We start from the raw sequence: 72,089 nt of genomic DNA, 5'->3' as shown, positions 1-72,089 counted from the left end.
TGACAGGTGCAGGACTTTCCTGTCCAAGAGGAGTAGCACGAGCCAGCTCACCATCATCCTGAATGACTGATGGGGTCACCTCATGGCTCCCTTCCTCCCAGACGTCCTCAACACCATGGAGGGTTGACTCAGATGTGGTGCTGAGACTGATGGGAAGGGTGCAGGACTGGCCCAGTGTTCCAAGAGAACTGCCAAAGTACTCCGAAGCAGCGACAGAATTTGTGGACTCGCTCACAGTTGTTGCTCCTGTGCGACTTTTAGTATCATCAAATCTAGTATTTCCCGCTGGCAAAAGTGACCCATGCTCATCGGCTTTGCTCGTCTCACCAAAAGAGGTTGGATCAGGAAAGAAGGAACTTCTTGTACCTTCCTTGGTGGTTAAAGGCACTTTGGTACGCTGTGATCCTGGAGTAGGTAACAGAGAATACTCTCCAAGCAAACTCATATATGACTCAGTATCACTCAAGTACTGGACTGCATTAATTTCATCCCTCTGGTAACTATCAGCCTGCTTTTGCACGCTTGGTCTGGTCTCGTTCTTGACCTCCCGATTGGTCACTTCTTGTGCCTTACTTCTTTCTTCTGTCTTTGGTGATTCCTTCGGCTGTACCTCCTTAATTTGACCCTGGTCGATTGACATATGAGACAGATCAATGACGGTTTGATTCAAGGCACTATTGCTGCTGCTGCTCGTCGATTGACTCTCTGTACTTGCTGTGGCACCACTGGCCAGTACTGTTACAGGACCCAATGTGGAAATAGGACTGAGTGGACTTGCTACAGTTTCTTTTACGATGGCAGGCTTGGAGATTGGAGAAACATCCTTAACTTCAACAGGCATCTTTGTCTTTTGTGCTGGACTGAGAGTGTTGGTCTGTTTGTGGCTATCTTGTGCAGGGGAACTGACATCATACCTCTCCTCGGTGGTGTCTTGAAACAGCTTCGCTTCAGACTCAGCTTCCGGTTTTGTATCTCTCTCTGACATGGTCCCTGTAAAGTCCTGACTTGTTTGAGCCTCTGGAACGGCAGGAAGGCTTCCAGTGTTTGCAGCTATTGGTGAAATCTCCAACGAGGCACCTGGAGCCTGAGAGGATGAGAGGGATATGGCAGAGACGTCTGGAGTGAGGCCCCTCATCACACCATGACCACTCTCATCCACCCTCATGGTGGAAGATGTTGGCTGCTGGACACTGGAACCAAACCTGGCAGCAATCTGTTGCTTGCGTGGCTTTGATTGCTTGGATTGTCGCCATGGCGTTGCTGGTCTTACATCCCACTCTTCCTCATCAACCTCCATGTATTTCAGAGGGGAGTAAGATGGATTCCCCTTGGATAGTTCTCTCTGCTTTGGTTTACTCCTGATTACATAAGGAATGGGTTGATCGATGGTGTCAGAAGTGATTGCCATGCTTTCTTCCTGCAAAGGACTTTCTTCAACTGTATGTCTGCTGGCCTGTTCACAAAAATGATCAAAACAAAACATCATGCTTTGGTTGTAATCTATATACACGCAACTGTCATAGAGTGAGAACGAGTGCTGTATGAAACAAAGGCTGTGCCATGTAAAACCCCTCTTTCTTTCAAACCAATGGCTAAATGAAGTATCACATTATGCAGGTCTTCAGTGAAAACCAAATGGAGACACAATGGAAAAGATCATACTTTTTTTTTTAAATCATTTACCGGTAACCCTAAAAAGGCCAGGGGGAGTTGAATCAAACCCCCCCCCCCCGACATTTTTTGCAACTACTCCGCCGCGCGAGATTTTTTTACTGCGCCGTTCGCTGACTTTTTACCTTCAAGTCTTGCACATCTTTTGACACCATTTTCGTGAAAATCGCGCATACCGTTATGATGCTACACGACCTTTTATACATGCCTGTCAGACTGAAAATGGCTCAAAAATGTGATTTTGTGTATAAAGTCTATGCAAACGGAATTTTCTCTTCTTATTCATAAAGACATAATTATTTTCACTTTCATATGCTGAAATCAATTAATTTTAGCATAATTATGCTTGAAATAGGTTCTGTCATAAATTTTGTGAAAAAAATAATAAAACAAAAGGTTGAAAAACAAAGAAATACATAAGAAATTCATAAAACAATAAAACACATAAGAAATTTATTTTGATACCAGATTTTTTTTTTGATTACATTGTTAGGAATGCTACAAAGAATGGCATCACCTAAAATGAGGATTCTAGGAGCTTTACTTTCTGATTTAGAGCAAAATCTATGATTTTATGCATATATTAGCATAATTAATTATTATGACGAAAATTTCCATTTCTTTTTGTATAGTTTGGTAGATTACACCACAGGTAATGTATATGTCCCAATTTTCGTGGTGATTGCGCGGTCAACGGCCGAGATCTCGGCGGGGTGGGGGGGGGGATGTTTGAATCAACACCCCCCTACAGAACACCCAGAAAAGCCCAGCCTGGTTAGGGTTAAAGGTCTAGGTGCATCATTCCTTTGTTACCAAATTTTGAATCTTAGGTATAGTACTGCCTTGCTTTATTCCCTTCACGTTCATTCAAACAATTGAGTTTCAAATACTTGGCATGGTAAAGTACACACAGGATTATGAATCAAAGCCAAAATGTACCGAAGGGCAACTTACAGTGTACTTATCTCTGCTGCACCACAGATTCACATGGCAAACATCCTTTTCATACTCAATCAAAGAGTATTATTTGTACATTTTTACAATGAAATATGATACATGTTGGAGATGAATTTCACATACAGTGGAGGTATATAAATGTCCACACCGAATTATTTCTATCATACTGAAACATTCCTTTTCTCAAACACAACAAGATGAAAACTTACAATTACAACATATCAACTCAATGTTTCAAACAGACTATAGAACTCATCATCCAGACATCTACTCTCAAATGTGGTAATACTTTCTGAAGAATACACAATCACTTCTCTGTTTCCCGCTAGGAAACACCAAGGAAACACCAACAGAAGTAGACAAACTTTACCTCAAAGTTTCTAACAATTGCCTCCACCCTCCTCATGAGATCCTGTTGCCTTCTTTCAGCCTTCTCATTGTCTCTTCTCACAGCTTCAGCTCTATACCTGGCCATCTCGGCTCGCCTCTCTGGAGTCATCTGCAGGTTTCAGAACAAAAATATAACATCATACTTCGTGTTGAAGAAATTAAGGATGATAGAATCATCATATAAGACAAGTGCTGCAGCATGAATTATGGGAACTTTTTAGTTTAGATGGAGCTTGACAAGTTAAATGAAAAAAAAAAATGAATTACGCGAGCTTAAATGCAGGAACTGTCAAAATTTCATCTGGGAAACATGGCTCCAAAATAAGCATAAATCAGATACAAAACAGAATGTCTTCATTATTTACATCAAGGAATTCCAGTACAATTGTATTGACATCAATTTGATCATGTTAACATCATGTTGCTTTAACAATCCAGAAATCAGGGGCCAATATCCATGACTGATTATTATTCTTTTTCTTGTAGAAGTACAGACATTTCTTGTTAAAAAGCAAAACCAAAAAACAAAAGCACCAAACAATCCAGTGTAGGTTTTCATCATTATTTTCAGTTATTGCAAACTGGTTGATGATAAATAGGATGATTTTCGGGCAACCATCACCAATATTAGGCAATAAACTAGCAACAAATGTTACACAGACAGACAAACAAACACTCACCAAAGGTGGCAGGATAGGTTTGCCATTTACTTTCACCATGGAAACATAGTTATTGGTTATTGGTTGAGATGACGAAGATGGCAGCATGGTTGGGGTGAAGGCAACGTTGTCCAGTTTGGCCATGCAGGCCTCCAGCTTGTGCAGTATCTCATCCATGGGTGTGGCAAATCATTCATACTGCATCAGAAATCATCTTCATCTTCATCCTTTAAACAAATAAAAATCACATATATCATATGAAATAAAATCTAGACATTTTATGTGAACAGCCATATCATTAGAGGTTTACCAAGTCTCACTCCCCAGCAACCCATCTCACACTTTTCTCATGCCTCCCAGAAAGAACACTGCAGGTAGATGCATAGATCAGTAGACCCTAGCTAGTAGTAGAGTAGGGGCACCAATTTGCTGCAGGGCTCCAGTTTGCGGCACCCCTAGGAATATCTCACCATATCTTCAAAAGCAGAAGGGTATTTTTTTTTCTAAATTGTTTTAAATTTCAACAGCAATTGAAAAGCTTTCTTTTGATACCAAAATTGTGAAATAACTCAGATGATGGCCTTCATAATTCTAATTCAAACCGTCTGTGTCGCTCTGTTTTTAAAAAAGTATGACTTTCTTAACAAAACATTAAGATTTTGTTCTGTTGCTAGGCAACCACCATCATCCCATGTTTTCATCTTTATACAAAATCTTAATATCAAAAGAGGCCTTGCATGGTAAGGATTCCTCCTGTGACTGTGTAAAACTATTCTAAAATTCATTTCCTTTGTCAGTTTTGAGGATTGCAACAGTGACCAAAATGTCAGGGATGGATCCGGTTTGCAGCACCCCTATGGGATTTACACATTATAGCGCTATTTTACATGTCACAATGGGTAAAAATTGATGAAATGCATACAATCTTGAAAAACTATAAAATCATGAAGGATCAAGATAATGAATCTAAATAAAGTGTTCTAACAAGCTGAAAACTAGTTGGACTATTAAACAAAAAAATATTTGGTTTTTGCAAAATGTTAATGTTTGAAGATGCTTGTATCAGGGGACATTTTTGTTTGGGGTGCTGCAAATTGGACCCCCCTGCCGCAAACCGGGTCCTCTTGGTGGTTGCAAATTTTCTGCATAAAAATTGATTATTAAGACTAGGGTAACTGTCCACCATACAAAATTGTGATGCAGTGTCAAGTTGGTACCTCTTCCAATAAAAATGATCTTCTGCCATTAATATGCCGTTACCATGGCAACGTACTTTCGGGTACTGTCGAAAAATGCATCTTGCACATCTACAACCAAAGGCACACATCTGTACCAAGTTTCATGGAAATTGGGCAAAAACTGAGGAAGTAGTTTGCAACACAAAATTTTCCATCATTTTGGCTCATAATATGTGAGCTGTTACCATGGCAACATACTTTTTGTCACTGTCAAGAAATGTGTCATGCTGACCTATATCCTAAGACAAACATTCAATATGAATTCCATGAGAATTGGAAGAACACTGATGAAGCAGTTTTGCCATGAAGCATTTTGCCCTATATTTTACCAATAACATGCCGTTACCATGGCAACGCACTTTTTGCCACTGCGGAAATATGTGTCTTGCACATTAACATATTCAGATGAACATCTGTACCTAATTTCATAAAAATTGAACAAAAACTGTGGGAGGAGTTCGCGACGCAAGATTTGCACCCATTTTTGCCCATAAAAAAAAATTATAATTTCTGTTGCCTGTTTCACCAGAATACTACAAAATACCCTTGAAAAAGCCTTAACCTGCCGCAAAATGGGTTCCCTACTCTACTAGTAAACAATGATTGTGGATGAGAAGCCTGTTTATAAATGCTGAATTGACTAAGTAAAAGGTAAACTTTTTCCTGACCTTATTTCCTTTCGTTGGCCAGAGGATACCTACATGGCTGTATATTGCAGCTATATTCCTTTCTAAATACAATGTAGATAGCCTGGTCCTGGCGGAGGTCTCTGAAGCAAAATTCTGCCATTTAACACTGAAAATCAACCAAGTCATGTCACTGTCAGTCATCCACACATTCTCTAGACTCAGACTCATTCACCCTTGGCCTTGACCAAAACTTGGGGGGGGGGGGGGATAATGAGTTAAAAGTGAAATTGTCTTATATCAGATAAGTATGAATGGTAGGTGTGCACTGTGCATTAGATTAATTCCAAAATTAAAATGCTGGCATCTCGACCTTCAAATCAAAATCCACAACACACACAGACACTCGTTTGTATTAACTGGTGTAGCGGTTTCCTATATCTATGTATCATATTGTCTGGCATTCTGGCCGTCGTAAATTACGCTGTCTGGCGACCCCAGCATTTTGTCAACATCCACGCGAACTTTCTTTGTGCGCCAGGGGATTCTTACATCGCTACATTCAACGCGATCGGCGTCTCGCTACATCGCTGCATCGGTCCTGCTACTAGCGCGCTGTCCGTGGTGTGCAGACTTAACCAGGGACCTCGCAGTTCTTCGACCCAGTGCTCCAGCGGTGGACTCTACCCTCGCTTGTGCTAGCCGCGGCACTCGGAGGATACTCCACGCTGCCGCTGGATCTTTTGTACATATTTCTATGGGACACTGTCGTCTTCGGACACCGTAAGTGCATTCGGAGTTAGTCCATATTCTTTCATATTATTTCGGGCAGTGCAATACCCATTACAAGGACACTGTACACCTCTCCTGGTGCCCTAGTAGTGCATTCCACTACTGATACGGTCGTCTACCACTCCTGCCGGTGGTGCCTTCAGCTCCAAGTCCCGTTCAGTTCGGGAAACCCACTCACAAGGGGGGCCCCTCCTTATAAATAACCCGTCCCCCTTATACGTAACCCCGTCCCCCTAATATAAGTAACCCCCGGGGCACCCCTTATAAGGAGTCTCCACGCTTTTTTGCAATGCAACGCGAAAATGAAAGGACTGCGGCAATTCGCTTGATTATGTCCATAAAGCTTCACAAGTTTCCTAGTTACTCACGAAATTTGAGCAAAATCGGTTCGAGGCATCATATCTAAAATCATGGATTTAAATGCGATGTCAAACGACCCATGCGAATGCTGAAATGCGAGCGATTACTGGCGTGAGTACATATGTACTCAGTCGCCACGTCTGCACTCAAGCATTGCCGCGCCGCCGCGCCTGGCGACACTCACGCCAGTAATCGCTCGCATTTCAGCATTCGCATGGGTCGTTTGACATCGCATTTAAATCCATGATTTTAGATATGATGCCTCGAACCGATTTTGCTCAAATTTCGTGAGTAACTAGGAAACTTGTGAAGCTTTATGGACATAATCAAGCGAATTGCCGCAGTCCTTTCATTTTCGCGTTGCATTGCAAAAAAGCGTGGAGACTCCTTATAAGGGGTGCCCCGGGGGTTACTTATAAGGGGGACGGGGTTACTTATAAGGGGGACGGGTTACTTATAAGGAGGGGCCCCCCTTGTGAGTGGGTTTCCCGAACTGCGTTAGCCACTCGGTGAGTAATTGTTAGGATTAGGCCTAACAGTTACACTAACCGCGTTATTTTATATAGGCCCACACAATAATACTTACACTGGCTTACAATAAGCAGATACATGTAACTAGATCCGAAAAGTTCGATTCAGCATTGATCACATTGACTCTCCACTCAAATGATGTACTAATACATGTTTGAATGGTTTTAAATATGCCAAATTGAGATGGGCCTAATTATGATTGATTACAGCATGCAGTGAAGCACCGAGCGAGCTGCAGCTGAGTAGTGACGCTTCAGCCGTTCGATTCGGGCCGGTGCGGTTTGTTGTCACGCAGCAGACGGTAGACTAGACCTCTGCGTTTTTACAAGCGATACTGTTATGTTCTTTTGTGTTTTTTAGAAGTCTACGCGCATTAGACTGACGGCAATGATTCCGGGAAACAAAGAATCACAGCATAAATGACAGATCGTCCATACCTGGATATTCACCGCTGTTTTCCAGTTGTAAACATCGACAACAGATTGATTTGAAGATCTCTGTTTGAGGTCCGCGCCAGTGGTGGTGAAGGTATCAGTTAAAAGTAAGCATATAACGTAACGGTGTCTGTAAGTCGATCACAGCAAATCAATTTTCAATTATTCGAACTGCGCAGTTACCCAAGTCGCCCTATAACTATAGTAAAATAATGTGAAAGCAAGTCATTTATCGGATCAAGCCTTTGCCGGAGCCTTCTAAGAATGGAGATCAAAATATGGATGAAAACTAAGGGATATAAACAGCTAGCCTACAAAAAGACAAAAACAAAATACATACAGTGATAACACAGGTGAAAAGGGATATGGATTTTGTTCTCTAAGCTTTGACTTTTTTTATGTTTACATAAAATGTTTATTGTTTACTGAGTGACAGAACACATACTTCATTGAAAATTCTTCATTCGAACTGCGCAGTTACCCAAGTCGCCCTATAACTATAGTAAAATAATGTGACGGCAAGTCATTTATCGGATCAAGCCTTTGCCGGAGCCTTCTAAGAATGGAGATCAAATTCCTCCACGGTCCTTATTGCACCCTCTTGCAAATACACCCCTTTTTTATGTTTCAGCACTCTATTGATAGGTGCTCATTATAAACCTTCAATGTTGATTTCAATATCAACATTATAATGCAATTTTATGATTATTGCAGTATTATCAATTTTTGTTTTGTGAATGCAGTTTCTTATTGGTAAAACAATAACAATCATTTGATTTTACTGAAAAACATATGGATGAAAACTAAGGAATATAAACAGCTAGCCTACAAAAAGACAAAAACAAAATACATACAGTGATAACACAGGTGCAAAGGGATATGGATTTTGTTCTCAGCTTATAAGCTTTGACTTTTTTATGTTTACATAAAATGTTTATTGTTTACTGAGTGACAGAACACATACTTCATTGAAAATTCTTAAACATTTCAAACATTCAACGTTTATCAAGACTAACAACGTCCGTTATTTCTTCCAGTCCGTTATTACTTCCAGTCATCCGAGTGCATGATGCAGCCTCCTGTTGGGTCACACATGCTCTAAGAAAAGCTGCATGTTTTTTTACTAGCACTATGCACCGTCACTTGGTACATTAGTGACATTTAAAATCATCCTGTTCACCATGTCACCTCTCACTGACGCACGACACTTCTACCATCCCGGGATAGTTTCAAGGAACTGCTGAAAGGGATCACTACTTCAAGGTTCAAGGTTCAAGGTTTATAGAAGAATTAGGCCTAAGGGTTTGGGGAAATCTTTAGAAATATAATTTGCACGTATCCACAGTATGTGCCGTAAAGATTACATCTCATCGAGTGCACCTAGTATTGACAGTCTAGGAATGTCACCAAAACCAGCTAATATAAGCACTGTTCAATTTTTCATGAATAGGGAATTCATATGCCGGCCCTTTTTGTCAGTGATCTTCAGACAAAAGTGACTTAATTATCTCTCAAGTGTTCAGGTATATACGCAACACTATATGCATCACTTAGGGCCTAATGTATAGCATGCAAAGTAAGTAAAACAAAGTTGTTGGTTTTTCTTGTATGTTTCATAATACCTGAATCAAATAAAAATCACAATGCTTATAAACAATTGGGATGATTTCCAAAAGTGCATGGGATACTAAAAATGCAGAAAGATAGAAATAAGAAAGAGAGGGGGAGAGAGAGAGAGAGAGAGAGAGAGAGAGAGAGAGAGAGAGAGAAAAAAGGAGCACGTAACCCGTGAAGACACCAGGGGGAGTAATTTTAAACTTGCGGCCAAGGAGATGGTTAGTCAGACTTCATGCAGCTCTCATACCACACCGACCAGACACTTTCCAGAGATTGCTATAAAACAAGTAATCCAAAATACAGAGGAGACTCGACAGGACCCTACGATGAATACAATGTACATCTGACATAGTAAAAAAAAAAAAAAAAAAAAAAAAAAAAAAAGATTTCATCTTTATAAACCATGAGAGTCCACGTATACTGTATTATACCTGGCTCTGCCCCGTACCACGAGACCCTACATCAAACAAACAAAAATAACTGCTTTAAAACTGGCCGCCAGAGATATTTCCACTGGACGAAAAGAAGGAAAATTAACCCAGCTTTTCCCACTCCAGGGTGACTTCATAAAATAGGCACATCAGTGTAAATGAAAACGGACCTTTTGATTGAGATCTTGACTTCCTTATTATTGATTGCATGTAGTGAACGTTTTTAAGCACCATTTTCACTGTCATATTAAAGAGAAAATCCAAAGTTGTGCAGGAGTGGAATGAATAATGGAGTAGAAATTGCTCCTGAGATGTGTCGGAATAAACTATTCCACGCCGTTTCAACGGAGAATGCTCATTACTTGGTTAGTCAACAATTCAATGAGAAATGGAAAAGATTGTCTGACATTCGTGGAGGGCATCGGAGGCTACACTTACAAAGTTGTACAGAGTATCAAAGATATAGACAAAGTTTACCGGCAAAATTCATGACATTGAATGCAGCTATCAGAAGAAGGAAATCTGTCTCAAGAAACTCCTGTGAAAAAAAAAAAAAAAAAAGGAAAGCGAATTCCTCGGCACTTTGCATGCACAATAATCACACGTCCATGTTTATATTGATTTCTTTATAGACAATTCAGCAAGCCCGCGAGATAAACTTGGCAGCGTTCATGAATTGGTGGTTCGTGTATAGCACGCATTTTGTGTATTTATCTATTCATTTATTTATTTGGTACACGTAGATATGTATGGTATTTTTAAAGATACCATAGCAATTTGACAATGTGCGGAAAAATGCTGCTTACGTCAGTTAGAGACGAACAGCCACAGTCATGTGATACAGAATGAGGTCGGTGAGATGCGTTCGCGAAAGACGATGTAAACATCACGGTAGCACTCTCGTCATCTCTCTTCCACAGTTTGCTTTAGTTAACAGCTGCCATTCTAGTACATCTACTGGGGGAGCGAAAAACGTCGTCAGCCTTTCAAGAGAGCAGTAGGCCTACCCGGTCTGGTGGATATTGTTTTCTGCTAGAGGACAAGGCCCGATTGATGGTGAGTATCATCATCACTAATTCATACACTGACTAACGTTAGACTCTGAACCGCTGAACTGCGACCAGGAACCAGCGCCAACGAGGCTCCCACAGTCACTATAACTGTGTGAAGGAGCGCCCTGGGGTTAATAATAATAAAATACTAGCTACTGTAGCTAGCATGCCTATTTCCACAATATTGCAATAACTGTCATGAAGTAACAAGATCTGTATCAGTGCGGGAAACCCGCTCATGAGGACCGCCCCCGCATACGAGGATGGTCCCTCCTCATGAGGACCTCCCCCCGCCTCATGAGGCCCCCCGGGGAACGCCTCATGAGGCCCCCCATTCACTTCTTATTCATCTCACATCTGACGTATAAATTGTCGCAACTTTGCACGGTGATTTTTTGTTACACACACATGTCCACTATCCATGATGAAAAGAAGAAAAAAATCCTGTCTGTTTTTTTTTTTCAAAAATCGAGTTTTAATCAACCGATGCAGAGCGCCCATCAAAACACGGGCGCCAGCGCGTTCGCACAATGCAAGACTGCCGCACCTAGCGGCCTGATCCGACTAAATATTTTTGATGCTTTTTTCTGCGGCTCTCACCTCTCCGCGCACGAATCAGCCTCGTGAAGCTGAAGTCTGACATCTTTTTACACAAATTCGTAACGAGAAAAATTAAATCAGTACTAACCTGATCTTGTCCATATATTCCAAATTACTATTCCACACTGATAGAGTAGGTGGGTAGATGACATACTCCAGTTTGTTAGCAAAATAATCACTTTGTAGGTATGACGAGTTCACTTTCTTCGTCAATTCCGCCCACGATTCCGCCGCCCGCTTACCGTTTGGGCGCTTTCTCTGGAATCATCCCGCGACGCGACGTACGTCGCATCACACCACGCATCCAGCACATACCAGTCTGGTATGTGCTGGATGCGTGATGTGATGCGACGTACGTCGCGTCGCGGGATGATTCCAGAAAAAGCGCCCAAACGGCGGAATCGTGGGCGGAATTGACGAAGAAAGTGAACTCGTCATACCTACAAAGTGATTATTTTGCTAACAAACTGGAGTATGTCATCTACCCACCTACTCTATCAGTGTGGAATAGTAATTTGGAATATATGGACAAGATCAGGTTAGTACTGATTTAATTTTTCTCGTTACGAATTTGTGTAAAAAGATGTCAGACTTCAGCTTCACGAGGCTGATTCGTGCGCGGAGAGGTGAGAGCCGCAGAAAAAAGCATCGAAAATATTTAGTCGGATCAGGCCGCTAGGTGCGGCAGTCTTGCATTGTGCGAACGCGCTGGCGCCCGTGTTTTGATGGGCGCTCTGCATCAGTTGATTAAAACTCGATTTTTGAAGAAAAAAAAAACAGACAGGATTTTTTCTTCTTTTCATCATGGATAGTGGACATGTGTGTGTAACAAAAAATCACCGTGCAAAGTTGCGACAATTTATACGTCAGATGTGAGATGAATAAGAAGTGAATGGGGGGCCTCATGAGGCGTTCCCCGGGGGGCCTCATGAGGCGGGGGGAGGTCCTCATGAGGAGGGACCATCCTCGTACGCGGGGGCGGTCCTCATGAGCGGGTTTCCCGGACTGGTATGGTTTCAACTTTTACAAGTAGGCAAACCTTTATTACTAAGTTAGTATCCGACAGCAACATGTCTGAAAAGTTTATCCGGGGCGAAAACAAACTCGAGCACAGAATTTAAACGTTTACCACAACTTCAAGTCCAGTAAATGCCAAAGCCAAAGGCAAAGCTCTTTTTACCCAGCTTCAACTTCAAGTCTTGCCCAGACTGCAATGCAATAATGGATCGTACAAAATTTAGGCTGTCACTGTCTGATGAGTGATGTTAAAAGCAAAGTTAAAGTTTAAAATCACCAAATGACACCAGGTAGTCATAGGCTACAGGTCTACAGCAGTACATGTCAGGTAGTGAATTCATATACACAGGATTACAGCCCAGCTGGCACATGCCGTCTGGTCGGGTGATGAATTCATGGGAATTAATTTTGATGGTTCTGACATGACCCCTAGCATATCTAGCATGCAATAATACGTCCAATGCCAGCACAATTTGCATACTAAATTGCATTTACTTCTGATGAGGGAGCAAATGTCAGTGGATAGTAATTTGGACCAAATGAAATATTGTAGGAGTCTTATCTATGCATATTTGATCATCTGTCTACAAATCTTTGAGTAGCCATCAGGGGGGTGTTTCATCAACGTTTGTCAGCGCTGACAACTTGAATCACCATAGTAAACTAACGGTCAGTGACCAGAGCATCTTAGCCAATCAAAACCAAGGATTTTGCTGAAATTGTCAGTGCTGACAAACGTTGATGAAATACCCCCCTGATCACAAGGTCGGGGAAATTCAGTTTTTCTTGCTCCTTGTGTTCACCATCACAAATGATGACATTCAAATGAAGAAAGTAGTATGCTATTCCTACTCTTTCTATATAATATTAAAATCGTACAATGTTATAACTTATGATTTGATAACATGATCTATGATTTATGATATAATTGTATAGTCTATATAATAGATATCCACTAATCTCTGATACACATGGTGTTTCATTTTTTTCAGCAGGTGTGATGCTTTCAAAATGGCATGAGATATGAATTATACTTGTTAACATTACCTACAAAATGATCTGCATAACCCATACTGATGCATGATGATTTCTTGTATGTTTCTTGCCCACATCTTCAGCAGGTGGCAGGATGAATGCTTTGATTGCCTTGTGCCACTTCTGTGAGATCCATGGACCGCGTGTCCTGTTTTGCACCCAAGCACACCATGCCATAGACCCTCAGCATGTCCTGGGAGGAAAAGACACTGACCACAAGTCAAGTTTTGGTCATCACTTTCACAAACGACCACGGTCATCGACTAACGAGTCGTTGTCATCCATGAACAGTGATAGGACAACATGCTCCTCCACATCATCATCCACAGAGCTGTGTGAGGTATAACCCAACTGTTCCCCCCCCCCCCTCGTGTGACTTTTTCAGGGTTTTTTCCAATGATTTTTCAGTGTTGAAGATGGTCAAATCAATGTGGAAGAGACGGCTTCAGTATTTTTTTTTTTCTTGACACTTTATGTAAAAATTGAAGCAAAAGCACCAGATTATTGAAAGCTAGAGATATGGGATAAACACACTCGTATCAAAAGTGTGGTAATCATTTTGATGTAAATGATTCAACCATCATGGCATTTCACAAGCATCTATAAATATCGTTATCCCGGTCATGAGATTGTAACACTGCTTCTATTATGGGTTATAGTTTTTATTTGTTTGGTAGAAAGAATATCTAGTTTGATACTTTTCCTTGAAGAAACTTTTTTTCCCTCTCGTGAGACTTGAAACTATATACTTTTGATGTAATGTTTTTACTGTATACATTTGTATGTTGATATTTGTAAAGATCAGCGAAGATGAAAAAAATGTGTATTGACGTGGAATGAAAAATACGAAAACAATTTATAATGTGCTCAAAATATGTTTGTAAATCTGCTAAAAAGACAAGATTTAGATACATCATTTGATTAAAACAACAACAACCCACATTCATACCAACAGTAAACCATAAGTTTTCAGGTTTGATTTCTGTATGTGACATGAACAAACTGCAATTTCGTTTGAGAATATGCAAGTAAATGGCTGTAGTGTTATTACTTTTTTCAGTGATAATAATAATATATCAATTTATAAAGCGCAAAATCTATGGACATGTATTCTTCTGCGCTGAAAAAACTTCTGATGTGCTTGATAATAATGAACAGTTAATAGTCCAGGCTAGGCTCCATAGAAAGTGCACCTAACCTTGTTTTTTGATATATACAATGTTTTTTGATGGTTTCTTGTCAATTCGAGGGTGCTGATTCCAAATCCGATTGATGCCACTCGCGTAACCTTGAGCATTTTCGGCAAAACGCAAAAATCCAAAATGGCCGCCAGATATGCTAATTTGGCCATGATAATCACAGTTATGTCAATTTTATGACAAATTATTCCATCAAAGTTTTTTTTTATTTTTGTTCCTTGAGTAATTCTACTTGCACATGCAAGAAATTTTTCGTTTGAAGAGATATATTTAGTATTTTAAGCTTATTAGGTGATACGCTATCAGCGTATCACCTATTGTGATTGTCAAAATCTCTCTTTGTTTCTTTTTATTCTTCTTTCTTTCTGGACAATTTTGTGTCATCAATATCTCAAGAATGACATTACGGAATAACATGACATTTTCAGGGAACATGTCTCATGACAAAATCTAGCCACAATAAGGTTTTCATGACAGTAACATATCTATGACGTCATCTAGGCGCCATTTTGTGATTTTCGGACCATGTTACATGATCGATCATAACTTCATATCTAAAGGTCATGTCTGTATCATTTTCGGCGGACATTAAGTTCAGGTCACGCTCTATCATACATTTTAATGCTAATTACCTAAGACATTATTACGCGCGCGTACGCGCGCGTCAAACTTTTAAAAGGCTCAAAACAACTTACCAATGGGAAATCTCGAAGTTTCAGACAATTTTAAGCGTTTCGCGCCTTCGCGTCCGTCCGCACATTTTCGCGCGTAGTGCGCGTAAGCAAACTGAAAATGCACATTTTTTGACAGATTTGGATTCCTGATACATTAAGTAACAATATCCATTGATTTCCAATCAATTTCGACCTATAACAAAGGAATGCGCTGGCGTCAAAGTTGAAATTTCGTGTTCGCGTCTATGTGGAAATATAGCGAAAAACATGTCTTTGTTTATTTCGCCATAGCTCTTTAAAACGTCAGGTGACCCTATGTTTTTATTGCATATTACAAAAGCATATGAATTGAAAATAACGTCTCAAGTATCAATATTTCCCTAAATACATTATGACGTCATCATATCATCATCTGAAATCAAAAAAGTGGAATTAATTTTTTTGAGGTACTGTTTCTGACATTCATTTGCTCGTATCTCTGTTGTTTAAGCTCAATATTATCCCAAATTCAGATATGTTGTACTTTGAACATTTGCCTTTTAAGTCCAAGTCATGGTTTTGAAATTTGATGACGTCATCATACCTTAAATTGTGATTAAAGGTAAAGATGCAAAATCGGACAAGTTTACGTGTATTGTCTATGGGAGGTGATTTTTTTTAAAACCATGCATTGACTTGACAACGTTTAAGCACCTTTATCTCAGCTGATTTTGCTTCATTTCCTCTGAAACTTAAGTATGTTGTAGCTGAGACAATAAGCTTCAGTAATCATGCATTTTATTTTTTGAAATCTCATCATCAGGTTGACAATTTTGCAGTTTAAAACTGAAAATGAGAATGGAATGTGGACAAAACGATTCCCGATTCAGCTTTCACATACATAAGTTTACGTTCCTCATATTTTCTCGCCGAGACGTATGGCCGAGTGGTTAAAGGCGACGTCTCAGAGACTTGAGGTTGCGGGTTCGAACCCCACAAGATCACGAAACAAAATACTTAGCTATTTTACTTTTTTTCTTCAATTTTGTATTACATATTCGTCCATGTAGAAATCACGTTCGTATATAAACGCACCTATACACACACACAGACACACAGACACACGCCATATCCCTCTTTTTTGTGTGTTGGAGACCACATTGCTTCGACTGCAGCAACATTTTGCAGGTTGACTTTGTCAAACCGATCATAGTATGTAATGACGACGACTGAGGTGTTGTACTTTGAACATTTGTCTTTCAAGACCATGTCATTGTTTTGTACTTTGATGACGTCATCACACTGAAAATTGTGATTAAAGGCAAGGTATCAAAACCAGCCGATTATAGGCTTTATGTCTACGGCGCGTATTTTTCCCAAGTTGCCAGAAATGGCATAGCGACATCAGTCGTTACAAGGCCGCATTTCCGTCTAGCAATGCAATACATGTTCACGCGGCCACGATTGTTGAGTGGGCATTGACTTTTTCCCCCTGTAATATCCATACATTTCTTTTTTGCCTTACCATTTCCGGGGATGTCCCGTGGCCGATTGGTTAGAGAAACGGTTTTGCATGCACGCTCAATATAACTTCAAGGTGCCTATATCACATTCTTTTCTTTGTCGATCACAGATGACCGACACCTGATGACCCCAAGCGTATCACCTAACTCGTCAGCGTGACGAGTTTCATATCTCGTTTTCAATTCAAAATGGCCGCCACTCCTATACTCATGTACTATATGAATGGCCACAAATATGCATAGAAATAGAAGACGAATTTTCAGTCACATACCTACGCTTTTATCAAGTTTTGCATGTGCAATGCAAATCTGATGAGTGCCACTAGCAAAGCAAGCAAACAAACAAGCAAACAAACAGAAAGTTTATTGTTTTTAGGCTTATTATATTCTTCTTAATACAAAACTTCAAAATGGATGCCACTCATATACCCCTGCACAATATGAACGGCAAAGCGTGTAAAATAAACAAATTTTCTTTTTTTTTCTGTCATTCAGGTACACTGTTTACCAATTTGTGTGCTGATTAAAAATCAGAAGGTTGTTACTAACAAAGGCTGTTTTATTTTTTGATGCAAACATCCAAATTTGCTACCTCTATCTGAATTTTTCCGTAGGTATTTGGAAAAATCCATCAAAACTTGATTTGACGCCAACATCAAGATCGTTTATCAGGAATTATTAGATATGAACATTTGATACTTACTTGCCTTGAGATGTTCAACATCAAAATATTCATTCTGATTTACTGAATTAAAAGGCTGAATCCTAGATGATGACACAAATGAAATTTCCAATTAATAGCTGTCCTGTTCTACATTATCTAAAAGCGATATTATACAAACTTTTCAGTCCCCTCATCCGAGAAAGAACATGAGGCAGGGGAAAGTGGAAAAGGGACCACCTCACTTCCTGTTGTCAAATCTCTGAAATGAAAACAATGCCCCACAGTTTTTAATGTTAACCCATATGAATTATATATGGTAGATGAATTTTACCACCGTTTTTTTTTTCGGAGTGAATGTGTTTGAGTATAGGCCTATGATTTCGAGGGAGACTCTGAGATCTGTACAGTGTTGGCTCATTCTGAAAGCAGTGTTATAACAACTTCACACTGCTTGTCTTTAATCTTCAGCATTTGCAGATTCAGGATTGCTCTCGGTAACCAGACCAGCTGTGTTAGGACTCTGAATGATGGCCTCCTTAATGGTGGCTGTAAACTAACTCCACTAGAGGTCTTTTTAACATAATATTTGGTGACATTACATTCACTTCACGTAGGAAGTTTGCAGATGATCTTGCCTTTACGTCTCATAGAAAGTCCTTGGATGACATGAGCCGAGTACTGACCCATCTCAAGACAATAGTGGAGTACTTCATCTTCTGGATACTTTGCCCCAACTTTAGATACTTTAATACTTTAGATTATCATCAGACCCATGCCTTCCATCTCAGTAACCATCTTGCCAACGCTATGTTCAAGGTAGCCCTCTGTGGCAAGCCTTCCAAGCATTGGCTAAGGAAGTCCACCCTCCTTCACTGGCACTCGATCACTCTCCCTCACACTGGAAGGAAAGGATGGCAAGTGTCACCAGTGCCGTCAACGCATACCCTGACCTTCCAAACACGATAGCATGGGGGGGGGGGGGGGGGTATTTCATGAAGCGTTTTGTCTGACAAATTTGCTCTCAGCCAATCAGATGCAAGGATTTAATAGCTTATAACAGTTTGTCAAAGAGAAAAGATCTGCCAAAACACTTCATGAAATGCCCCCTTGAACAACCTGCCATCAATGCGCCTAAAATCCCACAAGCCTAGATTTCCCTACTGTAACTTTAAAGCTTTGACCCCAAAACAGGTTGGGGCATATGCTGGTCTGATGTCATCTCTGATACCACCCAAGTTACCTACAACACTGTCTCTGGCCTGGCAACAAAGCCACAGGGCTTCAACGGGTGGTGATCAAGCAAGTCTTCATGTCTTCATCCTGTTTCTGTGGCAAATAATCGCCCTCTGACCCCTGAGGAAGTGCTGAACATCACCAGATGTGGTTGCAATTAAAACAATTGCAGGACTGATATGCATCTTTAGCCTGAGAATTCTGCAAATTTGGGGCTGATGTCGCCTGCTGCTAAACATACAATTAAAGGGTTCTTTAAAGACAATAACAATGACAGTTTTGGTTTTAAGACAAGACTGAATGAGATCATGATGTCAAAGTGTATATTATCAACACCTTGGAACTGTGAGAGAACTGAAAGAGGCACCTCACATTGCTTCTTGGTTGATGTTTAATGAACAGTTTGTACGGTATTGCATTAGCAGGGGCGGATCCAGGGAGGACCGCAACTGGCGCACGCCCCCCCCCCCCCTTATTTTTTGTTGAAACACAAGAAATAAAAAGAAAAAATGGAGGAGGGGTGCGTGCGCTCTCCCCCTTTAATTTTGTAAACGCGCCCCCTCTTTACGGAATTCCTGGATCCGTTCCTGCATTAGGACAGTTTCATTTATGCCTTCAACAGTTTTTGTTGTTGTTTTAATTCAAGAAGAAAATCAGGTTTGCTCGATGATATCAAGGCGGCACTTATAAATTAAATCATATCAAAGTAATGGAGGTTATGATCCATTTCGAACTCGCCTCAGGACTCCTCCCTCCTCCCCCCCCCCCCCCCCCTCAACTCCTTGCTGGAAAAAAAAATCTACAATGTAAAGGGTTTTTAGTTGTGTCATTAATGTCCGATGTGTTTTTGTCTGCAACCATGTATCTCTGCACTTACTGTATAGGATGTACTTTGTTAGTATTTTTTTTAGGGGAATGCATAATACAAGCTTTGCTTTATAGCTTCCCCTCCATTTTCAACATTATTTGATAAATACCATGTATCTAGGCTCCTTAATATATTGTGTTAGTATTACATTTTTATATTCAACCGGCATGTAAAATATGGTGGTATATTGATTCCTTGCGAGACGTTTAGTGAACTCAGTATATTGTTGAGACTTTTTTGAGACAAAGTGAAATATATAAGAAATTGTGTTCAACATCGTAAGGTTTATGAATATTAAATGCTCATATATGGAGAGGCCCCCTACATATTGTAAGTGACACCCAACATATTGCACGTGCAACACTTTATGATAGCGTATGTACAGGAAATACAGTAAATTTGTTCTATATTTCCATGCATATGTTTTGCCATTCATACAGTACATAAGCATAAGAATGGCGGCCATTTTGAATAAAAAAATTAGCTCTAAATGCTTAATGAACCTATATGAAATGAAAATTCGCTTGCAAATGCAGATGGAGGAACTCTAGGAACAGAAATGTACGAAGTTTGGTGGAATCATTGGTCATATAATGCACATTACTGTGTTTATCACGGCCGAATTAGCATATCTGGCGGCCATTTTGGATTTTTGCATTTTGCCGAAAATGCTCAAGGTTACGCGAGTGGCATCAATCGGATTTGGAATCAGCACCCTCGAATTGACAAGAAACCATCAAAAAACATTGTATACATTTGTATATCAAAAAACAAGGTTGGGTGCCTTCTAGCCTGGACTATAAATGAAAAGATGTGTTTTGAGTCGTGATTTAAAGACTGATACAGTAATCTATTGCTATATATACTAAAATGATTTTTTTCGTGTTAAATTTTTGTTCAAAAGCTCAAAATATAAGACATAGAAATCTGTGACATAAGAGTACAGTCTAGATAGAGTTCATTTGGTCATGCTGTGTTGCTCACTTGAACATTTCAGGCTTGTCGCTCCATCCAGCCTGACCAGCCAGGGTTTATCAGCAATGACAACGAAGCAAAGATTTCCTACATTAGCTCACAGAATCCGGAACACCCTGAACTCTTTACCATTCTCAGACAAGCCTGCATCAGGAGCCTTAGCTGTGAGGTAAGTAACGAGGTGAAAGGAATAACGTCATGGAGATAAAAAGAGTTCTGGATAGAAGGAAAAGAAGAGTATATAGGTGTGAGGCTGATGTACACTGCCCCCAAGTAATATGATGATTACAATCGCATTACCTGATGTCATCTTCATTTGCATTGAGAGTGCTTGTGAATCTGCAGGAGAGAGTAGAATGGTAGAGAGGTGTAGCAAACTCTTATTATGAACTGAGGTAATTTTTATGTGAATGTTTATAGTCAACTCCTTTGTCTGATGACTCGCACGTACACACAAGCATTTTTTTTTATTTTTGGTTGATAAGATCATAAGGTTATAAGGTTATCAAGACTGCCCCACAGTACAACAATCAGCAACAGTTTTTCCTCCATATTTTTCTTTACTGTAGTAGTTATTCTGTCATGATTTTGATATCAACTGCAGTAACTCCAATAGGATATTTAGAATGTCCGTATGTGATGGTGATGGCAGTGATAAGATTGTACTCTGTTAATGGATGCCACATACAAATTATAACTAATTGTAGTAGGTGACCACATTGAAATTAACAAGAAACTAGAGATTGTAATTTGTCATCACTGACAAATTAAGGTGATCCGATTTTTTTTAATCAATGATTCGAGTCCGATAGTGCAAAGTCTCAGCTACAACATATTAAAATCTGAGAGAAATTCACCGAAGATAGTGCTCGATAAAGAGAGTCATGTCAATTTTCACATCTAAAAAATTCCCTCCCATAGAGATAACACGTCATAGCGAAGATAGAAAAAGAAGTACATATGACCTTTGACCCCACTTTGCACACCCAAGATGGCATTTGAGCAAAAAGTGGTTAGTTTATAAAATGATCCCTGTAACATGGTCTTTACGTGTGCAGAATATGGGAAAGATAGGACATGTATTCACCAAGACACAGGATGAAACATCTATGACCTTTGACCCTAATTTACATACCCAAGATGGCATCTGATCAAGTAGTTGTTATTTTATGAAATAATGTTTGTGACATGAACTAAACATGTGCAAAATATGGTGGTGATAGGGTATGTTTTTCTTGAGTTATTGCACATAAAGTTGCAAAAAGAAAAATATTTCAATACATCGTTGATGAGCTTTAATTTCAACCAAGTATTTTGACGTGATACCAACATCGTGTGAAAAAAAACAAAGGGCACTTATATGATAGCACAAAGTCTCAGCTACAACATATTAAAATCTAGGAGAAATTCACAGAAGCATAAGTGAGCTAGTGCTTGATAAATATAGTCATGTCAATTTTCACATCTAGAAAAACTCCCTCCCATAGACATAACACGTAATAGCGAAGATTGAGAAAGAAGTACATATGACCATTGACCCCACTTTGCACACCCAAGATGGCATCTGAGCAATTAGTGGTTATTTTGCGAAATGATCCTTGTAACATGGTCTTTACGTGTGCAAAATATGAGAAAGATAGGACATATATTTACCAAGATACAGGATGAAACATTTATGACCTTTGACCCTAATTTACATACCCAAGATGGCGTCTGATCAAGTAGTTGTTAATTGTGAAATAATGTTTGTGACATGAACTAAACATATGCAAAATATGGTGGTGATAGGGTATGTTTTTCTTGAGTTATTGCACAGAAAGTTGCAGAAAGAAAGAAATATTTCAATACATCGAAGATAAGCTTTAATTTCAACCAAGTTTTTTCACGTGATCCCGACAACGTATGAAAAAATGAAGGGCACACTTACAATAGCCCAAAGTCTTAGCTACAACATATTAAAATCTGGGAGAAATTCACCGAAGCATAAGTGAGCTAATGCTCGATAAAGACAGTCATGTCAATTTTCATTTCCAGAAAAACTGCACTCCCATAGAGATTACATGTAAACTGGTCAAATTTGACAAGATGACTTTTAATCCATTTTTACGAGGTGATAACGTCATCCAATCAAAATTTTGTAGGAATACTTTTGAAAGAACATTAAATAAGCTACAACATACTGAAATCTCGGTGAAAATTGGCAAAGGATAAGTGAGATACTCTCGAATATTTTTAATCATTTTTTCAGCATCGCCAGCCCATGAAATGACATGTACAATGTACAACTCATCAGCTTTCAGAATATGTAAAGGAAATGGGGGGTCACCGTCCATCCTGACGAGTAAAATCGGATTTAAAATTGGGTTTTTTTTGGCATAGTTGCACTGTGTATCGCCATTGACGCGCACGCGGAATTTCAACTTTGATGGGCCCGTATGACATCATATTGAGTCAGATTGACTTGAAACTTGGTAGAAATATTCCTTGACATTTCAGACATCAGATCACAGTGAAAAAAACGGGAAATTTCTATTGCATATGAGCTGTGCGTGCGTATATAGGCGCGCGCGTACGCGTCCGTCCGATTTTTTCAATTTTTCAAAAAATGCTTCAAATGGTCTGAAACGTGCGCAAAAAAATTTTGAGCCCGATTGGAGCATACAAATATTTCAACATGCACGTACGCGCACGTTTTAAGAGAAAATATGATTTTTGAGAATATGAGTAAAATTTGCTTGACTTGAAATATATGTGACGTAAATTTCATTGAAAAATTCCATTCCATTAATGAAATATGATTGAGAATGTGTTTTCATATAATGACGTCATAGTGACGTCACGGTCGAGTGATCACAATGATTTTACTTGATCTGTCGTCTTTGGGACACGATACATACATGGTATAAGTTTGAACTTGATAGGCGTAGCACTTTCTGAGCTAACCTCTGCACAATTTTTGAGGAGAAATAAAGAAAGAAACAAAGAAAGAAGATTAAAGAATCAGTACAGATACAGAAGGTGATCCGAGAGGATACTCGGATCACCTCACAAGTTTATTCTTGAGTGTTATTTGTGCTACATTGATAGAGTGGAGTCACATCTAAACAAAAAGAAACTTTATGCAGGACTGCATGGTAGTTTTGATTGACTATGACTAAATATAAGTTGATAAGAGGAAGTCTCTTCTTTTATTTCAGATATGCCAAGGAAAGGAGGGACCAATCTTCTTTGGGGATGAAGACCATGGGTACACTCTCAGCTACATGTTTGTCATCAAAGATACGCAAGCAAGAGGCTTGCAGCGAGGCTACAGCATCATTGTGGTTATGATGGACAAGATCTATCTACTGAACTCTTGGCCTTTCCTTGTCAAACACATGAAGGCTCTCATTGATGAGCTGAAGATGAAAGCAAATAAGGTATCAATCCTCCATGCAGTCAGACTATATTAGTTCTTGTTGCACTGATGGCTTCCTTGCAATTATAGCATTCAGTGTTTGGGGTGTTCTTGTGGCAGGTTTGTGGAGTTCCACATTTGAAACAAACATACAATGTACTTGCCAACTTAGTTTGCTGTTCCTCGAAAGACTCTTTTACAGTTATTTACACGATAGTTAAAATGGACTCTTGTGTTAGTGAAGTACCATATTTTTCTCTTCCATGTTTGCTAGGTTGATCTGCAATATTTTTCTTTTTTCTGATAAATTATGTATAGCAACGCTGCATACTGGCACTGGTCCGATGGTCCTGGACCTGGAGAAATCACTGTTACACCAGTAACTTTTTTCAGAAATAGACCCGTAAAAAAATGGAAAAACTCAGTACACCTACTGGTCCAACAGACAGGTCGGACCAGTGGAAAAAATGAGTTTGTGTGCAGCCGTGTATATAGACCTTTGACCCAGCTCTTGTCTGGTTAATTTTGCATTTTCAGGCCATTCAGATTTGGAACATTTGATATAATGTTTAGTTGCGTCATGCTTACGCTGTTCCCATGCCCTTTCGTCCTAGTTTCATTTCCTCTAATATCTCAAGGGTTTTTTTCGTAATCGTTCGCTGAACCTAACATGTAAAAAAATCACACAGATTATTTTTAGTCTTGTATAGTAAAGATCATCATGGCACCAAAAATTATATTTCTCCCACTGGCCAGAATGTGTATTGAGACAAGGGCCCAGTGATTTATACTTTGATTCAGTTACATTGTAACGTTGTAAGGCAGCTACATGTGTATCAGGAACAAAGCAGTATAAACAGCAGAATGTGTTTGTGGATCATGTTGATATAAGACAGCATATAAAACCTTCACATAGACTTAATGAGCATAATAGACTGCTTGACTGCAATGTTTGCATATCACTCTGCAGCACATCAAACTCTTACTGAGCCAGTTACTTTTCCACAGGTCTATGAGCAGGAGCAAGCGCAGAAGAACCAGCGGGCTGTGCGCCTGAACCGAGAGTTCCTCTCCCCCGGCGATTTCTGCCGGGGTGGGGTCAACAAGCCGTTCCGCGCCCTCGTGGTGCTGACCGGAGAGCCCAACCTCTTCCGCTTCCTTCACATGAGGTTTTCTTGGATCCTGAAGGCCGGAGGGAGCAGGATGACTGAGAAGGTCTTGGAGGGACCTCCCCAGGAGGAGGCTGTGGACTTAGATGACCAGGAAGGTAAGCGGTTTCCATGGCAACCTAATGATGAAGGAGCCATGAAAGGGTAATTTACCCCAAATGCTATGCAGAAATATCAGCAGAAACATGAGTGAAGAGCAATCCATTCAAAAGTTATAAATTCTTCTAAGTGTGAAATCACTAGTCATAACAGTCACTTGCCACAGTAAGGGAGTGGATGCAAATACATTATAAAGAGACAGTTAGCAGAATTTATGCTTTTATAAAAACACATTCCTTTGACTTTTTACTGACATTCCTCTTGCACTGAAGGAGGTACTGCATACGCCATATGTTTAGAGAGTCTAAATTTTTTTTTGTCAATCAGGACTTCCCGACGATTTTACTTGTGGTTAAATTCGCAATCAGGGAGTACAGTACTGAATGGAGAAATGTATGTGTGCATTTCACATTCATGTCTGGATCAGAGTCAACATTTTTGCAGGTCTTTGAATTTGCGAATATCTCCTGACTCATGAAATTCATGAAAATAGAAACATTGGGAAATACACTGTATTTGGCATGTACAGTAAGTCATGAGCTCTCTCATTATGCTAGTAAAGTGACGAGGTGTGGAATTCCCTCCATATTCCCTTTAGGCTCTACAATCGTACAGCTACTGTGACATCTCAACCCTTGTCGCCATCTTATGCAGTGATGGTGAACCAAAACTATAAATATTCATAACTTTTTAATGAATCATCTGACTTTCATCAAGCTTTACTAGTGTGTTCAATAATATTGCTGCATTCTCTGCACCCACATATATGGGGTGAATTTCTCCTTTAAAATCAAGTCGCCCCAAACATGAATGTGCATTTTGTCAAGTCTTTGGTTAATTCCATGTACTACCCTAGTCTAAATAGAAACTCATTGACAATTTTTGATGTCTTAATATTTAGTCAAATTTGTATGTGAAGAAAGGGTGAAAGAATTTCACACACACACAAAAAAAGAGTGAATATCAGATTTCTTTGGACACTGTTCATTTTTTGCATTACTTATCCATGGCACTGTAATCAATCAATTTATGGCAAGTTCTCTGTTATTTTGGTGATAATATCAAAGTGTCTTGAAATGATTTGTATGTTGTTGCATTGTTTCCATAGTAACTGAGGAAGGTTTCATCAAGATCTCGGCCAAGCCGCTGCAGTCTCCTTCAGAGGACCCTGGGGAACAGGACCAGCAGTCTGAGGAGGAGGTGGAGGGGGATCAAGGACCGGTCTTCACTTCACTCCAACACTTTAGAATGGTCTGTAGCCTTCCCTCAAGGTGTAGCGTTCTGTATTTCTTCTCTCCAACACTTCAGAATGGTCTGTAGCTTTCCTTCAAGGCATATAGAGTTCCTGTATGTCAAGCATGCAGCCTTTGCAGTGTAAAATGGGATGTATGGAAATAATGAACACAGATAACCAAGGGCAAAATATCATTTTTTGTTTTCTGTATAGATCTTTGAGAACAAAAAGATATGTTACTACTTTGCACATTATAATAATGTAATTATTTTTTTTCTTCTCTTTTTGTATTCAGGTTTTTAGTGTTTTGTATTTGGAGAATATACAACATTCAAATTTTGAAGGAGGTGTATGCCTCCAAGACTTTGATCTGTGAAAGGATGATAACTAGATATTGTGAAAGTTGTTATGTCTTTGATTCATGATGAAAATAAGGCTTACTTTTTGGTGATACTTAAACAGCACTGACTTCATTCAGTTTTGATATCACTTCATGTTAAGTTTAATGTTTGCATTCATTTTTTTCTTTCGATTCTGTTTCTTTGCAATTTATGTAGTGATTCTTTCAATGCCTGTGTAAAAGGAATTGTGTATTTGCCGAAAAATTATGTGTCAATAAAACCTCAAGTGACGTGATTGCTTTCTTCTATTCTTTCAGGTCCTTGGGAGTCTAAGTTTCCACGACGTCGCCTACAACATCTTGACTGGCAATCAGCTGATCGTCAGATGTGACTACAAAAACACTTTGAAGTCACTTTTTAAAGTACTCAAGGTGAGGGGTGCCACTGTTTAAAGGGGAGAGCACAGTGATAAGTTAATTTTGGTTACATTTTAGGCTGAAAATATACCCTTGATGTGTCAGATTGGTCAAGTGCCAAAGATAATTCTTATCAAAGAGCATCACTGAATTATGCTTTCTTACAATTGCTAGTTAGAGATGCAAGAGGTATACACGTGAGAAGCACACAATAAATCATCAGTGAAAATGCTGATGAATTTAATGGCAGTTACAAGGATGGGTTCACTGAATAGTAACAAGAAATTTTCAGGGTACCATTTTTCCCCCACAGGTTTTCAAAGATACATGCTTTGTTACATGCAACTGTAATGTTCATGTCTTTTTGCTGTGTATTACCTCAGGCCATCCTCCCTGCGGGCTGCTGTCGAACCATCAGTCATAGCGCCACCTACGAACCCTCATGGAAGTGTAACTTTCTCGGTTTGAGCTGCGACACCGAGCTCCCTGATCACGTCGTCTCCACAGAGATCTACCTCCTACTTGACATAGTCAGTCCAGACAAAGTGCGGCAGGACTCAAGCAAGGTGGTGTCTAAGGCAGCCGGCTCCTTCACTAGCTTCGGCATTTCAATCACCAGCAGCTCAGCGGTGCCTGACAAAGGTTTGATGGCAAGGCCTACTCCTTTTACAGAACATTTTAACTTCTTCTAAATATCACTCATACAGTAGATGATGTTCTGTCATAGGAATAGATGCAACTGTCCAATAATTTGGCCACTGAGAAGTGAAGGTCCTTGTTCTAGAGTATCTTTTTTGCTATTTTTTTATGCGTCATCATGACCATCAAAATATTGGTAGATATTTGATGAGATTTACGAGACAGCTATTCTTTATATATTGTCAAAGAGCATGTAGTTCTAAGGGGTATCAAAAGTTTATTCGATGAAAATCGGTTTTGAAATGGCTGAGATTCCGCTAAAAAATGCAAAGTTGCTACAAAGATTGATTCATTCTCTCTACAGTGGTAAAGTCTTAAAAAATATACTCTGACGTTAAAGCAAGTGTGGAAGTGCTTTGGCCCTAGATCTGATACAAAACTGTACTGGAATTTTGAACGCTGAATGTTTACACTTGTATATTAACTTGGAGTGTTGCAACATTTACCTCCCTGTTCTTTCTGGTTTGATTTGATTCCTCAGTGCCAACCATCCTTTCTCGGATAGAAACAACTCTCGACAACCGAGACCTGACACCTGAAATCGTTGACACCGTCCTTGTGGCGCTCAAAGAGGAATGGATGAAGTGAGTACTGTAGAACCAGAAATTTTGCTTCAAACTTTCAAGCCAAGATTCACAAGAATAAGATGCACATGATAGTTTCTGTCTACACAAAGCATTGAATGCCAGTACAATGCTGTACACCGCATAAGTACTGTACTGATATGCGTACAATATAGGCCTATAGTTCGCTTGATTTCTTTTTTTTTTTTAATATGCATGTTTGGTCGTGCACATTCAAGTTTGTTTTGTGTTTTGCTGTATACACCATATGTTTCGCGTGTCTAAATTTTTGTGAATCGGGAATTCCCGATGATTTCGCGAGTGGTTAAATTCGCAGTCACGGAATCCTGTACTGAACGGAGAAATGTACATGCGTACATCACGTCCACATTGACAATACATCACATCCACAATAGCACCTAACTCACGAAATATTCAGCGTATACAGTATATTGATTAGTTGTGTGTGTTCAACAAATCTTGTGTAATTAGTACCTGTAGGACACTCACAAGTAATGTTTTTGTGGTTGGCAATTTCTGAAAGTTTCATGCCGTAAATGTTTCTGGTTTCAAAATATTTTTGTGAGAAGATTTGTGAACAATGGAAATTACTCTGATACCAGTTTAATACAAAAGTTGGGGAGGTGGCTGGTCCATGTGTGGATACTTGTATGTAACAAGTTTCAGTTTCAGAGATCAGCATTAGAAATGCATGAAATGTGTAAGACTTTGCAACACGCAACAGAACATGCTCATTGTTTGTGCATGGATGCTTGTGAAGTAATCTGTGATTGCCTATTTTGACAGCATGTAGGAATTCAGAAAGACTGGATGGTCTTTAGAGACAAGAGATGAATGATTTTGTCCGTTTGCTAATCTGTTTGTATGTTTTGAAATATTTTCTTTGTCACTTTAGTAAAGTCAAGCTGCTTTTCAAGTTCACCCGAGCTGGCTCCCACTCGGAAGAAGACGTGGAGAAGCTGCTCAAGATTCTCCAGGCTAAGGAGGAGGACAAGCCACTCCTAAAGTTCTGGGTGACTGGACTTAGCCCTCAGTATCGCTCTCACCTCCTTACCACCACCCTGGGAGCCACATGATCTGCTGCTATTGACTCACGGATGCAGCCGGACTTTGACTTGAGATGATTATGTGTCACACACTGAACCTCTTTAAACCTGTTGAAGACTAGTTCCAAGCATGCTCGGGCAGGTATCTATGGGAAATGTGTGTTGTAGTAAATCAGCTCGTCCTCAATGGGTTAAGTTTTTCGAGGACTGTTAAGGTCTGTCAAGTTTTGTACAACCAGATTCGTCACACAGCATCTACCACCAAAGACCCACCCTTATGGACAACATTAAAGAATGGACATGACTTGACAGCCCCACTTTGATGTGCAGAGCGGAGGACGAGCCATTTGGCGACAATTGATCTCCACAGCTTCTCACGTCTCCTCTATCACTTGAGGGTCGTGAGATGGATGACGATGATGACGACAATGATGATGATGATGATGTGATGATGGTGATGATGGTGATGATGATGATGATGATGATGATGATGATGATGATGATGATGATGGTGGTGGTGGTGATGGTGATGATGGTGATGATGGCCAATGAAAACCAAGGTCATTGGTCTGGTGAACCCTGCTAGCCAATCAGTGTATTGATCCTGTGTTGTGTGGCAACCATCTCACATGTAGCCTGTGTTAAATCTTGACTCAGGGTATCAGTCTGGGTGCCACAACCCACATGCCTGCCTGCTGAGGGCAACCAAAAAATCATGTTGTTCAAATGAAATGAATAGGTGCTTTTCTGTCTATTGTAGGACACTCGCTTTACAGACACTTCAACCCCAACCAGCCAAACAGGAAATTACCCCGCCTTAACCCCCAAGAAAACTGGAAACTCTGATTGTGCAAACATAAACACAACATTCTATGTGTGTAGTGCACATCATGACATCTTTCGCAGCAAGTGTTTATTGCCCAGTAAGTTCTAGAGGTGTTGATGCTCTGTGGTGCTACATTATCTTAGCCTCATATTTCAACATATATAACAAAATGGAAGTTTGTTGGGGAGAAGTAAATTCTAAGCAGGAGAAAATACATCTTAAAGGACAAGTTCACCTTCATAAACATAAGGATTGAGAGAATGTAGCAATATAGTAGAACACATCCTTGAAAGTTTGAGGAAAATCAGACAATCCGTTCAAAAGTTATGAATTTTTGACGTTTTTGTGCAGTAACCGCTGGATGACAAGACTACTCCAGTGTATGAATAACTGATGTCACATGCGTACATCGTAATTTCACTAAATCCATCTTTTGAAAAAAGTACACATTCCCCTGACTCGTTACCGACAAATGTTATGGGTAATATTATTCCCCCTGCCTTTAAAAGAGGCAAGTCAAGAGCTCTTTTATTATACTGAAAATATGTTGAATTTTCCATATACTGTTGTACGCATATGACTCACAAGCTGTAGTAGTCTCTCACTCTAAAAATTCATAACTTTTACCGATTGTCCAACCTCAAACTTTCACTGATGTGTACTATTGCCATTTTCTCTCCTTATGGGGTAACTTGTCCGGATACGAGGGAGACACACAACTACTGTACAGCAGAAGAAAGTCTGAGCATTTGCAAAAAATAGCCTCAAAGCATGAGAGTTGGAGTCTCTGTGCCTACATGTATATGCCTATATAGGCCTATTTGGGCAAAGGGCAGGTATGTTTGGTGTCTGTTTTTGCTTTGCTTGTGTGTCTTTGTGTTTGTTTGTTTGTTTGTTTGTTTGTTTGTTTGTTTGATTGTCTTTTCTCTTTAAGTCACATGAACAGTTATAAGAGCCGATGCATCACAGAATTCAGGTAAACTAACAGAAATCTTGTGTGTCACCACCTACCTGGTGTATAATCAACTTGGGCATTTTAGAGTGGTGCTCGAGACTAGCTGTCATTGATTAAATGTGCAATTGAATCCAAGGTAATGTGCAACACAAAATTTTCAGGTCAAGTTTGTCTGGGCAAATCTCTTATACTACTCTTTTGTGAATTCTTATGCAAATTCATCTTTTCATCAATAGTAAGGATTGAGATGAAGATCTGACCACAGGAAAGTAAAAACTTAAGACTAATCTTGATTTTTGTGACAATGTGTTATGAATTGCTTTCTAGTAAAGTATCTCCTCTTTATCGAACTGGTGGAATGTTCAGCTTTAAACCGTAATCGATCACTTGAGGATACTCCTTGACCATGCAGACATTGATTTTCAAGTACTCCCTGAAGAAATGGCATTAGTAATTTAGACGACTCAAAGGATTTCTGAGACATTGGAGGAGAGAACAATTACTTCAGCATTTTTTTATTTTTTTTTTAATAATGGAGAATGAAACCCAAGAACTACATGTGGATTGAATATCAGTGAAGTTTGAGGGAAAGATATTGGATAGTGTTCAAACGTCATGAATTTTGAAAGTTTCTGTACCGCCATTGCTGGATGAGAACGCTACTCCTTTTTCACTGTTTGTGCTGATGATTATGTAAAATTGAGGGATAATGTCAAACTTAATGATAGTTTGTATGCCCAGTATTACTAGGTGCATATACAGTTGTATGCTACGTCTTCCACAGGGTTTTATCCTAATTTTTGTATAGAGTCATAAATCCAAAGTAAAAAGAAATTATGGGAAATTTTCTAAGGTTTCAACAAGCTATACACTATGTGATGAAATTCCTATTGTCTTTAATGCATTTAGAAATGCTACATGAGTGTACACTGAGTTAGGTAATGTCATACGTGCCAAAGCTGAAAATGATATTGCTTCATTAATGAATGATATGATGATTCAGATCAGAGGTCACATTATTATATTAAAGTGATGTCCAATGCAGCTCTGATTTTTTTCTCTCTCCTTTTTTGTTGTGATTTTCACATCTCCTGTTCTGTTGAACTGATCAGTGAAAATGAACTTCTTCTATTTTTGTCTGAGATTTCATTAATAAGCCTGTACATGTTCCTTAACTACATTGTATAATGCATTCTTATCTTGGCTGATTTCCTGCATCATTTTTTATGAACACCTTTTTCTATGAATTTAATTCGTTCTTTTATTTCGCAAAATAAGGTTGAATCCAAGCACACTCATAGTTTCTGCCAACATCCTTATTTCATTTTAGAACAATGTCTTGCCTTTGAAATGACTAGGCTTTCAATGTGTATCACTGCACAGTGTACTAAAACTCACCCTGCCCATATTTGTAGAGGAACAACTCATTTTAGGGTACATTGCATTGAATTTTCACAATATTATCACTAGAATATCCTTTCTTCTATTTTTTCTTCAAGTAAACTTGGGGCAAGTTTACTTACAGTGTATGCACCTGCTGGCCAGGTGTAATCGTCATTTTATATGATCATACATAGTAATAATAAAGCCATGTGCAATAGGATGTCTTGAGATGATACTGGCTGAACTAATCACGGGATCTGCTCAGCCAACACAGATGTAGTACATGTACTTTGTATGAGTGAGTTCATTTTATGGTATGCATGTGTGTTCACTTACTAATTCACAAAGCTTGTGTAGTACTGAAATTTTCCTTTGTCTATTACCGTTTGGCGATTATTGGTCTCACTTCATGTTGTTGGTCTTTGTGGAAGTGGAAAAGAGGAATTGTGCGTGTTTTTTATTTCAAGGAATGAAAATATAAAATAATATTTTAAATAACAAGCAAAAAAATATGCATGCTTTTATTTTTGTCTTAGTTTCATTCGTGAAAATGTTTACAGTATGGTATGATGTGACGTCAGACCTTGGTTATAAACCAATACAGACCACTCCTATTAAAACGAAATCCTTGGGACCGGCAGTTTTCTTTATCAAAATTTTGTTGTAGCTGATGCCTGAACAGTAAAGAATATAAAGACAAAGGGATGATAAATCTAGGACCTGAATTTGATGCCGTTGTAACAAGATTTTCGTTATGAACGTGTTCATTATAACGGGAATGCACTGTAAAAGCATAGAGCAGAGGAGACTGTGTTATGTATAAGGACCCCTGCACTAAGAGAGTTCATTGATTGTAAGATTGGTATCAGTTGTGACCCAATGGTTGTAGGTGAACCCATAGAAGACTAGTCCTGAGAATACTGGGGAAGGTGTCTTTGGGAAATGTGCTGCTATAGCAACATCAGCTTGTAGATTCTGAAAGGCACTCAATCGTGGCGAGTGGTTTGTGCGGCACGGAGACGAACGCAACACGCTGCCTCCCCCATTCTGTATCAAATGTAGTGACCCTGAATGAGAATAGCGCTGGCTCAATGGGTCAGCGAACAACACGCTAGACTACAAGAGCTCTGTGCTACAAATCTCCTAACCCAAAATGGCTGTCCGAGCGAGCCACGAGAGCTTCCGAATAGACGCACACTCTCAGTGCGCATGCGCATGAAGAGAGGCCAAAAGAGCCACGCGTCTTCTGGCCTCTTTCCTCCAATCACCGCAGCTTGCGGTGACAATGTTTGTGTATGATGCGTACACACACACGCACACACACACACGTGTCTCAGTGGCAGCATTGTCCCACATGTTTATGGATATAGCACCGAGTCTGGCATTGCGCAATTGCATGCACAAACTTCGGTCGTTCGGAGTTCATGTACCATAAGGGATGACGATCGGCTGCCTTTAAAGTTAAAGTTAGTTATATCTCTTTGTGATACAAGGCATCAATGGCAAGTAGACATTGGTGTTGTACTGGTCTGTTTGCAATGCCATTGAAATAAAGGTAAAGATGCATTATTTTCAAATGTACCTAGAGTTCTTGTGCTTGTTTGTTTTTTTTGAAATTCTGGGTGCAGTTTATACAGTGAAATTTAATGAGTGGAGTGTGTCCATCTTATTTTCATCATTTAGCATAAAATGGGTTTTCAGTAATAAAGTGTAAATGGAGAAAGAGAGAGAGGGAGAGAAAGGCAACAGAGATACTATGAGAATGCTTTGCTTATATGTACTCCTATTTTTCATCTTATTGCTATTTGACTCCCGGATTTGACTACCTCACTGTGCATGTTGTTCTCATTGTGATTTTAACAATCATAATCAATGTCATCACCATGGTTACCAAGTGTTATCATCGTCCTTGCAGTCATTCAAATCATTTCACATTGTTTTGATAGTATCAGGCATACACACTCACACACACACATACAAACACATTTGTATTTCTGCATTCTTTATCATTTTGTAGTACTGATATCATACACGCAGTATAAATTATCCTTGCAAAAAGTAAATATACTCCACATATTCATGAGGCGTAATCAACTACTAATTTGTACATTACCGTCAGATGTTACAAACAAGATCTCATGTAACAATTCAATGTAATAAAGTAGGGCCTACTTTTATAGATTAGACCTCACAGGGAACAGAGAAACAAAGATCATTTTAGCCTAATTCTCCACCTTTTTATGGCACCATAATTGACTGAATTTAATAAATCCATCAATATTTTCTCATTAACATTGCCCCATCCTACTTTATATCTCTACCTTCTTCCACTCATGAATATGTACACACACACAAAGATATACATGATATACATTGAAACAACCCAAACACCCCCCCCCCCCCCCCACACACACACACACACTGACATACAATGTGTATAAACACAGATTAATTCTCACAGGCAGTAATCATTACAAAGCATCTATGTTGTAAAATACTGTCAGGTATGTGACTTTCAACCACTTTGTACTTGACAGTTAAAGGGATGGTACAGTATTGGTGGAAATGAGAATTGGGCTTTTAACTTTTTGTGAGATACCAAGAAAACACTTATGATATAGTACAGAGCATACCATTTACGAGGAATTCAAAGTTTATTTGATGAAAATCGGGTTTGGAATGACTGAAACATTCAAAAACAAAGTAAAACAAAGTGATTGTAATAAAGTGTGGGTTCCACACTTTATTAGAATCGCTCTTTTTGGATATCTAAGCCATGTCAAAACCAATTTTCATCAAATAAACGTTGAATTCCTCACAGAATTACATGCTCTTTCACATTTCATAAGAGGTTCCTCATTATCTCACCAAAAAATGTTAGAAACCTGAAATCAGGTCTCAACCAAAACTATACGATCCCTTTAATAGAAGATATTCTGTCTGAAGATACCTGTATTTCATATTCTATGGGTCCTACTTGGATACTACACATCACTCTCCCCTCCTATTGGACAGACACACGTACAGTACATTGTAGATTCAGACAGGACACAAAACATGTTCATAAATAAGATTTTAATGGTATTCAACAATATATCCTGAAGCAAATATTGCTTGCACCTGAAAACAATTATATTTCTGCAGTTTAAAGACTAGCTTCATTTCTTTGTAACACCCAAAACTACTTCAAACAGTGTGCAGCAGATTATTATCCTACAGAACTTGTGCCCCTGTTTACGGTTTAACTGTCATTATCTATATCAGTTTCTTTACTCTACTAAACACAAACATGTGCTTTATCTCCTTAGCTTGTTTATGTTTCATATCAGAGTGTGACCACTACATTGTATCACCATGTACATTTTCCATTTTATAAACCACTCTGGTAATCCAGCATTCCATAGTACAGCGACTGCTGTAGGCCCTAGAGTAATTCAGCATTCAACGGTACAGAATACTGTAAAAGTGGATATTTTCACCCAACTAATTATTCGCGCGACTTATTATTCACGCTCAGTGAGTAAGAAGCGTTTTACGTGTTTTTAATTCCGCGGAATCAAGACTTCAGCTATTGAAACATATGGGAAGCAAAAAATATTAGCATGCTTTTATTTTCACGCTAGTTTCTGGTTGCCCGAAATGCGCAAAAATATCAACACCGTGAAAATTTCCACTTTTAGAATATTTTGCAATGCTCTTCATGCACTTGTTCCATAGCAATAAGCCAGTTCGCAGTTTCACTTTGCGCATGAGCAGAGAAAAAAAGGTCTTTTGTGATAGCAGGCATGTTGATTTAATAAGTTTGCCGAGGTAAGCGAGATTCTTTGCTGTAATAATCATTTCTGTGATCCTTGCAATTTGTGCTTGCCAGCACATCCACCTGACAACAACAAAGGTGGGGGGGGGGGGGGGGGCTCACCAGGCGTGCACCTCAACTTGATTTTTTGTTAAAACAAGAGAAATAAAAAGAAAAAATGGGGGCGTGCGCATGTAAAGGCACCTCCCCTTTATGGAATCTCTAGATCCATGCTGCCAACTGTTCATTGACAGGCTAGTCTGGTCACCTTGTCTACGCATTATCAAGTTCACTCTATTTAAACATGAATTTCATACCACTACTCTGCAACATCGGGCAAGCTCATGCATTATTTCACTTTGAAAATGGGTGAAGTGCCAAAAACAAACTGAGAGAAAAAGACTAGTTATTTGGGAAATGTGCACTTGAGTTAATTACAAACTGGTCTATTGACTTGTTGGAAGGACCACTTTTTATCTGTAGTGGCAAAAGTGGGGATTAGCACCCAAAATCCTGTGGAGTTTAAAGTAAAATGGCCTGACTCAAGGCAGGACTTGAGTGATGCTACCATGCATGTACAGTATCCCCCATTTCTTTGATTACTAGGAGTGTACAAATCCAGCAGCTCACCGTTTAGATATTAAACAACATAGGCCTGGATGATATTCAGAGGGATGAATATATCATACCCTCAAACGTCATATTGGATGGTCTAATGTTTTTGGATAATAAGAGTATATTGCCCTCATCTGGGCCATATACATATATATTGTGGTATTCCTGTCCGTGCCAGTCAATATGACATGTGTTGTTCACATCTGTATTATACATCTCTGTCTGTACAATGTTAATCCTCTTGAAATGAATCAGAGCATTGTATGACATTTTTTTCTCATATTACAAAATACCAAACCTTACTATACAACTCTGTACATTGACAATGGCTATTTACATCACATACATTTTTTATGTAATATTCATTGGTATAATGATCAGAGTACCAGTAAATACAATTCACTGTACTGATATAATTCATGTCTTCTTAAATATTCTCATCACAAATTAATTTCCATAATAGCTGCCAATATCTCTTCTTTTCAATAAATAATGATCTGGAACAATGCGTTCTGATGAAGAAAAAACAAAAACGCAACTTGCCAGCTCTCAAACTGATGTAATGGGCTTTTTATTTCTATACTTAACAAATATAAAGAAAATAAAAAAGATTGTTCAACTTGGCTTTAAAGACTTGTGTGGATGAACATAAACTGTCCAAGCTCTCCTTTGACTACTAGTTTAAAATACTCTAGTTTGCTGTGTAGTATCACATTATCCATGATGTGTTCTATGTAGTGAGTCAGAGTGACAGATGAACGTTGTTAGGCAATCAGATCTATATCCACCAATGTTCAAGGCTTTAAAGGGGCATTCCAGACGATTTTCATAATTTCACATCATGTAGTACATAAATCAACAGCACCATGTATAGACTCATAGAATTTATTGTGACCCTTGAGCAGAGAAATCAATTATCTGAATATCTTAAACAAATTACAGTGAACAGTGTTGATGTCATAGGAGCCTCACATATTTCAGAAATGTAGCAGTGTAATTCCATTACAATACCGCTTGCTTAATAAGTTCACCTGTGCAGAATCTATGCATGCCTTCTTCTTTTGTTCTGCTTCCATGAGCCCCAACTCATGCATTCTTATGGTGAGGCTGCCATGTCATCATCCTTGTTCATTGCAATTTGTTATAAATTTTGAAAACATTATTATTTCCCATCCCAGTCACTATAAATTCTGAAAATGTACTCAGTATAACTTATTTGTAGATGTTCAAATGTAAAAGTCTGAAAATCTTCTGGAGGTCCCCAATAAGCAAAACATGGTTGAGTGAATTTTTCTGACTGACAGTAAAACCTTAAGAGAAATGTTAACCAATGTTATGACAGCAGCATGTTTACTTGAGTTTAGTGTGCTGGACTTGGGACCTTTTGACATTGGCATGTGCAATATAATTGTATAGTAATTTTTCACAGGGGGTTGCATATTACACAGATAATGAGAACACCGAATGGGGTACCCGCCTTGACAATGAAGATCCGTATACTCATGTGACCGGCACTCAACAGCTGACACATCAAAGACACCAAGAGTCTATTTCATAACAGTACCATTAACACCTTGCTTTGCAAGTGTCTTAAGATTATATCGCCAAAACAACAAATGAATTTCACTATGAATGAATGGTGATACTGTTTAATTTAATTGAAGACATGGATTCAGTAGACTTCTTCCCATGAAAGTAACAAAGACTAACAGACTAATTCAACAGTCGTACAGCAGGACGGCTGTACTAAAATGACTGACTCATCATGCTGAAATCCAAAAAGGATTTAATGAATGAAACAATGGTTGTTCCTAGAGTGGGAGTTAACAGCATCCAAAATGAATCTACATATTGTACCAACATAAGTATTCTACCCATCTACACTGTTCATCAAATGAACATATATGTGAAAAGATCATGCTCAAAATGGAGTACTGCATGCATATCACACAACAAAACTTCACCATAACCCAGTAAACTCAACCATCAACACTATTTACACCAGACCCAGGGGGGACCACTACCCGCAGAAAAACAAAACAAAACAAAACAAGTGCAGCAATAATACAAAATTCACAAGACAAACTGGATAAATATTGTGGAAGTTACAATCCTATGATGTCAGTCTGCACCTGGCAAACACATAATTTGGTAGGGACTGGTCATAGAAGGCATAATGACTCGGTTTTGTGAGTCGATCTCGTTTGCAGGCAACTTTCTGTTTCTTCTGGCCGATGAGGATTTTATCACCTTCCCTGTTTGCTCAACAGGAGCAATATCTTTCCAATTCTACATAAGATATATTGTCAGCTGAGAACCAGAAGATTTGAGCATAAATAAAAAGAAAACAATCAGTTTTCATGAAATAACAGGTTATTTAATCAAAAGTGGGTACATTTATAAGCATTTTTTTTTCCAAATATACGGTAAAATAGTGCCCTTGTGGTTTAAATTTGATACATTTTACTGAAAATGAAAATAATTTTTAAATTGACATGAAAATGTAGAGGAAATCCAGCTCTACAACATGATACCAATAACTTCATATCCCCCCAAATGGCCATAAAGCCCTTTTGGTTTTCAGCCGACAATATACAGGCCTACCTACGGCAAGATAATCTCACACAACATGTTTGCCCTTGTGTTTTAACAAAGACCACCTTGGTGTCTTTTTAAAGTAACACTAAATAGACAAACAAATGAACAAATATATAAATATTACAATGAACAGATGAATAAATACAGAGAATAAACAATTCAATTGCCAATGCAAATTCTAAATCTACGCAAACATCTGAAAATACTAAAATCTTCTTCTGCGTGTGCCATGATCATAAGGCAAACATGAGGCAAACCTCGCAAAAGATAAAGCTTCATAGATATTCATTTTTGCCTTTATGTCAATGTTTCCAAGATGGCTACTTCAGAATTGTCCAAAGGAAATCAAGGTATATGATTAATTGTTCGGTGACATGAGTTTGAAATCAGAAGATAAAGAAAATTCTGTGCAGAATCAGTTCTCCTATTTCACCCGATGAAAAAGAAGTTTTAATAATGAATGTCCTCTCAATAATTTGAGAGAAAACAATTGATGGAAGCAAAGATCCTACACACTACATAACATGGTCAACTCTCAGTCGAAAAGTGAAATACTGCCGCTTGGAATTGTAGGATTTTTATTACAAGGAGTGTGCCAACTAGCGTTGAGCGGGGAAAGTTTCCAGGTGAGCTGTACTTTCCTGATATGTTTGTATAGGACCAAGACAGGCGAAGACAAGAAAGAAGGAATTTTCTGTAAAGAATCATGAGTAAACCTAAGAATTGGTGCAGTGCATTAAACTGCATCAATAGCTACACCAAACCATCAGCAGGTTTATCATTATTTTGATTTCCAAAAGACTGTGCACATCAAGTTTTCGTCTCACCTCCCTGGTCACAGCGAGCGGTAGACTCGCACACAGCTCGCTCAGCTCTGCTCGCAGGTTGCTATACTCGCTGTGACTGTGCATGTCCACAAATTATTGCAAGCTGCCTTTGCAAAAGGCTAACGCTTGTTCGATCTATACCTGCTCAACACTAGCGGGCGGCAGCCACTTCCATTTCACCAGTGGCCGTGTAAAATCGGGAGAGTTGATCATCTTATGGAGTGTAGAGTCTTTGGTGGAAGTGGAGATCTCTCGATAGGTGGCAAACAGTGACCAGACTCCACAACATGTTCTCCAGTAGTGATCAGGACTGCCAACATGAACCAGTCAAAATCAAGCAGATTCCAAAGAATAATCAGTGAGATACCTGCATGTTACAAGCACCTCAGTGGGGGGGGGGGGGGGGGGGGGAATACCCAAATCAGGGCGATTTTTATATTCTCTTGCAAGAACATGATGGGATATGTTATTTTCAGGAAGTCTCCTGCAATACTACTTACTAGGGAGACTAGGAAGCTCAAGTGCAGAGACTCCACCCCCAAGCACCTTCTTATCTGGAGATTCTCCCATCTGAAACCCCTAGCAAACTGGAGACTCCTACTAAACGATGTCTGCATAGGGCACATCACGAGGGAGAAGCGCGAAATCCCTTGCGACCGGGGTCCAGAGCCCACTTAAAGGGCCCTGGAAGCTCTATGGTTTTAGATGCTCTCTCGTGCTATCTCAGGCTAATTTTTCAACATACGAATGCACCAGGTTTTAAAAAGGTGTTTGGGCCGGAGATCATTTCAAGCGGGTGACACAGAGTCAGGGCCGGAGGGCTTTAAAAGGGAGATCTCCCTTCGAAAGCAGGAAAATTGGAGTCTCTGCAAGTGGCAAAATCTTGGTCTTCAGTGTACCTCTGGACCTAAGCCTCATCCTGATGAGTCCACCATGCAATGGCTTCTGACAATAAAATACATGATACAAAGCTCCATCATCATACCAAGGAAGTAGACACAACATCCTTCGCCATACAGTTCAGTTTCTTTACACTCTTGACCATGACTCCCTGGCAGTTTTAATTGTATTTACATTCACTCCACCAGGCCAATATGGAGCTGGTGGATAGTAACCCAATGGCAAAGACTCATGTTTAGCTGCTTGTGACATTTCATGCCAGTTTGTACTAAAGCTGCCTAATATTGCACTAAAACTAGATCATTTCAAATGTTATACTGTTGCAAGCTTGACATGGCACAACGATGCAGAAAAGTTGTAGTAGTTGGTTAGAAGTAGCTTGATTTATCTTTGGTCACAAAGGAATATCAATTAGTATGTTTTTCAGAAGGTCTTACAATTAGTGTAGTACTCAATACATACAAAAGCCAGAAATATCACAGCATTCTCCAATAATCCTTTTGACAGAAAGTGAAAATGATATGAACGTGAAATACTCTCATTTCTATCACTCTACTACCAAGCATCCAGCATTGATTTCATCTACCAAAATGACTGGAAATGACAATGAGGAAAGACAACTATTCAGATGGACAGAAAAAAACCCACATCAAATATATCAATTAAAATAAACATATAAATACAACAGAACCTCCTATGTAAGGACATAATCTGATAAATGGAAAACTGAAGAACTCTTCACCTCCTGTTGCAGAGTGGGATTCAGTCATATTTCTGTAAGGAGCAGCACTTATAGAGCTAGATAAATACAATAAATAGAATACACATCGTTACCGTTTGTTCCATCTCTTTTGGGCAAATTAGAATGCATACACATGACAGTATGCCATCCATGATTCTAAGTCAATTCAATGATTATATTATAATTCAAAGTGCATCTTGTTCACTGTGTGCCATTATGGGGAAAAGATCCTGCATCTGTTTGGTCTACAACACTTATCATCTCTGCTTCACTTCTGCCTTTTAGATTCACAAACTGCTTCTACTAGAGATATGAAACTAAATCTAAATAGTATAAGGTCAAAAGATTGACTTGTCTGCAGAGTGACAGAGTTGATATGTACTTTTTCTTCTACATTCTAATTTGTTTTCCTCTGTTTTGGGGAGGGGGAGTTCACTAGTTTGAAAATGCAATCACAAAACAACATAAAAATTGTAAGAAATTGAAATTACACACATGATAACAATTGCTTTGTGAAAAAAAAAAGTTAAAATCTGATATCATTTCAGAATGCATGATACAATTTCTTACCTTTTTTTTTTGCAAGCAATGTCAAAACATATGCTTCCCTTTAATGTATTAAAGATACACATCATGGTGGAAATGTAAATGGTGGTAAGTATATCTGAGTATATCTAGGACTATTATCTATCTTAAATAATATCTGATTCATTGGCACACACTGCTAACAGAGAAGTACAGTCACTATATTTAGTTTTCCATAGAGCAAAGGCTTCCTATTTGCAGAGATTGTGTCAGGTATATACAATGTACTCCATATATTTTGCAAGTATGAAATGTCAAGAATCTGGGCTTGCACAACATTTTTCAAGTGGCTAAATTAGCAATTACAAAACACAGCGAGGGAGGAAGAACAAAGAATTATTTGTTATCAAGAGAACAGTTTGCCATTTCCCATCCTCAGACGATGTACATTGCGTTGTCTTTAATATATAGGAAGCAAATTTTTTGTATGTGTTCTTATCTTTGCAAATGTTACTCAAGTCGCAACGAAGAAATCAACGTGAAATATGTGCCTTATGCATTATTATTCCTCGATAGACTGGGTTGCCCACAACAATGACAGCTGTTTTTCAGCAAACTGAATTATCAGAAAGGAAGAAAATATCCACCAAGACTCAAAGGGCAATGGTGACACTGATTCAATTGTCCAGCACTTTGGAATAAACCCCAGTCTTGAACAATGTGCATTTAATTTATTGGCCCCATTTATCTGCATGAGACATTTTGGGCCAAGAAATTTTGGTACTTTGCAACATCCTGCTTCAGTAAGGCTAGCTGGCTTCATGCATGCCTGCATCAGGTGCTGAATGCTCTTAGTTCAAAACCCCCCAAGGAGCTATTTATGCCATATGTGTGTAGGCATGCCTATCGGCCTGTAAAGAGCTAAATTTATGTGACTTGCTTGGGTAGGTCAGCACAGCGAGATCCAATGCCCCGGAGATGTTTCTTCTGTGATACCATCTAGTCATATCATCAAAAGAACAACTAGGTTAACCCTTTCTGTGCCAGGGACTTTGGACAGTGTGTGCAATAAAAGGAGGTTTTCTGTGTCAATTGGCACTCAAAGCACACGACGGGTTAACCCAAGGCAGTTTTAATATTCCTAAACAGACACACTTAAAACATTTGTAAAATAGTTACACAATAACAGTCCTTCACTGTTTATTCTCAATGACTTGCCAATAAACAAAACATGGTTGTGACTGGACACATTGACTCATTCATGCACTGTAATGGCATTAAAAAATGCAAAAGCATGGCACACCTTCTCAATTCATCTTATTCTACATACATTGTATCATGAGCTATATATCACTTGTTTATTCTTCATCATAGATGGCAGATTTGGACAAAAAAAAATGCTCATATTTGACATAATTATGTAAATCTCATCTCAAAAGATGGGACATTGCAACCCATTTTCACATATTGCACTTTATATCTCTGTAAATCTAATCAGAAGTGACTGATAACTTGCATGAAAAGGAATATGTCTATACACAAAAGTCATGTACACCTTATCACTTCAACAGGCAATTTCAATAGTCTTAAAGTACAAATGATCTATAAAATATTTCAATCACTTTTGAATTCAACAAAACATATTGGCCCCTGATTTTGTGTCTCGCACATACTGTAAAACCAGAAATTTTTGCATGAACTTTAATTTCATTAACTTCACGAGAGCCAAGATTCAAGAAAATTAAAACGCAGTAAAAGTTCTTGTCTACACTTTATGCAATGAATTCCAGCGGCAATTCACAAAAATTTCATGCCACAAATATTTCTTGCTTTAGAGTACTGCATACCTTCTGCAGCTGTAACAAATTCAATGCTGACAAGATAAACCTGGGATGCTACCTCTTAAGATGATCAAATTTTCTTTGAGTTACTCACAGTAAGTACAAAATCACTACTTTTCTGGCTTCCAGATGATAGTGCATGTAAATGATTGTTTCTTGAAAAATTATTTTCCTGTTTGTGCTCTTTTTTTTCTGTGTGTATGTGTGTGCATGCCTGAGCATAAACATGTACTTGTATTGGCAAAAGTAGCTACAAGTAAGAGTGCACGAGGGCATGAACATACTGGTATATAATTCTAGTGTGATATACAGATATATGTGCCTTATCAATGCTATTCAAAATTACCAAAATCTACATATTTCAGCCCCTTGAACACACACAAGGACGCAACAAAGACATGAAAATAGCAAAATTACAATTCTTTTTTCTTTTTTTTTTCTTTTGTCAGGGAGGCAAGCGGCAGGGCAGTCGTAGCCAGAAAGGTCAGAATGTTCACAAGTAGACATCACATGATGAAGGGCTCCCTCTGTGACAGCCTTCTACCAGTGTGATAGAGTGCTCTACCCTCTTCTGTGATGCCTTTAGCCTCAACACTCTTACCAGCCTACCTGAGAGAGGTATGAGATTAGGGAGCTTGCACACAGAGTCTCAGGGCTTGAAAGGTTACTCAACACCAGCAGGGGGTACTTGGGGGCTAGTGGAGAGCAATGGGCTAGTAAGGGTCCTTTGGGCTAGTAGGGCTACCTCAAGATAGCTCTGGGTATTAAAGGTTTAGGGGCTAACAGGGGTACCTGGATGAGTAGGGGTACTTGGAATTTAATAGTAGGGGTACTTTGGAATAGTGAAGAGCTCACAGTCCTGAGAAGGATTTAGGGGCCAACATGATACTTGGGCTTAGTAGGGATACTTTAGGATTACCATAGGGTTATTTGGGGATAGTGGTGAGCTCAGGGCTTGTAGGGTTACCTGGGTACAGCTTGGGGTCCTAATAGAGCTATGACGGCTAGCAGGGGTACTTTGGGATGCTCAGGGTCCCAATAGAGCTTTGGGGGCTGGTAGGGGTACGTTGGGATAGTGGGAAGCTGAAAGATAGAAGAGGTATTTAGGACCACTGTGAGTTCTCTGGCCGAGTGGTGATCTTGGACCTGTAGGGTTCTTGGACCTGTACAGTACTTGGACCTGTACAGTACTTGGACCTGTAGGGTTCTTGGACCTGCAGAGTTCTTGGACCTGCAGGACTCTTGGGGTTAGTAGGCATACTCGTATCTCCTTCTACCACGAGGTCTGCACATGAACTGGAGTCCGAGGCTTATCGCCACAAAGCAGGCGTAGAAGAGGTAACGATACAGCTGCCGGTAGCGAGACGGAAGCCATAGGAGTGTGTAATGCAGCTGGCCCTCTTCATCTGTTGCCATAGAAACACATCAATAAATTTAGTTTAGATACGACAAGGCTGCCAACCTCTACAAACAAAGAATCAGATAGCTCAGTAAAAGACAGTTTGATAAAGACAAAAATCATGTATTGGTTCAAAATGGAAATATTTCACATACCAATTATTAAATTAATCAAATTTCAGCATAACAAATTGACTTTGTTCTCATGTCTGCAAATAATATCATGGTGGTCATGAACAGTTTACAACATTATGAGTACAGTGGACTCGCATTATAACAAAGTCCTCAGGACCAGCAGTTTTCTTTCGTTATATCGAAATTTCGTTGTAACCTAACAAATAAACGATAAAAAAAATCATAGAGCCAATAATTTTGCGACCTGGATTTTTATTTCACTGTAACTGAAATTTCGTCATAACCGTGTTCATTATAACAGGAGTGCACTGTACGTACTGTATGATTACCACTTTTCATCCCACAAATCCCTGAAAGGGAGCATGTTTCATAGTTATGTTGGCAAGTACTGCAAGGAGAATGGAGCCCAGGCCTAGTCTTGACTCAGTTACTGTAAAACATGATATTTTAGCGGCATGAAATTTTCGCAAATTGGAGCAGACAGCCTTTTTCACAGCATGAAATTTTCGCGAAGTGCCTCTGACATTCGATGCATATAATGTAGACAAGAGCCTTCGCGTGCATTTTGATTTCACAAATCTTGGCTCTCGCGGAATTCGCGAAATTAAAATGCACACGAAGTAGTATAGTAACTTGTGTATCTCGCTGACCCTCACCAATGACAGCTGCAGCATAGGCCATGTTGCTGACACCCATGCGGTAGCTGCATGTTGGGATACGGTACTCTTCCATCAATGAGTCCTCCGCTGAGTTAATGACAGAGTTGAGAGATGCGTCCCTTGGATACACCTTCTTGAAGAAACTTACCAGCTGCTGAAGACTGTGCTTCATGTAGCCCGACTGGGAGGGAGAGCAGAAGGAGCAGGAGCAGTAGAAAGAAGAGGAGATGGAGGAGGAGGAGGAAGAGGAGTGAGAAGAAAGGAGGAGAAAAAGGAGGAGGAGGAAAGGGAGGATGGAAAAGGGGGAGACAAAACAGGAGGAGAAAGAAGAGGAGTAAAGAGGTGGTGGGGAAGGAGGAAGAGGAGGAGAAGGAGAAGGAGGAGAAGGAGGAGGAAGAGGAGGAGGAGGAAGAGGAGGAAGGAAAGAAGACAAAGAAGAGGGTAAAGGAGGAAAAGGGAGAGGAGGAGAAATAGGAGGAGGGAGAGGAAGAAGAGGGGGAAGAGGAGGAGGAGGAGGAAGATGAGGAAGAGGACAAGAAGGAGAAATAGGAGGAGGAGGAGGAAGAGGAAGAGAAGGAGAAGGAGAAGGAAGAGGAGGAGGAGGAAGAACAAGGCGGTGGAAGAGGAGGAGTAGGAGAAGGAGGAGGAAGAGGAGGACAAGGAGGAGAAAGAGAAAGAGGAGGAAGAGGAGGAAGAGATGGAGGAAGAGGAGGAAAAGGAGGAGGAAGGAGGAGGAAGAGGAGGATGAAGGAGGAGAAATAGGAGAAAGAGGAGGAAGAGGAGGAGGAAAAGGAGGAAGATGAGGAGGAAGAAGAGGAAGAGGAGGAGGGAGATGAGGAGGAGGAGAGGGAGGAGGAGGGGTAGGGTAGTGGAGAGTTGGAGGAAGAAAAGAGGATGAGGAGGATGAGGAGGAGACGGAAAAGGAGAAGGAAGAGGAGGAGGAGGAAAAAGATGAGGAGGAGAAGAAGGAGGGGGAAAGGGGGAAGGAGAAAAACATGATGAGAAAAAAAGAGGAGAAAATGGGTAGGGAGAGAGAGATAACAAAAAGACAGAAAAGGGGATGAGGAAAAAGAGAAGGAAGAGGAGGGAAAATCAGAAAGAAGAAGAGGATGGAGAAAAGAGAATGAGGATAATGGAGAGTACAATGTGACAGGTTCTTGGGGCTGCAACTAAATTATTGTAATCTAATCTCCAATTTAACATTGTCAACAAATATTCAAGTACTAGTACCTAGTAGTTAAACGTAGTTCGCTGAGAATGTCTGCGCTAATGTGGCAATGTGCATGTGCTATGTCTATGGTGCAACATAGGTAGCCATCTCTGTCAACCTACCCTTAGACAAACACTCTCCCAGGCCCATCCTACCTCCATTGAACAAAACTATACAGCCAGCCGGGCACGCACAAACAAGCTCCACCCACTTGGCCTGTCACTAAAATATTAAAGCAGCGATTGGTTGACCAAGGAGTTCTGGCTTGACATGGATAAAGTATGGATGTGCTGTGTGTATGGATAAAGTACATGGATCGATGTGCTGTGTGTATACATACATGTGTATGTATTCGACATGCGTGCAGAGCGGTACGGTGAGTGTGCATGCTTACCTGCAGCAGGCCAGGGACGGGGTTCTGCGACATGCCGATTATTTTGTTCTCCTCTAAATGTAATGAGAATGCCAGACAAATCTTCTTCGGCTCAAGTGATGTAAACTACGTGTATTTTGTACAAAAGGGACTGACTGTTTTACTTCGACACAGCCGAAATTCGACTCTCGTACTTCGGCTTATCCAAATATTTCTTAGAGAAAATACATAGGGAAAAATCGGGACTTTTTATTTTGCTTCGAGTTAAGTGATTTTCGACTCACTCGACGTCGACTTATCCGAGGTTTACTGTATTCAGAACAGCAACTGTTTGAAGTGCACCAAAGGAGCTGACAGTGGTAGCTTCTTTCTTTTCTTCTTTTCAATCAATCTGTCAATGCAAAGTGGACGGGGCAGATATATTCATATGTACATTGTACAAGTTTGAATTGAACTCAAACAACTGGCAAGAGAGAGAGAGAGAGAGAGAGAGAGACAAAGAGAGGGTGTGGGAGGAATAATACATCAAACTGAGAAGTTGGTGTCAAGTGACTTGACTGAGATGCAATAGTCAATGATACTCTTACAGGTAGTACCAGCATATAATGTATGTCATCTGTTTTCCTTCCCTTGACCCATTTAATGTCCTTCGCAACTGAATTTTAAGTTAGCATTCAGCAAAGGAGGGTGATATATTTCTGATATTGTGTATCAAAGGCGTATCGTTCGACTCAAGTATTAGGAGAATGCATGACTGTAGTTGCAAGTAGTGATTTTGTCTCAGCAACATCAGACTACTAGTATCAAAACACACAGTGAATTGCCATGAATTTATGCCAGCAAAAATGTGTGCTTGCATCCACATTTCACTTGCTTCGCTTCTTTGGCTATCAATGACAGTACAATACTGAGAACTTGTTAATTCTATCACATGGTGGCAAATGTTTATTGTGGAGGATATTTTCAGACATCCAATGTCTGAGGGGTCATACTCAATCTCCTTATATGCACAATGTGATCCTTTTGTAAAGTTGTTGGCGATCTTACCTATCTTATTTGCATTAGAAACAACTTTTTTACTCAAAGTGTCTAGTCAGTGAACTACAGAGAACACTCTACCATCTCTAGATTTAAACGTTTACAAAAGACTAAAATCAACTGAGAGTACACCTTTGTTACATCACAAAAGTGAAAGTAACTCAGTCTTGCAACTAAATGATAAATTGCCCGTCAATGACAAAGATGAACACTGACTATTACATGTTTTGAGTAATTGCATGATAAAAAAAAGAAAAAAATCATGGGCGTATTGTAGGATCTACTTGGTGTGCATTTATGTCAACGAAGGGTAAAATTTGTCAATCAGTTGCAATAAAAACAACTCCCTGTAAGTATCACTGATTTGAATAACTTGGCCTTTGAGTGAATCTCTACCATGAAGAGATGATGAGCTATGAACAGGGCCATGGTTTGTCATATATTTCACTTTTCCTCAGCGGAACACAGCAGCAGGAAGGATCTGATTACAGACAGACAAACTTGTCACGGGGAATCTGTGACAAACTGACATTCCTAGAAGACTGCCTTTCTCCGAATAGCATATTACCCTCAACCTTGGATCACATCGAATCAAGTTCTTCCCTATGAGAAACAAGTGGGTAGTGGCTGAGAGAGATTATCTAGGGCTTACCAGCTTTATCTCTCTGGGACTAGGATGACTAATCCAATGTGACTCACCCATAGTGAAGTTTATGGATGTATCGTTAACGCAGCACTGTACAGTGTACCAGACAATTCAGCCAATTCAGACAATGTAGCAATATGTTTTGAGTGTGTGCGTGTTGATGTTGGGGGGGGGGGGGGCAGCATCAAGGATAGTGCTTGTAATTGGGTCAATGGTAGCTAAGGCCCCCCTCCCTACTTTATTCACAGGCCCTTTTTTATTCTAAAAGAAGAGAAAAGATCTCTAATGAAAATCACAATCATGACAAGAACTTGTAACCATGCTGTACAGGTATCAACTCACCATACTATTACCCCACAGAGTGCATTCATATCCAATAACAATTGTAATCTGATTTTCCCTTAAAGAATTGTCACAAAATAAAAAACATCTTGAAGTTGTTTATCAAAGCAAAATCAATTGCTTGTTGTACTATTTTATTTTAATAGCAGAGTGAAAAAAGTCTTCTGGTTACTTAAAAGCAGCCAAACTAAAAGGTGATATACCTTTTTGAATTTGAGATGGCCAAACAAACCCAGGGTTTTTATGACATATTATTCATTTAGTGTGAATCCTGGGAAGCTGTAAAAACTTAATACATACTCATTAAATTCAACCTGCTTGGAATAAATCAACTTCCAATCAACACATTGACAGGTGACAAGTAACACTAATTGAGTTTGTAGTCTTTGATGAGTTGTCACTCCTAACATCTGTTTCTCTAAACCAGGGTTTCCTTCTGGCATTAATTTGCATATAATATGGTGTCATTAAATCAATGAATAACAACGAATGGAGGGAAATCATCTTCTGCCTAGATGTGCTCTTGACACTTTCAATAAATCTCTGGGGGGAGGGGGAATTGACAAAACAAGATGGCTCCAAAATACATCAGTGTCAGGATGAGGGTGGTACAGTGCTCTGTCACATAGAAGATACAACCTAGTATTGTCATCAGGCAAATTTTCTCTCTACATTTTCAGGGTACATTGTACTGGAAATAATTGACCATCTCATCTGGAAAGAATCCATGTTGATTAACATGGCCTGGGAGGAAGAAACTAATTTGACAATGGCCTTCAGGAGCAGAGTGGTTGCCTAGATACCATCATCTTCAGTTATTGTGAGGCTGGTAGTGATGCAAGCAATGGAGGGGAAGAAAAACAGAATCTCTGAAACTCTTCCACAGCTTCATCTTGGGAGAAAATCAAATTAGCACAGATGAAATGAAGTATACGTTGACATAGAAATTGCAATACTATTGTGCACACAACAGGACACGACTCAAACTATAACCACTTCTAACACAGTAACAGGACATGGAAGAAAAAGGAATAAAGAATGCAAATATTTTGATTCCTAATATTCAGAAAAAAAAATAGTGATGCAAGCAATGGAGAAACTTTAAATGTCTACATCTTGATACATTTTCAAATGTGACTTCTTTAATGTTGGGAGCAAATCCATCTGGAATGAGTTGTGCTCACCTCTATTATTTTTTTTAAAATTTAGAATCAGTGTTCAAGAATTCCTTTCTAAAAACAATTCAAACAAGAGTGAATCTCAAAGAAGACATGATTCAATTTCATCTGAAAATAATGTAAGACATGTTAAAACTGTGAAGGAAAAGATAAATTTGAGAAAAAGGTGCATTGGCAATTATTAGTACAGTAAACCTTGCTTAAGTCGACATCGCATAAGTCAACAACTCGCTTAAGTCGACACGATAAAAAAGTCCCGATTTTTGCCTTTGTTATTCCTTGAAAATTTCTTCGTCTTAGTCGACATTTATAAGTCGACAACTCGCGTAAGTCGACCTGATTTTTGAGTGCCAACTGAGCTGAAATACGTGTTAATTCCCTCGTCTAAGTCGACATAATTTTTTGTTCAAAATCTTATTGCCATTCTCTGAAAAAGAATTGTTTTCCCGCTCCGATTCGCAGCATTTCTACTCGGTAATTCGCTAGTGTACGGCGTGGTAGCAATCGCTGTATTCAAAAGCGTTGCAGAGAAGACTTTCGGTTCTTGTAAGAAATAGAAACTGCGTTTAAAGGCATCTCTTAACATCTACGGAGGTGCGTTATTGTTGAAAAGTCTTGCATTACTTTTCATTTTGTACGCAAAATTAGAAATTAAACGCAACTCCGAAAATCAAATGCAATTGCAAGTCCATCATATCACACGGAACGCTGAAAAGACTTGCGTTTGATAATCATACGAAACTAGAAAATTGTAGGGAACTTTTTTTAAAACTCAATTGCGTTTAAGCGCGATTCTAAAAATCAAATGCAAGTCCATCAAATCACACACAACGCTATATTTAAACGCAATGAGCATTGCAGAGAAGACTTGCAGTTTTTGTACGAAACTGTAAGAAACTGCGTTTAAACGCATCTCCAAACATCTTCGGAAGTGCGTTATCGTTGAAAAGACTTGCATTATTTTTCATTTCGTACGCAAAATTAGTAATTAAACGCCACCTTGAAAATCAAATGCCAGTCCATCAAATCACACGGAACGCTGATAAGACTTGCGTTTGATAATCATCCGAAGCTAGAAAATTGTAAGAAACTTAAACTCAGTTGCGTTTAAACGCAATTCTAAAAATCCAAAGCAAGTCCATCAAATCACAAGCAACGCTGTATTTAAAACGCAAGACCGTTGCAGAAAAGACTTGCGGTTTTTGTACGAAACTAGAAACTGCGTTTAAACGCATAAAAAAATCTATACGGAAGTGTGTTATTGTTGAAAAGACTTGCATTATTTTTTTATTTTGTAACGGAACTTTCGCCATGACCGAACTTAGTCTGCACTAGCAGGGGAAAGACATCGCAACATTTACACGTTTCAAACTACCGAAACGCATGCTGCTCACAAAATGTCAATGAAAAAATAGTAGCAAATTACTTGTTGCAGTTCGCTATGCCGAAGGTTTAAATCTCAGTCCAATGTTAAATTAGTCCGACGATGGAAAGAGATTTGTTTTTACGAAGGTTAGTAATCCGAAAGATGCCGTTTTCGGATTAACAAACTTTTCTTCTTCTTTTTATTTCAGACTGGCCCGCGCCATACAGAGTGGTAATTGTTGCGAATCGGAGCGCGAGAACAACTCATTTTCAGAGTACATGTATGGCAATAGAAATTTAAGCAAAACAAATATGGCGAATTAGGGAAAAATAACACATCCTATTTCAACTCAGTCGGCACTGAAAAATTGTCTCGACAGACTCATACGAATTCACACGCATATCTTCGCAGCAACGCACTTGAATTTAAATTGCAAAGTTGCATGCAATTTGGGAAATATGCGTTTGATTTTTCAAATCAAATTTAAAACGTACAAAATGTACAGTGTCTAGAAACGGGCCCAGGTCTCCGATCGCTCTCTCTCAAAATCTCTCTAGAGATTTGGGAATTGTGCGTTGCCGTTACTAATCCTGTATGTAGTAACAGATTGAACCTGGTAGTTGGGCTGGTCATATCAAAAAATATTCTTCTAAACTGAGTACAACCACATATATGTCAAAACACATTATTTCTGTTACAGTGCCCTTGACAGAACTGACTTGCCTTGCCCCTTTTTATCGCAAAAGATACCAGTGCTATTCCAAAACACTGCATGGTTAGTATTTATCTGGTTCACCCACTACACCTCACCCCAACCCCCATGACAATTCCACCAGGGGAAAATTTTGACTGCCATCAGCAATTACAATCACTGGTTCTTGACTGATTACAGAGAGTGATATTGACCATTTCATCATCTCGCCTTCTGTTCTAATAAAAATGCAACTTATCGTGATTCATTGCAGGGGACAGAGATCTCTCCTATTTGAGGATATAGAAATGTAATCTATGACACTAGAGCAGGGATCAAACTTTGTATATGATCTGACAGAAACAGACCACTGGAAATTCTTGAGAAAGAAATCTTACATTCATGTGTAAACCAAATAAGTGTTTCCAACAGGCAATGCTATCATTATTTCTACTTTTCTTGTATCTTCCACATCTAAGATATTTCACATGATTTTACTCATCTTGACCAACGAATATGTTCCAATGTTGATAAGCATATATATGTTGCATTTTGTATTACTCAAAAATACTTTCTGAATGTCTTGTGGTCTTCATTCACTTCTGTTTGATCTGGCAAAATGTAAAAAGTAAAATATGTCAAGACCTATGATCTAACCATGGACCTAAGTACGTCCATGATCTAATCAAGCTGCCATGTACAACTGTTCTATGAAGGACACACAAAAAAATGGGGCTCATTTTTCATTTCTTCTGCCAACTAGGCCAACATATGACAAAAACCTTTTTTTCTTTGGTTTTGTTTTCTTCTTCACTGTAATCAAAAACCCTTCTGTCGGCCTTGAAAGAAAACAGCTGAAAAACCTCATGACACTTTGACCATGGATTGAACTCCATGAAATGCATGCTTGATAGGATTACACAGGACTCATTACATTTTTGCAAAGTGTCTCTGGCATTCAATGCATGTAGTGTAGACAAGAGCCTTCGTGTGCATTTTAATTTTGCGAATCTTGGGTCTCGTGAAATTTGCGAAATTAAAATGCACACTAACATTCCTCTTTTAACAGTAGTGCATCAGAGCGTATGCTCATCAGTAAGGCTGCGTTCACATAGAAGTATACGGTATTCACTATTCGCTATTCGGGCACCCAGTACACCATCACCCGCACCGTCAACTCACCATCCCATGCAGTGAGGACTTCTTCCTCCTACATCCCAGCAAATCTTATTAACAATTTCTAAACTGCATCAGAATGTCAGTCTACATGCTTATTTTTGCTAAAGGGCAAATCCAGACCAAAATTGTTATTATTTCATAAACGAGAGACGGTATACTCTGAAAGAAAATTGAACAAGCTCGATTCCCATTATGCTATACTATTCTATGCTATTCGGTACTTTTGAATAGTGCTCTCTTATGTGAACCGGTGTTAGGAAATCCTATCGTTCGATTCAAGCTGTTCACGTGCCCTCGAAAATGAGCCCCGAATACCCGAATAGTATACTTCTATGTGAACGCAGCCTTACAGTCTTCTCCAGTTGAGGTTCTTTAGCTGTGTGTGTACTTTACAAAGAGATCGGTGATAAAGCTGTACACAATTTATGACAGGGATTCTCAAATATATCCAAGCCAGGCCAGCCTTCTCACTCCATGGTATCCCTACACTACTGGGACTTTTAACTCTCTATGCACCACGGTGTAAACCCCCTGTGTGCCACATTATTCTGAGACTGCAATGCAGGCATGCTTTCAGAAAACATTCTGTTCTTCAAACGAGTCCATGTAACTTCTACAATTTTTTTTTTGTTCTGCTGATCATGTAATGAGGAAAATCGTAGAGAAAATCTGAAGCTTTGCTATGATGTATTTTGTATGACAAGTCTATTATGATTTTCTTTCAAGTGACCACTAGCAGGTATTGATTTACAGGTAATTTGCACACAAAACAATTCTCAGAAACTTCGAATTTATACGAAATCCAATAAGGAACACCGTCTGATACATTTATAATCACCATACAATGCATGCTACATCTGAGAGGAACAGCATTGCGAGTAAAGCTTTCGTTATGCTGTGGCATTTGGCGATTTATCAATCTGTTTATTAAAGCGGGTTTGTGCATTCGAGCAAAATATGCAAACTTGGCACTCTGTCCACTGAGTCAGGCATGTGAATGTGGCGCTCAAAGAGTTAAGGAAGGGGGATGATGAGGGGTAAGATATGAAACGGACAGAAAACTACCATGCAAAGAGGAAGGAAAGGTGTGTAGCTGACTTACGTAATGTGAATGAGCACTGAAGGCAAACCCTGGCTTGAGTACTCTCATTATCTGTGGGGGAAATAAAAAGAAATTATTTAAACTTCAATATATAACATTAGACTTAAATGGATTATAACTGTATGATTTTGTTTACATAGCGGATCTACTAGTATATCATGTTTTTTATCCGCATGATCCCGCAGAAGAGCAGTCCCCAAACTGATGCATACTGTGTATGAATAAAGGAATTAATATTTTAAAAAAAAAAAATGATAGGGATTCCATAATACTGATTGTAATTCATGACACACACTGCAATATTTACAGAGGGGATTGACACATATTGATACTTCATATAATTGTTACTTGTAAAAGAAATTCACAACTCTTTGCACAAATTCAGTAATTTGACTTCACTTGAACACACCATCAATTCACAACAACTTTATTTATTGAACTGAGATGAAATCAACTGCTTAATGAAAGTTGAATGAGCTGTTTTCAGAAACGTATAGTGCACACAACAACTTATAAATTTGATCATGGGTGAGGAATCGATATATAGAACATTTGAATGAACAGTAAATGGAAAAATGTGGATATTCTGGGACAAATCTGGGTAATTATTTCTCAGACAGACTACAAGAGTCTAATAGTCTCATTCCACCAGAGCCAATTCAGGCAGGAAGTTCAGAATGAATTCATTATTAAAAGGGCTTTGAACTTTTGCCAGTCCTTGGGTTTCTACAATCTTGGGGATTTGAGAGAGAAAAAGTAACAACAACAACAAAGCAAAGAAAAAACACATGATAGAAAATGGTGCAATTTTAAGGGTAACTGCTCTTTTTTCATAATCCCTTTAGATTACTGGATTTTTTTCTCTAGTCTGAAACACACAATCTTTGGCATTAGAATCAGACGTCAAAATATAAAGTCAAAATGTAATCCAATCTGGAATTCATATCACTTTTAGACACACATTTGACCACTGAGGGAAAGGTTTTACCGTGGCACAATGTTGTGCCACAGTATGTTTTAGTCTTATCTACGATGTAGTACTACCAATAAGCTCACTTCATTATAGAGTACCTGTACTGTGATACAATCATCTATATGAATGTATCACTATCCAAACGACTTTATTGTAGCAAATATAATCTTGCACTGTAGTATATATTGTACCATACTGTAATGTATTGTATTGTATTGTATTGTATTACAGTATTCATAGTGTAGTGTAGTGCTTGCAGTCTAGTATAGTGTAGTGTGGTGTGGTGTAGTGTGGTGTTTCCAGTTGCTGACAGTTGGTTACCCAGTGGGAGACTTACTTTTATATGTCTGTGTAGCATGGCCTCAGACAGTCCAGTGTGGGTCAAAATGACCCTTACTTTGGCATTCGGCGTCTGACGACCCATCATGACTAGTGTGTTGGAGAGCGGCCCGTCTATCTTCTCATTTGGTGGCCGGTGAATATATTGTAGAGCATTAATCTGCAAAGGCAGAAGAAGCAGCAAAAATAAAGAGTAATTACAACTTTGATTGACATCTTTTTGACTACATTCATTATGAGGAAACAGACATGAATGAATGAATACAAAACGCCATCATATTTTAGTAATATACTTACTATAGAATCTGACAGTTTTTGACATGATGTCGGGTCACACAGTTTTTTTGATGAAAGATGTGATTTTAATAGTTTGTCCAGTAAGATTGCATCGAGACAACTTTTTTTTTTTTACACTCTGCTGAGTTTTAATATCATCTTGAAAGACTGTTCTGAATCGAGTGTCATATGGTTTGTTTTATATTTTGTCTTTCAGAATATAAAATGTCAATTTTTCTTCACAATACATGGAAGCCTCAGTGGGTGATATTAGTTATATCAAAAGAAATAACTCTCCAAATAATTAGCAGTTGTACATGGGAGGACAGCCAAGTTTAGTTCAAACCACTGTTTGTGACAACGTGACTTGTTTGATGCTAAATACAGTTGTACTGCAATAAAGCAATGATATTCAAACCTTCTGTCATTTATAAGTGTATGGGTATATATAATATGTAAAAAAATAAAAAACTTTGATTACAACAAATGTCATTTATAGCATTTTTATTCAAAAAAAGGTTGCATTTGGAAATGTGCAATATGATGGAATACTTTGTTCACATTTCTTCCAGTAACTTTAGACAAGTATAAATGTGCTTATATTCTTTATTGTTGCTACAACTGTTGTCTTCATTAAACCAAACATTTGCCATTCCCTAGATGAGCAATATTTGCATTTGAACATTTATCATGGAAAATTATTACTCCAACATTATTCCATTTAAAGATTGCTCAGGAGTGGGGATGAAATTCTGAATGTAATATAAAGATGTAGAATCATTCACAAACTTGAGACACATGGGAAGAAATGTTTCAAGCAGATGGTCACTTTTATCATCATCATGGAGGTAAAAATTGTACCTCCACGCTTTTAAAAGTATTTACAAGTGTGTATATCTGTTTCCTATGAGCAACAAAGGGAAAATTTGAATGAAGAAGATGAAATTGAGAGAAAAGCAGATTTGATACGCCATACGGCAGCCAGATTAATACCGCACATGGTCAAAATGTCTTTACATATAATCAGCAGCGTGTTAAGAATGTACTATATGTGAAATGGACCAACGCAAAGTGACATTGAGGACCTGTGCGATGGAGACAAATTTTTGCTTTAATTGAGAGCAAAGCAATGGACAGACACTTTAAGTGAGACACACAGGGCTTTTTTCTCTCTGCAGACATGAGATGATTCCATTGTTCTAGTGTTGATGAATATTATCATGTACAGAATTGTCTACCCATTCAAATGAAGACTATTTTCTTATAATAAATTGAATATTCTACTTGCCTATGCACCCTTTTTAAAAGTAATTAATGAATTGAATTAGTAATTAAAAGTAATTACATAATTAATGCATAGTAGACAATATAATGCACACACAGTCACCATTATTCACATATTCTGTTAATTGACTGATTCAGATGCAACACAAATGTACAGTTATGCCGTCTTAAAGTGGAAAACCACAAACTTTGCTGGTTGTATTATCAAATCTATGTGATATTTCCCTCTCAGTTTCTTGATGTGAGGTTCTCAACAGCTAATTCTACCATTCATGAGATTGTCTTACAAAAGTAAAGTGTATACCTGCAGAATATATGGCACGCACAGTAGTTTTTTGTCTGTTTGTTTTGTTTTTGTTTTATTTTTGTGTGTTTTGTTTTGTTGTTGTTTTTGTTTTGTTGTTGTTGTTGTTGTTGTTGTTGTTGTTGTTGGTTTTGTTTGTTTGTTTGTTTGTTTGTTTGTTTGGTTTTTTTTTGTTTTTTTTGTTTTTTTTTGGGGGGGGGGGTAAACTGATGAATCATATGACAGTTTACATGGAGGATATCTGTTGATTGTATTCTTGTGGGATATCTGTGGGATCCTCACGAGGATTGCTACTTAAAAGGTGTATGAAGTACAATGTGTTGCATACCATTAATACCTAAAGTACAGGATCCTAGTATTGGTACATTGATTGTACAAGTGCAGCCCTTTCGGAACAAACACAAAAGTCAAGGGCATCATAGGAGTGGGAAAAAGCATGATCATAAGAAAATGTACAGGTATAGCATCAAGTCAACATCAATTCATGACAAGGAATAAAAGATTGAATTATTTATCATTATTTCTTTAAGACTGACTTGCCAATGTCTATATGAAGAAAAGAAAGCAATTAAGATGAGCATGAATATTTGTGACAAAAAAAAGAATAAAGGCAAAAACATGTTTTTCTATACTAAATGCAAAATAATGCTGTATTGACACAAGAAGTCAAATGTGAATTTGAAACTGAAGCGACTTACATCATACAATGAAGAAATGATACAAGGTATGTTTCATTGTTACTGGCAGAATGACATCGAAGTAGGAAGTGTGTATGCCACCTATGAACTACATTGTACTTTTAATACAGCACAAATATCTATCTCATCAAAACCTTCACTAGTTTAAAAAAAAAAAAATGAATGGGGGTCAGACATTAATAAAAAAGTTTAAAATCTAGAAGAAAGTTTAGCAGCTGTTGATCCTGTGAATAAAACCACACAACTGTTAAAGGACAAACACATCTTCCAGAATGTACGTCCTTTCCATACTAACCACCAAAATAACAAGAAAAGATTTTCGTCACTCTGATACTACATTGTATAGTGAGTGCCTTTTACATAAATAAGCTCTACAAATTTATGATATGTTAACAACATTTCCATACATACCCACCCAGTATTGCCTCAAAGTCCGACTGGATAGCATAACCACTCATTCCTTTTCAAACCAAAATCACTTTGCGTAATAGATACTGAAATGCCTTCATACACTGCACATGTCCACAGCACTATACATATGTGTACAATGAGATTTTGTGTTCTTGCTTTTTTTCCCCTGACTAGACAAAGCAATGGCAGTTGCTAAGAAGCATGTAAAGCATATAATGCTGTAGAAGTTATGGTTTATATTCTGAAATCCCTAAAAGCTGATGGGGCTATACCTGTTGTGAAGGAGAACCTTTTCTACTCACCTCATTGCTGAATATGAGAATCAAACAAGGAAAATAAATAAACTGGCATATTTCAAAGGGAGTCACAATAGGCAGCAACAAGAAAGGTTTGCATTGAAGACAGTGAAAAATCAAACACTGGAGTCACGAAATGTTTTCTAAATTAATTAAAAGTAAATGATGGACAAGTTTTCACTGCTTGAGAGCTATCATGATGAAAAAGAGGAAAGAAGATTGACAATTATAGCTTAAATGCATGCAAATCTAACTATTTGTCATAACTCAATATTAATTATGCTATACATTCATTGTTTGTAGGCTTTACATTTGCATTGAGGCCACACATTTTCTTGGAAACTTTGTGCCATTCAGACTCAATTTTGATGAAGTTATTAAACAATATGTAACGGTGTCCTGTAGCATCGTGACGTGTCCATGTAGCATCGTGATATTTTAAAATTTGGTCTTAAGAGACAAATTATGGCAATTAGCTTGACCAAAATTTGATGCAATATGCATATTTACTAGATTAGTCAGATAGCTAAATATCTCAAATTTCCTGTACACAGTTTTAATTTTAAAAGAAAATTACAAAATGTATCACGATGCTACGCGGTGTCCTTTTATGTTACATTTGATGGACACCGCGTAGCATAGTGACGCATTTTGTAATTTTCTTGTAAAAGTAAGACTGTGGAAAGGAGAGTAAGCTATCTGACTAATCGAGTAATTATGCATATTATATCAAATTTTGGTCAAGCTAATTGCATTAATTTTACATCATTCTTTTTCATCTTTTTTCAATTTGTTTCACACAAGAAGTAAGGGGCATCTACCACAGAAAAGTATACAAAGTAAGTATATAAGCGTCAAGGAAGACTGGTTAGAAATGTTCATGCACACAGTACATGGCAGAATGTAGCAGGAAGATTCAAGTTGGAAGCGCTTCGAGTAAAGACAGCATACTGTAGATACAGCCTATGTTATGCCATTGCACTTTTCAACAACTACTGTATACGCCATATATTTCGTGAGTCTAAATTTTCATGAATCGGGAATTCCCGACGATTTCGCGAGTGGTTAAGTTCACGATCATGGAGTCTTTTACTAAATGGAGAAATGTACACGCATACATCACATCCACATCGAGATCAGAGTCAATATTTTCGTGCATAGCAACTGACTCGCGAAATTCGCGTAAATAAAAAACCTCACGAAATATTTGGCGTATACAGTACAACTAATCTGCTTTAGAACAGAATACCCAGTATGACTGGATAACAAGGACAGTTCAAATATCCACAAGCATTAATTTCTTTCAAGCTGCAATATCACATTACATCAACTATGATGTCCTTTAGGCTAAAAAAACTACTGCACATTGTTTGATTAGAGAAATACTGCATTTGAAATGAGAACAACAAATTACAGTACCTGTAAGGAAAATTTGTACAAATTGATAAGATCTATTGGGCTGCAGGAGCTCAATTTCCTTTATATTATATATACTTTTACATTTTTCTGGTAAATTTCCTAGGAGAAATGAGATTATCTTCTTTCTTTGTTTTTATTAATCTCATGGTGATTCTTTGGCCTTTAATAGACATTACCAGAAGAAAGTTTGCAGTCATTTCAAGTTGTGTTGTGTTCAGAAATATTGTATATCAATTGATATACTTTCAGAGAAGATGCACAAGAAGTTCAATGACAGGGAAAAAAAGACTTTTAGAAACCTATCATGACATAAAATATCTTAAAACTTTCTTCTGTTTTAATCGTCATCAAAGGTGCAACTGATTCGCACTTTGAGGAAATGCTTTAAAAATCAAAATATCATATCATCAATCATTGGAACAGTTATATACTATCACAAATGCTGCACTTACCTTATAGAAAGCTACATGTTTATATTGCACGGCCTCATTGACAGGCTGAAAGTATCTCTCGAAGCGAGCGATCTTCTCGCTCGTAATTCGATCTGATCCTTCTCCTCCTATGTCATTGTCCCCTGCCAGGTAGATAACCTACAAATGGACAATGGGATGGACAGAGATTGAAATACACACATATGCACACAGATAGACAGATTGATTGAAGCATGGACAGATGAAATATAGAAGGAGATTTGATAACATGAAGAGCAATAGAAGGAAAGACAGGCAGATAGATCATAAACATCAAATAAAATTTTGTATAAAATGCAATTGTGATGCAGAAAAAAAAAATATTGTACAAGAATTACTGTATACACCAACAATTTTGCGAGATTTTTATTTTCACAAATTTTGTGTGTGGGGTACTTTTCGTGAATTTAAAAATGGGGGAAATATCGACTCTGATCCAGACAGGAATGTGACCTGCATGCATGCATGTCTCCATTCAGTATTGTACCTCACGATTGTGAATTTAACCACTTGTGAAATTGTCGGGAAGTCCCGACTCATGAAAACTTAAGACTCGCTAAATACATTGTATATATGACATATACAGTAGCTCCGCATGACAATGTTTCTAGTCTGAGATTCACTATACAGCATAGTTAAACTGCTATTCCACAAAACTGTTCTGCAATGGGTTATAATGTCAAGTAATGAAGTATGCATACATTTGTAGTTTTTAAATGCAAAAGCAAGTGCCTAAACTTAACATCTTCCATAGATTACAGTGCATTGATATTCTGCCCTGTATGTGAGCCATAACTGTAATACCCACTAGCAAATGCTCATACCTCTCCTTGAAAAGTATGCAAGGCATCCCAGTTAGAGTACAGTTTTCCTTGGTGTCCATGACACCCAAGAATGGCCCACGTGGGCCCCATGGTGAAATGATTTTATCAGCTGTCTATGATTTACCTCTAGAGAGAGTAATATGAGACACGTGGTCGGTAATTCACCCCAGGATCACAGAGAGGGCAGCAGCTCTAGGTGAAAATAGCCAAGGGAAGGAACCAGTCCATACAAGTATTGAGGTCTGAATTCATACAGGAGTTATTGGTTTTTGCATCGCCATGCAAATATCAAGTTTACTGGTCACCATTTACACATGACCAAATGTTAGAATTATCTGCAAATTATGGATTGCTTTGAATATCTGGACTGCACATGTCTAACCCATGGCATGAAAGTGACCCCAGGTGCCTGAGAATGTGGACCTAGGCATATTTTAATTTGTTGTCATTTTCTAACAATTTCAGTAAAATCTTTGGTTTTGATTGGCTCAGAAGCTCTGGTCACTGACAATGTTACAATGGTAACTGTCAAAGATTAACAACTTGTCAGATCTCAATACTTTCATAAAACAGTGCTCTAGTGTGGCAAATTGTATCATGGGCTTAAAAACAAAAATTGATGGTTTTCCTGTGGCATTCAAACATGATGTGCAGGGCAAATCATTATGAGTTAAAAAAAAAAAATCAAGATGGACCGATGGATCGAAATGTGATACGTATTGCAGCGAGTTGGCAATTATTTCAGTGTTCACACAACTGATTTCACAGTTTCAATTTCAATTTCAGTGTCAATTTTAAATAGTGCATGACAATAGCTTCAGTGTCAATTCGTGAAAATATTTTAAACATCTTGCCAAAATGTCCGTGAACTGTTCATTCGTGAAAATATCTGTGCACGAAAATAACAGCGTAGACAGTACAAGTATACAACAAGAGAACCCCTAAAAAAAAAAAAACAACCTATAAAACTTCTGCAGAGCTATCTGCAAATATTGCGTGGGTTGTGATTTTAATACCAAAGTAGGGGGCTGCCCCTGGGCCCTAGCCAGGCTTAACACACAGTGCTTCCGTGCATGAGGCATTTAAAACCTCGGTAGAACTGCCCCCACTTGGGGAGTCACTCTCAGAGGTGAAGGCAGCTCGTGACATCACATGAATGTGGTACAAGTGAGGGTGGGTCACTCCTCTGCATAGCATACTGTGTGTTAACACTTCGGTACATTTGTATGCACAGGATATACGTTTCATAACTTTGATTCCTGCTTACAAGTACAACATACAGAGCTACCAAGTCTCACGCATTCTGCGTGAGACTCAAGCATTTACATGTAGGGTCTGTCTCACGATCTCACGCATGGCATACATTTTTTTCACGCATCTGGTGAAGTCTGCAATTTGGGCCAAAAATAAGGAGCATAATGTAGCTCAAAGGATTAAAGTGATAGTTGCAATTGAAGGTATATTTCCCTTTTGCCTTTCAAAATTAGTAAAAAATAGTCACTTAAGTACGCACCAGATCGCATCATTAAGAGCTAATATTTGAAAAAGCTCCCTACCATGGGAGGGGGACACCCTCCTCGTTCGCGTGCACATGCGCGCTAGCGCCGAGACGCCGAGTCATAAAAATCTCACTCATAAAAGTTTTTTTAACTTGGCATCTCTGAACATACTGTATACAGCATACATGTATATGAGCATAATTCTTCACAAATTTGCACAATACAAGTGTACTAGTGTACTTCCCGACAATGTCAAGCACCTGGTAGTTAAATTTGCGATCATGGGGTACAGGTACAGCAATGGATGGAGAAAATGTCCTTGCGCACATTGCATTCATGTCAGGATAAGAGTTGATATTTTCATGTGTTGTTATAAAACTTTCCATTAGCACAGTCTGCAAAATTCACAAACACAAAAACCTTGTGAAATAGTACACATAGAGTCTGTATGTATGGTGTATACAGTACACTACAAACAGGAATGCTACAGAAAAAAAATTGTCAGAAATTTTCCCATCGGAAGTGTTGAAATGTCTTTCCTTAAAAAAGAAAATGACTTTTAATAAAAAATGCCAAACTCTCTCCCCCTCCCTGCACTCCACTCTCTCCTCTCCCTCCCTCTAAAATCCCTCCCCTCCCTGAAATTGCCTAAACTCCATTCTCTCTCTCCCTCACCTTCATCTGCACACACTAAACTTTCTCCTCTCTCTCTCTCACTCCCTCCCTCTAAAGTCTGAACTGGCCAGTCTCTTCCCCTCCCCATCTCTGTTTTTTTTTATTCACAGAATTAAAATAATGCATTGTCCACCTTCAAATTACTGGTTTTAAAAACTCTTCTGATGTCACGCCTGAAAACAAAAGAAAGTGAAACCAATGATCATAAATTATCTAACCACACAAGAGAAAATGACTGCTTTGCTGGTCTACCTGGCAGGTAATGATAGAGGGAACAACATAAAATAACCCATTGAAGAATAATCCTTAGTATTTTTGGGCTGGGGTGAATAGCTCTAGGAAAGGCATGTTATACATGTAGTATCAGTCCATCTTCAACGGGTTAACACTGCATGCTGTATTGTGATTCATATAGCAATTGAAACAGCACTCTCAAAGAACAAGGTTTCATAAAAACCTACCCTCACCTTCTCTCAATAGTGATGCTTGACAGATGCTAATGAACATTGAATGAATTATTCAAGAGAAAGCAGTGCTGCTTTGCTATTAAACACGCAACTGTATCATTGAAACTCACATTGAAATTTGCCTGTCATTACTCACAATCTCCTGGTACCATCCCCTTGTTTCTTTTATGAGAAGCCATTGATGGACTATACTTTCGGTGGCTAATCAGAAATGACCAGCATGACAAGCACTCATTATCTCTATTTTAAATAATCAAAGTGAAACTGAGTGCTTAGAGCAGCATAATACAGAATAAAACTTGATTAAGACAGTCAGAAATGTGCCGACTGATAAAACAAGACTAGATAGTCTTGACATGCAGAATGACACTGCATATACACTGTATACTGTACAGAGCTACTCTCTATGATGTCGGTAAATTGTTCCCCCAAATCCCTACAATCTGTGATCCTTTCTAGGACAATCTACAAGTTTAATACACCACTGAAGTCTATTACTTGACACTTCTTATCGAGATATCAGACATTATCTAAATGACAACAAAGTTGTGTGCACAAGAGCAATCGGCTGCAAGCAATTGATATGAAAAGTACACAAAGGGCATATGGCAGACAATCTGAGTAAACAAACCCAGTCACCAAAAGTTATCAGATGAAGTAAGATTGCTTCACATGAACAACATTGTAGATAAATTTATTTGCAAAGCACTGAAATTCAGATAAGTTACTTTCAACGACACACGCCATATTTTGACAATCACATGTACCAGTAATTTATAGAATACTCTTTGAAGGATACAGATCAGGTTCAAGCAAACTCCATAGTTAAATCAAAGCAATAGTGATACACACCATCTGTAAATTATGGATGAATAACCTGACCAAATAATCTCAATTTTGTCAAAATCAGTTGCAACTCATGAAGAAAAGTGACATCACGGGATGAGTGTCATTCCTGATACAAAGGGTGAAATGGTCCAGATAGGCAGAGCAACCTGTCTCGATTCATTATTTTTGTTTAAAATAGATTAAATAGTCTGGTGAATTGCTGTTTGTGTTCAGACAAGTCAGAGATGATAGAAGTACAAATTACATGCATTTTAATAAGTTTCACTGTGTGTATTTTCCCTTGAAGGGGGGGGGGGGGGGGGAGGAGGATTCTTTGAGAGAAAGAGAGCGAGTACAAGTTGTATACGATGTGTGACTGAGCCAGTCAGGGTTGCCAGTGTGTCCCCAATGATTACTAACTTCAGTGTTAAAGGGACTGTCTGGTTGAGGTGGGGATTCAGGTTTATAACATTTCTAAGTGAGATAATGAGAAACCTCTATGAAATATGAAAGAGCATGTCATTCCATGAGGAATTCAACGTTTATTTGACGAAAATTGGTTTTGAAATGGCTGACATGTCCAAAACAGAGCGATCCTCATAAAATGTGGGGTCCACCTTTTATTACGATTGCTTTGTTTTACTTTGTTTTTGGATGTTTCAGCCATTCAAAACCCGATTTTCATCAAATAACTTTGAATTCCTCTATGCTCTGTACTATTTCATAAGTGTTTTCTTGGTATCTCACAAAAAAGTTAAAAGCCCAATTCTCATCTCCACCAATACTGCACCATCTACGTCAATTCCTGGTGACCTGTGGTCCACTCACAGAAAAGGATGTGCTACATTCAATCCCCTCTCTTCATGTGACAATGACATTTACATTGCTTCATTAACCCTCATAATGCCAAATGTTCCTCACACTCTTAGCAACATAAGTCTCTTAACTCATTCCTCAAAGGAATCTGGTACAATACCACATTTCCCAAAAGGTAATAAAAGAGTCAGTGTCTGCATTTGTGGCTTAAATTCATGTGTTATGCTGACCGGAAAAATGACTCAAATCAAAAGATCAGAGAAAATTCTTCTATCGATATGTTCTTTTTCTGTATCAAAACTGCATGTATTTTTTTTTTATTTTAAATTCAACATCTTTTCTAACAAAGTAGTAGGCCTACGCTTGTTTTGCTATAAAACTTGTATGATGTATGTATGTATGTACAGCAATCAAGGCTGAGCTCACTTCACTAATTTCTGATATCGCTGACACCATCCGGGTGCCCTTATAGTGTGTAACAAGAGTCCAGCACACGCTCTATTCATATCTCATGCCTGATCAATAATTTGCATTGTTCGATGGCACATGTAGCTGACTGTGGAAAGGGGCTACTACTGCTTCACTGCTTTCACACAGATGGATTTCCAATCTGTTCGTTCTTTGTTGACATGGAGAAAAAAAATCTCACTTGGGGGCATTGAAGGTTCTCCAAAAATTGCAGGAGAAATGGTTAAAAACATCAGAAAATCATAATTGTGTCAGAATATAGGAAAAAGCACACATGTAGACATTTTGTACCTGGCATTTACATTCCCTATTCACATTCGATATTGCATTTTGTTTCCTTCAATTAAATTACACTCCCCTAAACAAACCAAAAGAAACAAAAGCCAAAATATTCCATGCATATCAGGGCAATTACCCCACCCCCCCCCCCCCCCCCCCGACAATTATCCCCCAGCTAAATACTGGTTAGTGGTAAGATTAGAGTAAAGATTAAGTTAAAAGTTAGGTATAGGGTTAGGAGTTTGGGTTTAGGTTGGGATTAGGTTCAGGATTAGGATAGGATTAGGATTAGGATTAGGATTAGGGCCAGGGCAGGGGAAGGGTCCATGGGTAATTGTCCATGGGGTAATTGCCCTAGACCCATTCCAGGATTAATTGTGGCATTCATACATCAAGCTAAATGCTCCAGGCTTTATGCACAATGCATGGTCTCTGATTCTACACTGGACCTCAAACTTTCACACCATTCAGTCCATTCTCATGCGACACAGTGAAATTTCTCTCTAAAAATAAAATTTTGCGGCATAAACTTAGTGTACAATACTAGAGAAGCACTTTGAGAGCGCAGACCACCACCACGCAGCTAATCTCCACCACTGATCTTGTTCTCCCAATGAGATCAGCAATTTCAACTAATACACATGAATGCTGAAAATCACCCAGTTTCCCAATTATACGTAGTCTCAGCATTTGGTTACTTCATCAACTTCCAGCTGCGCGGCGCCTCACCCTAGCAGAAACTAGAGCACACACTTTATTGTGAGTATGCAAATCTCAAAAAATGCAAGCTTGAACTCCCAGATTCATTGACCCTACCTGCCAAAATATCCAAAATCCTTCATAAAATCCATAAAAATTCCTGGATTACTATCAAAATTTAATCATCTGTACTCTGTGTCAACCTTTCCTGCAAGTTTCATCCAAATCCATTCACACCTTTTTGAGTTACTTTGCACAAAGACAAACAAGCAAACAAACTAGACATACATACCTTGACTCTGGAAGGGACTTCAAAGATACTCTTAAGTCTCCTGACATAGCTTTCATACTCCGAGTCTGTTGCTTTGCTTCCCTCATCTAACAAGTCACCCATCAATATCACCACGTCCGGATTAACAAAGTTCATGGCATGACTGAAGTACTTCTTGAGGTAGCGATCTGCATCCCAGCGAGTCACGTAACCTAGCAAAGCCGGTTCATCCTGAAATCCCTGGATCTGGGGGTCGCCGACGAAAAGGATTCGAACAGAATCACGCCCATCTGTCAATGTGCTCGGAGGAAGGGTAGCTTCCGATGTCGTCCACTGGTTCCGCCGAACCGTGGTGAATTCATAGTACTCGTTGTAGAAGATGAGGAAAAGACCGGAAATCACCATGATGGTGTTGAAAGGGGAGGCGGTGGCCATCCTGGGAATAATCATCAGCTGCATTTGGCTGTCAATGACATCAGCTCTGTCACCATCACCTGACTAAATTGTCCAAGAAGAGAATATCCCCTCTTTTTTAAGTAGTACAGTGTATCGAGGTGTAGCCTGGCATCATCTTCACTGCATCTTACAGCTGAGAAAAGATTAAAGGGGGAGAGCAGGTTTGAAAAGCAATATGATTAATGATGTTATTAAGTATGTGTATATATCAATGTGTGTGATAGAGAGGAAAAAAAGAGGGGGAAGAGGGAGAGATATGAGGAAGAGATGCTATCCGATATCTGGTAACAGAGAGTGTAGTGACAGAGCTGTCAGATACATGCAATTTCATGCTTGTACATATTGTATGCTAGCTCAGTTCGGGAAACCCACTCACAAGGGGGGCCCCTCCTTATAAGTAACCCGTCCCCCTTATTAGTAACCCCATCCCCCTTTACATAAGTAACCCCCGGGGCACCCCTTATAAGGAGTCTCCACGCTTTTTTGCAATGCAACGAGAAAATGAAAGGACTGCGGCAATTCGCTTGATTATGTCCATAAAGCTTCACAAGTTTCCTAGTTACTCACGAAATTTGAGCAAAATCGGTTTGAGGCATCATATCTAAAATCATGGATTTAAATGCGATGTCAAACGACCCATGCGAATGCTGAAATGCGAGCGATTACTGGCGTGAGTGTCGCCAGGCGCGGCGGCGCGGCAATGCTTGAGTGCAGACGTGGCGACTGAGTACGAAAGTCTCCGTACTCAGTCGCCACGTCTGCACTCAAGCATTGCCGCGCCGCCGCGCCTGGCGACACTCACGCCAGTAATCGCTCGCATTTCAGCATTCGCATGGGTCGTTTGACATCGCATTTAAATCCATGATTTTAGATATGATGCCTCAAACCGATTTTGCTCAAATTTCGTGAGTAACTAGGAAACTTGTGAAGCTTTATGGACATAATCAAGCGAATTGCCGCAGTCCTTTCATTTTCGCGTTGCATTGCAAAAAAGTGTGGAGACTCCTTATAAGGGGTGCCCCGGGGGTTACTTACAGATATAAGGGGGACGGGGTTACTTATAAGGGGGACGGGTTACTTATAAGGAGGGGCCCCCCTTGTGAGTGGGTTTCCCGAACTGAGCTGGTCACACACACACACACACACACACACACACAGACAAAACACAACAACATAAATGGCCCTGCTGGGATTTCAGCTCATAATATTTTAAATTATCCATGTGACAGCAGTTCAGAATGTAGACAGAAAGTAGAACAGCTCTCCAGTCTCATTATTAATATTGAATAAATTTACAGAGACTCCTGAAATGACAAAATGTGGAATAGATTCTGAAGATCAAAAGTAGCATTAGCAATCTACATCAAATTTGCATTCCATACCAGCACTTGTTAGCAGCAGTAAATTTAAGTGGATAGGGTCTAGGTAAACTTTACCCGGCCCGGTAGGCCCTGACGGTGCACGGTGTGTAAGTAAATTTAAAGATTTGAATTTTCATGTTTGTTCTTTGTTTCTAGTGCATTTTGCACTGGGTGCAGCGAGCCTCAAATTCCAGTTTCTACATTAATCTGATTTATTATGGCATGAAATTCAATCTTTAGTTTTTTTTCCTACTGAATTCTAGCTCAATAATTTAACGAACTTCACTTCCACCCAAATACCGCATCGTCTATCGATCCTGTCAGAAGCAATACGCCAATAGCCATAAAAAGCAATCCGAGTAAATACTTAGTTATATTTGCATGAGCAGCTAGCAGGAGAGACGTGTGGTAAAATACTAACCAAAAAGTAGATACCAGATTGGAGATTTTGATTGAAGTTCAGACAATATCAGCCTCAGCCTCAGGATTGGAGCTGGAGTTTATACGTTTACGGACGCAGACCTGCCGAAGAGAATACAAAGCGCAGGAAGCTAGCATTGGGACTAAGGAGTAAACTTTCGCAAGGCAATGCCACTCGTCTGATTTTCATTCAAACACGATGAAAGCCAGTTTCAAATGAATCAGTGAGCTAACGCTATCTAGTAGATACGAAAACAATTCTGAAATACACTGCATGCAATAACTTGAACAGCTGTAACGCTAGTCTGTAGTAAACTCACACGAAAATCCAGAGACCTCGAGTCGTATCATATGCAGACGGAGGAGCGATTGAAACACAACACCTTCACTTTCACGGTCACATTCACACTCACCGGCCGTGTGGTGTGGTTGTGTCACCAGATACTACTAGTAGTACTAGTAGATCTATGGGGCTGTGTATCCATATGGGCCATCCAATCGAACTCACCAGTGCTCTCTCAAATCAGGGAGGTGTCTCACCTCCCTGCTCAAATCAAGCGGACCTATTACTGTGTTGCAGTACAGTGCAGACATAGCTCTATGGTTGCAGATCAAATGTGATTTGGGTACTCATGTGAACAGGGCTAACGTACTGAGTAATCCGTATCCGGGCAATTACCCCGAGAGGGCAATTACCCCCCGGCTAAATACTGGTTAGTGG

At 38.9% G+C, this 72,089-nt stretch overlaps 3 protein-coding genes across 3 annotated transcripts in view; 1 reads left to right on the top strand and 2 right to left on the bottom strand.

The window, feature by feature from the left end:
• The window catches only part of LOC139722496 (uncharacterized), a 14,085-nt gene extending 10,191 nt beyond the window's left edge, over positions 1 to 3,894 (bottom strand). The window contains exons 1-3 of the mRNA XM_071633785.1: positions 3,699 to 3,894; positions 2,999 to 3,127; positions 1 to 1,453 (exon numbers count right to left, since the gene is read on the bottom strand). The exon at positions 1 to 1,453 is cut by the window's left edge and continues 426 nt beyond it. Of these exons, the coding sequence (XP_071489886.1) occupies positions 1 to 1,453; positions 2,999 to 3,127; positions 3,699 to 3,854 (1,738 nt within the window). The 5' untranslated portion in view covers positions 3,855 to 3,894. The remainder of the gene's footprint in view (positions 1,454 to 2,998; positions 3,128 to 3,698) is intronic.
• Positions 3,895 to 10,564: 6,670 nt separating this feature from the next.
• LOC139722469 (folliculin-like) lies at positions 10,565 to 30,061 on the top strand. Its single transcript, XM_071633761.1, has 10 exons — positions 10,565 to 10,762; positions 13,494 to 13,750; positions 20,548 to 20,694; positions 23,723 to 23,944; positions 24,931 to 25,189; positions 26,299 to 26,441; positions 27,083 to 27,196; positions 27,565 to 27,823; positions 28,362 to 28,464; positions 29,360 to 30,061. The coding sequence occupies exons 2-10, from the start codon at positions 13,505 to 13,507 to the stop codon at positions 29,538 to 29,540; spliced, it is 1,674 nt and encodes a 557-aa protein (XP_071489862.1). The 5' UTR covers positions 10,565 to 10,762; positions 13,494 to 13,504; the 3' UTR covers positions 29,541 to 30,061.
• Positions 30,062 to 45,096: 15,035 nt separating this feature from the next.
• Positions 45,097 to 71,656, bottom strand: LOC139722468 (uncharacterized). Its single transcript, XM_071633760.1, has 7 exons — positions 71,370 to 71,656; positions 69,153 to 69,720; positions 62,288 to 62,425; positions 57,146 to 57,307; positions 55,836 to 55,886; positions 46,708 to 46,891; positions 45,097 to 45,924 (listed from the first exon to the last, which is right to left on the bottom strand). Exons 2-7 carry the CDS (start codon positions 69,588 to 69,590, stop codon positions 45,767 to 45,769), a joined length of 1,131 nt encoding a protein of 376 aa, XP_071489861.1. The 5' UTR covers positions 69,591 to 69,720; positions 71,370 to 71,656; the 3' UTR covers positions 45,097 to 45,766.
• Between the last annotated feature and the right edge of the window lie 433 nt (positions 71,657 to 72,089).

Source organism: Diadema antillarum, unplaced genomic scaffold (assembly GCF_040938485.1).
Source record: "Diadema antillarum isolate AM-2024a unplaced genomic scaffold, OU_Dant_1.0 scf00000166, whole genome shotgun sequence".
Lineage (NCBI taxonomy): Eukaryota > Metazoa > Echinodermata > Echinoidea > Diadematoida > Diadematidae > Diadema > Diadema antillarum.
The sequence above is the reverse complement of the archived record's forward strand: the minus strand, read 5'-3'. Positions and strand labels throughout refer to the sequence as shown.

Excerpts from the sequence above, each read along its gene's own strand:
- LOC139722469 (XM_071633761.1), top strand. The coding sequence starts at position 13,505 with ATGAATGCTTTGATTGCCTTGTGCCACTTCTGTGAGATCCATGGACCG. Across the intron at positions 20,695-23,722 it reads TCAGGAGCCTTAGCTGTGAG|ATATGCCAAGGAAAGGAGGG; the intron begins GTAAGTAACGAG and ends CTTTTATTTCAG. Across the intron at positions 27,197-27,564 it reads CACTTTTTAAAGTACTCAAG|GCCATCCTCCCTGCGGGCTG; the intron begins GTGAGGGGTGCC and ends GTATTACCTCAG.
- LOC139722468 (XM_071633760.1), bottom strand. The coding sequence starts at position 69,590 with ATGCAGCTGATGATTATTCCCAGGATGGCCACCGCCTCCCCTTTCAAC. Across the intron at positions 57,308-62,287 it reads AACATGTAGCTTTCTATAAG|ATTAATGCTCTACAATATAT; the intron begins GTAAGTGCAGCA and ends CTGCCTTTGCAG. Across the intron at positions 45,925-46,707 it reads CTATGCTGCAGCTGTCATTG|ATGAAGAGGGCCAGCTGCAT; the intron begins GTGAGGGTCAGC and ends CTATGGCAACAG.